Genomic DNA, 72,089 nt, shown 5'->3' on the forward strand with positions numbered 1-72,089 from the left:
GAGCTCTCTGCTGACATCACGAGCACAGTGCTCTCTGCTGACATCTCTGCCCATTTTAGGAACTGTCCAGCGCAGCATATGTTTGCTATGGGGATTTTCTCCTACTCTGGACAGTTCTTAAAGGGGTACTCCAGCGCTAAAGACATCCCCTATCTTTATGATAGACGATAAGATAAGATGCCTGATCGCGGGCGTCCCGCCGCTGGGGACCCCCGTGATCTTCCACGCCGCACCCCATTAGAATCAGCCCCCGGAGCGTGCTTGCTCCGTATCCGATTAGTGGCGATCACGGGAACGGAGCATAGTGACTTCACGGCTCCGCCCCCGTGTGACTTCACACCCCGCCCCATCAATGCAAGCCTATGGAGGGGGCGTGACAGAGGTGTTCCCCTCAGCAGAGAGCTCTGTGTTCCAAAAAGAAAAGAATTTCCTCTGTAGTATTCAGCAGCTAATAAGTACTGGAAGGATTAAGATTTTTTTTAATAGAAGTGAGGGAGCAGAAAGAGGATTTCCTCTTTTAAAACTGCCACCCTTCCCCCGGAGACCCGGCGTCTGACGTCACTTCCGGTCTCCAGCCTTATTCCCCTACCAGCAATCACATTCTGTAAGCCGGCGCTCATGTGACCTAAGCTCCTCCCCCAAATTGGCCGCAGACACCAGAGCGGGCTGCGCAACTCCGCTGTGGCTCCGGAACCCACTGCTTCCCCCACAAGTGTTTCCGCTGTACTATATACTTGCCATGATTAAGGGGTTGAATTAAGCCCAAAACGCGTCGGCGGGTATGTTTTTATCCTTGAATCCCATCACGTTTTAATAGAAACCATTAAGGCTTGAAATTTTAACAGTGCACCCGCTTGGAAGCTGGACCCATCATTGTTTGTCTCAAGCACTGTATACTGCCCAAAATACGGGCCAGCGCAGTGCAGAGGATGCGGTCGGGGGAGGACGAGGATAACCAGTATCGGCTGGGGGTACATCTGATGGCTCCCAACCAAGAGCCTTTAGGGGGCCACATACCCGAACTTCGCGGGATACTGCTTCCAGAACCCCTTCACCAGCACCCATCCAGAAAGATGGATCAGCACCAAGTTTCCCAAAGGACAGGAAAGCACTGGGGCTTGGGAGAGATGCACTTCATTTTAAAGGGGTACTCTGGTGTAAAACATTTTTTTTTATATCAACTGGTGCCAGAAAGTTAAACAGATTTGCAAATGACTTCTACTAAAAAAAAAAAAAAAAAAAAAACTTTACCCTTCCAGTACTTTTTAGCAGCTCTATGCTACAGAGGAAGTTCTTTTCTTTTTGAATTTCTTATTTTACTTGTCCACAGTGCTCTCTGCTGACACCTGATGCCCATATCGGGAACTGTCCAGAGCAGGAGAAAATCCCCATTGCAAACTTCTGCTGCTCTGGACAGTTCCTGACACGGACAGAGGTGTCAGCAGAGAGCACTGTGGTCAGACTGGAAAGAACTACAAACTACACAACTTCCTCTGGAGCACACAGCAGCTGATAAGTACTGGAAGGGTAAACATTTTGCTGGGAGTTGTAGTTTTGCACCCTGGTTGGAAAACACTGGTCCAGATCTTAGGTGGATTTATCCTTTTAAGCTTGATGTCTTACTTACACTGAACCACCAGGGGGAGCTCTTGTTCCTCCAGCTCGGCGCGCCCTCTTATATTAGAATCCGTATTGTGTCGCGCGCTATAAATGGTTTTATTTCCATTCAACATTTGGAATAATAAAAAATAATGTGTCGCTTCATAATGATTACAGCAAAGAGTGCGCCGATTCGGGGGCTGCATTGGCAGCTCGGCTCCCCTGGGGCGTTCTCCGAGTAAATGGGATTCGTTGCATATTGATGCGGCGCGGTGTTCGTATGTGTGTTTGTGCCTTGTTAGTACATTATTCATCTGGTAAAGAAGGGGCTGCCGACCGAACGGAATACATTAGAGGAACTTCCACCCCGTCACGACAGCATCACCGGAGAGATGGACTCCTCCCCCAGGGACACGAAACCTGAAGCTTAAAGGGGACCCGTCAGATCCAACATTTATTTATATATATATATATATATATATATATATATATATATATATATATATCACTCAGTACCTAATCCTGACCATGTACATCTAATTTGTATGTGTCTAGCACCTTTATTTATTTTATTACACTTAATTTAGCTGACTAGTCTGAATTCCTTTCAGGGAAGGGGCGTGGCCTCACTGTGCAGGTCTCCGCCCCCTCCCTCAGTATGCTGTCTGTTCACATCTCCCCTAGCATTAGCAAAACTACAACTCCCAGCATGTCCTCACTGACAGTAGCGGGACACAAGCTGACAGTGGGAGGATTTTTCCCTGCGCTCACAGCTGTCAATCAAGGAAGTGTGTCCATGACATAGGTGATGACTCATGGACACAGCAGGACTAGTATGTGTCAGAGCAGGCGGGGGGGTGGGGGGCAGTTTGACGGGATTTTTCACTATGAAATACTGAAAATTTTCTAATCAAAGCAATTGCAAAACCTATTGTTTATACATGCTTTACTACAGCGGTCTTCAAACTGTGGCCCTCCAGCTGCTGCAAAACTACAACTCCCAGCATGCCCAGACAGCCAACGGCTGTCTGGGCATGCTGGGAATTGTAGTTTTGCAACAGCTGGAGGGCCACAGTTTGAAGACAACTGCTTTACAACATATCAAAAGTTTCTGTATCTGACAGTGCCCATTTAAAGGGGTACTCCGGTGCAAAACATTTTTTTTTTTTTTTTTTTTTTATCAACTGGTGCCAGAAAGTTATACAGATTTGTAAAGGACATTATATATATATATATATATATATATATATATATATATATATATATATATATATATATATTAACCCTTCCAGTACTTAGCTGCTGTGTGCTCCACAGGAGGTTGTGTAGTTCTTTCCAGTCTGACCACAGTGCTCTCTGCCGACACCTCTGTCCGTGTCAGGAACTGTCCAGGTTTACAATGGGGATTTTCTCCTGCTCTGGACAGTTCCTGATACAGGCATCAGGTGTCAGCAGAGAGCACTGTGGACAAGACAAAAAAAGGAATTCAAAAAGAAAAGAATTTCCTCTGTAGCAAACAACTGCTAAAAAGTACTGTAAGGATTAAGATTTTTTTAATAGAAATAATTTACAAATATGTTTAACTTTCTGGCACCAGTTGATTAAAAAAATAATATATGTTTTTTCCACCGGAGTACCTCTTTAGGCTTCAGGTTTCGTGTCCCTGGGGGAGGAGTCCATCTCTCCGGTGATGCTGTCGTGACGGGGTGGAAGTTCCTCTAATGTATTCCGTTCGGTCGGCAGCCCCTTCTTTACCAGATGAATAATGTACTAACAAGGCACAAACACACATACGAACACCGCGCCGCATCAATATGCAACGAATCCCATTTACTCTGAGAACGCCCCAGGGGAGCCGAGCTGCCAATGCAGCCCCCGAATCGGCGCACTCTTTGCTGTAATCATTATGAAGCGACACATTATTTTTTATTATTCCAAATGTGAATGGAAATAAAACCATTTATAGCGCGCGACACAATACGGCTTCTAATATAAGAGGGCGCGCCGAGCTGGAGGAACAAGAGCTCCCCCTGGTGGTTCAGTGTGAGTAAGACATCAAGCTTAAAAGGACAAATCCACCTAAGATCTGAACCAGTGTTTTCCAACCAGGGTGCAAAACTACAACTCCCAGCATACCCAGACAGCCTTTGGCTGTCTGGGCATGCTGGGAGTTGTAGTTTTGCAACAGCTGGAGGCACCTCTGTTCATGTCAGGAACTGTCCAGAGCAGCATATGTTTGCTATAGGGATTTGCTCTTGCTCTGGACAGTTCCTGACATGTACAGAGGTTTCAGCAGAGAGCACGGTGGTCAGACTGGAAAAAACTACACAACTTCCTCTGTAGTATAAAGCAGCTGATATGTACTGGAAGGATTAAGATTTTTAAATAGAAGTAATTTACAAATCTTTACTTTCTGGCACCAGTTGATTTAAAAAAAAAAAATAATAATACGTTTTTCACTGGAGTACCCCTTTAAAGAGTAACTGATGTTGGTCCGGTGCCAGGATACAGGTTTTAATCTGTCGGAAACTTTGTAGCTTGACACTTGCCCGATGCTAAAGCCAACAGGATACAGATTTGCCAGAAGTGTCTCTTCCTTCCTGACGCCTCCCTTCTTTCAGTCTCTGTTCCTGCCCACCTTCTTCCTTTCCTCCTCCCTTCCTGCCTGCCGCCCATCTTCTCCTGCCCGCCACCCTTCCATCTTTATTCCCGCCTGCCCACCTTACTTCTGTGTCTGTTCCTGCCCATCTATAATCCTGCCTGCCACCTTTCCTTCCATCTTACTGCAGCCTCCCCTTTCCTCAGTCTCTTGTATTGCCACCTCCTTTCCCTTACCTCTACTTTTGGCCGCCTTCTTTTCTTGCCCTCTCCCTTCCATCATTCTTTCTGCCCACCTCCTTTTCTCATCTCTATTCCTGTCCACCTTCATTCCTTCCTTTTCTTTTTGCCCGCCTCCCTTTCTCGTCACTTCCTGCATGCCTTTCTCCCTTATCTCTCTTCCTGCCGGTCTACCCTCTGTATCTTTCTATGCGTTTCCCTTCAATATCTCTTCCTTCCGCCTCTCCCCGTTCCTTGTCTTTCTTCCTGCCGCTTATCTCCCTTCCTCATCTATCTTCCTGCCACCTCTCTCCTTTCCTTCTCTCTCCCTTCCTTGTCTCTTCCTGCGGCCTCTCTCCCTTCCTTGTCTCTCTTCCTGCAGCCTCTCTCCTTTCCATGTTTCTCTTCCTGCCTCCTCTCTCTTCCTTGTCTCTCTTCCTGCAGCCTCTCTCCTTTCCATGTTTCTCTTCCTGCCTCCTCTCTCTCTTCCTTGTCTCTCTTCCGGCCGCCTCTCTCCCTTCCTTGTCTCTCTTCCTGCAGCCTCTCTTCCTTGTCTCTCCCTTCCTTGTCTCTCTCTTCCTGCCGCCTCTCTCCCTTCCTTGTCTCTCTTCCTTGTCTCTTCCTGCGGCCTCTCTCCCTTCCTTGTCTCTCTTCCTGCAGCCTCTCTCCTTTCCATGTTTCTCTTCCTGCCTCCTCTCTCTCTTCCTTGTCTCTCTTCCTGCAGCCTCTCTCCTTTCCATGTTTCTCTTCCTGCCTCCTCTCTCTCTTCCTTGTCTCTCTTCCGGCCGCCTCTCTCCCTTCCTTGTCTCTCTTCCTGCAGCCTCTCTTCCTTGTCTCTCTCTTCCTGCCGCCTCTCTCCCTTCCTTGTCTCTCTCTTCCTGCCGCCTCTCTCCCTTCCTTGTCTCTCTCTTCCTGCCACCTCTCTCCCTTCCTTGTCTCTCTCTTCCTGCCGCCTCTCTCCCTTCCTTGTCTCTCTCTTCCTGCCGCCTCTCTCCCTTCCTTGTCTCTCTCTTCCTGCCGCCTCTCTCCCTTCCTTGTCTCTCTTCCTGCCGCCTCTCTCCCTTCCTTGTCTCTCTCTTCCTGCCGCCTCTCTCCCTTCCTTGTCTCTCTCTTCCTGCCGCCTCTCTCCCTTCCTTGTCTCTCTCTTCCTGCCGCCTCTCTCCCTTCCTTGTCTCTCTTCCTGCAGCCTCTCTCCTTTCCATGTTTCTCTTCCTGCCTCCTCTCTCTCTTCCTTGTCTCTCTTCCTGCAGCCTCTCTCCTTTCCATGTTTCTCTTCCTGCCTCCTCTCTCTCTTCCTTGTCTCTCTTCCTGCCGCCTCTCTCCCTTCCTTGTCTCTCTTCCTGCCGCCTCTCTCCCTTCCTTGTCTCTCTTCCTGCCACCTCTCTCCCTTCCTTGTCTCTCTCTTCCTGCCACCTCTCTCCCTTCCTTGTCTCTCTTCCTGCCACCTCTCTCCCTTCCTGTTCTCTCTCCCTGCCGCTTCTCTCCCTTCCTTGTCTCTCTTCCTGCCGCCTCTCTCCCTTCCTTGTCTCTCTCTTCCTGCCGCCTCTCTCCCTTCCTTGTCTCTCTCTTCCTGCCGCCTCTCTCCCTTCCTTGTCTCTCTCTTCCTGCCGCCTCTCTCCCTTCCTTGTCTCTCTCTTCCTGCCGCCTCTCTCCCTTCCTTGTCTCTCTTCCTGCAGCCTCTCTCCTTTCCATGTTTCTCTTCCTGCCTCCTCTCTCTCTTCCTGCCTCCTCTCTCTCTTCCTTGTCTCTCTTCCGGCCGCCTCTCTCCCTTCCTTGTCTCTCTTCCTGCAGCCTCTCTTCCTTGTCTCTCTCTTCCTGCCGCCTCTCTCCCTTCCTTGTCTCTCTCTTCCTGCCGCCTCTCTCCCTTCCTTGTCTCTCTCTTCCTGCCGCCTCTCTCCCTTCCTTGTCTCTCTCTTCCTGCCGCCTCTCTCCCTTCCTTGTCTCTCTCTTCCTGCCGCCTCTCTCCCATCCTTGTCTCTCTCTTCCTGCCACCTCTCTCCCTTCCTTGTCTCTCTTCCTGCCACCTCTCTCCCTTCCTTGTCTCTTCCTGCCACCTCTCTCCCTTCCTGTTCTCTCTCCCTGCCGCTTCTCTCCCTTCCTTGTCTCTCTTCCTGCCGCCTCTCTCCCTTCCTTGTCTCTCTCTTCCTGCCGCCTCTCTCCCTTCCTTGTCTCTCTTCCTGCCGCCTCTCTCCCTTCCTTGTCTCTCTCTTCCTGCCGCCTCTCTCCCTTCCTTGTCTCTCTCTTCCTGCCGCCTCTCTCCCTTCCTTGTCTCTCTCTTCCTGCCGCCTCTCTCCCTTCCATGTCTCTCTCTTCCTGCCGCCTCTCTCCCTTCCTTGTCTCTCTCTTCCTGCCGCCTCTCTTTTCCTGCCGCCTCTCTCCCTTCCTTATGTCTCTCTTCCTACCGCCTCTCTCCCTTCCCTGTCTCTCTTCCTGCCGCCTCTCTCCCTTCCTTGTCTCTTTTCCTGCCTCCTCCTGTACTGTATCTCATCCTGCCCGTCTCTTACCGCCCACTCTCCTCGCTGTCTCTCTCCCCCCAGCTCACCTCTAGAACTGTTCTAGTTATATAATAAAGAACACTAAATATATAAACCTCTGATAAGTACAAACAGACCCCGGCACATTCTGTACTCTGATGTGTGTTATAGGGATCGCACTGCACCGGGGGACGGGCGGGGGACACATCACATCCTCACATTTCCCAATGGTGACAACTATACGGCACACAACCAGACAGAGCAATGAGCATCATACACTGTTTAATGACAGAGACTGGGAATGGTAGGGCCCGTATCAGAGGGCGCCCCCCGCAGCATCGTACGACACCTGTTCCCTTAATTGTCAATTCGATAAAAGGCTTAATATTAACGGTAAAAAGTGGTTGCGCTGTCCCGTCACTCTTCCGTCGTCTCTTTCTTTCCGGTCTCTTGTCCTTCAAACACTGGATATTTCTTTTCCACCTCCGTCCAAGTGAGGAAACCGTTTGACAAGTCTCGGACGATCCCTGGGAGTTCAGAAACCTGGAAGACGATGGAGAACGGTATTAAAGATCCACAAATAATCCACTATTTGTTCTTAAAGGGGCATTAAACTCCCCGCGGCGTTCTGAACACGGAAGCTTGGAGCTTCTGTGTTTGTGACATCACGCCACGCCCCCTCCACTTAGGTCTATGGGAGGCGGCGTAACGGCTTAGGTCCCCCTTCATCCAGCACGGAGCGACATTTGCTTTGTGCACAGCATGACTAGGATGCCGCGCCGGAGATCGCAAGGGGTCCCAGGGGTCCACAATCAGACATCTTATTCTCTATCATTTGGATAAGGGATTAAATGTTTAGGGGTGGAGTACCCCTTTAAAAAGGAGCAGCGCTTCTCAAACCTGTAACAGCAACCTTCCGCCATTGTCATTTCTGGGTCACTGTCCCTTTAACAAAGATGGAGTTTATTACTCTACACCAGCGACCTCTAAACTGTGGCCCTCCAGATATTGCAAAACTACAACACCCAGCATGCCCGGACAGCTAACGCTGTCCGGGCATGCTGGGAGTTGCAGTTTTGCAACATCTGGACATGTTCAGTTTGGAGAAAACTGCTCTACACTGTTTCCATGTGACATGTTATTGCGACCATGATCACATGACTAAGCGTGGCCAAGAAGAGGACAGACATGGAGTGAAGCCTCGAAAAAAGAACAACGCTCACCTCGGCCCTGATCTGTCGCATCGTGTCGCGGTCTCTGAGAGTGGCCGTGTGCGGCGTGCGGTTCACCGTGTCGAAGTCTATTGTGATGCCGAAGGCGACGCCGATTTCGTCCGTCCGGGCATAGCGCCTCCCAATGGATCCGGAGGAGTCGTCTACTTTGTGCGACACCCCGTTCCTGGTTAAAGCTTCAGCTGCAGAGTGAAAGGAGAGTTATTAGTAATACGGATCGAAATTCTGCTGTTCTCCAGTTAACTCTCCGGGTAACAGGAGGTCATTGTGTTCCTGTAGCTCAGAGGCTGGATAAAATAGAAGGGTTTATGGCGTCTGCAGACACTTACACAGCTCCTTAACGAAAGGCATGAACTCCTGATTTTGGCTTAGAGGAAGCACCGAACACTTGTATGGCGCTACGATAGCTGGAAAACTAAAATACTAAAAGAGGAGAGAAAGAAAAAGAGTTACTGACTGAATTATATCATCTGCATTGTCACTTGTATAGATTAGCTGATATGAAGCAGCAGCAGCAGCATGGAGGACATTATTGAGCTGTACTGAGCAGTGTAAGCAGCAAGTTGGTGTAGACTAGCTGCTATGATGTTAGTGCTGGGCAGTATACCGGTATGAACCGGATACCGTTTTTTTTTCCTCCCACGTCATGGATTTTTGCCCATACCGCTATACCGGTCCGGCCCCTCCCCCACCCTCCAGATGAATTGTAGAGCCCAGCGCGGCTAATCCATTTACTGTGTCCCCATGAGCACGATCAATCCCCACTGCTAGCGGGGTCGCTGTGCCCACTAGCGGTGTCATAAGAATTCCAAGCGCGGCTCTGTTCCCCGTCCCTGTCAGCTCTTAGGGTACGGGAACAGATTTAAAAGCCTCGCGCGCAGCTAACTTAGTACTGCGCGGGCGCAGAACTACGCAGATAGCATAGGGCTAACGTAGGCAGCGCTAGGAGCCTAGCGTTAGCCCTACGCTACTTGCGTAGTACTGCGCATGCGCAGTACTACGTTAGCTGCGCACGAGGCTTTTAAATCTGTTCCCGTACCCTAAGAGCTGACAGGGACGGGGAACAGAGCCGCGCTTGGAATTCTTATGACACCGCTAGTAGGTACAGGGACCCCGCTAGCGGTGATTGTAGCGCTCACGGGGGGCACATTTGACACAGCTAGTGGGCTCGCGGGGTGGGGGTGGACAGGCGGTAATACCATGATACCGCGATAGTAAAAAAAAAAATACTGTGATATTAATTTTAGGCCATATCGCCCAGCACTATATGATGTATATATAGACTTTACAAATAGAAGAGGGGATCCTGCGCAATCCCTCTATAACTTACACTGAGAAAAAGCAGCAGCATGCAGGGACGGCTCCGCCTATAGACAGCCGCCTAGGGTGCCCTCTTGAGGGGGGTGCTGCTCTGCCCGCCGGGGTTGCTGCTCTGAACCACTTGCTGACAGTCAGCACCACTCCCACTTAACCAACTACCCTCCCCCCCAGCCAACCCCCACCACCATAATAATTAGCATTCTTCAGTCTGCAAGGGGAGCGCAGCACCACTGCATGCAGCACTCCTCTGAGGTCCATCCAGAATCCTGACAGCACTTGTGACTTATAATATCCGTCTCTCCGCCACTCCCCCTCCCCAGTGTGTCACCTCAATAGTATGGAGACATTACATAAGGAGGGGGTTTGTTAAAGTGAGTCACCCTAAGAGTAAGGAGGTTACATGGGGAGGGGGGGTTGTTACAGTGTGTCACCCTAGTAGTTAGGTGAGGGGGTTTGTGACAGTGGGGCATGCCACAATAGATGGGGTTGGGGGGGGGGTAGCAATATTAACTTTCGCCTAGGGTGGCAAAAATCCCTGCACTAGCCCTGGCAGCATGGAGGGCATTACAAAGCTGTACTATACAGTGTAAGCAGCTAGTGGGCGTAGACTAGCTACTCTGATGTCTCTATACACTGTATAAATAGAAGAGAGGATCCTGCCCTATATTTTGATAACACACACTGAGAAGGAGCAGCAGCAGCATGAATGACATTATAGAGCAGTCCTGAGCAGTGTAATTAGTGACTCTAGCTCCCAAATTAGATATAACACTTACTAGAGCTTTCAGCAGCTTTTCTGTGTCTCTCTGTAGTTGCTCCTCCTCCTCTTTCTACAATTTTCTGAGGGCAGTTGTAACCCGATCACTCAGTGAAATGATAGTCCATCTGACTTAAATTTTTCAGAGTGAATGATGAATTTAAAGGAGATGTCCGGTGCGGACTTTTCCTATTCCATCCTGCCCGGGCTGCAAAAAAAGAGAAAACAAACTTTCACTTACCTTCCTACATTCTCAAGGAGCTCCGCAACAGCTGATCGGTCGGCCGGGCTGTCTACTTAATACTTCCCTTAGCCCGGTTCGTCATACGACGCTTCAGCCTATTTACGGCTGCAGAGATGTCCCGACTTAGCCGGTGATAGGCTGAAGCGCTGTGTGACGTACTGGGCCAAGGGAAGCAGGAAGCAGACAGCCCGGCCGTCCAATCAGCTGTTGAGGCGCTCCGGGGGAACATAGGAAGGCAAGTGAAAGTTTGTTTTCTCTTTTTTTTTTTTTTTTTTCAGCCTGGGCAGGATGGAATAGGAAAAGTCTGCACCGGACATCTCCTTTTGAGAGAAACAGATGCTACGGAAAGCTCTATTAGGTGTCCCACAATGATTTTTAACCCACTGCATTTTTTTGCGTGCATTTTGCCATACATAATACATTTAATCCAAGTGGAAAAATGCAATGCATGCAGATGAGCACCACCAAATGTCACTATTCCACAAACCCACAATAAAATATGCATTGAAAATACACGGTAGGAATCCTAGGGCACCCCGCTGATTGTGGCAGTGTCAAATCAGTCTTCACCCCCCTTCTGGCAGCTGATAGTATAGTATAGTACCTCCTCTCTTCCCCTGTACAGGTTTTCTTAGCTATACTACCATGCTATTACAGAGGCCTTTTTACTTCCCCTAAAAAAAAAGTCACCTCTGCCGTACTGCCATGTTACTGTACAAGTTTTGCTCCTTCCCACCTGACAGTATAGTCCCTTTTTACTTCCTATATAAGAGGAGTTGTCTCCACTGTACTGCCATGTTACTATATAGGCTCTGCTCCTTCCTACTCTGGCAGCTGAGAGCATAACCCCTTCTTATTTTCAATGCAGAAGGATTTATTTCCACTGTACTGCCATGTTACAGTCTTGGCTCTGCTCCTTCCTCCTCTGGCAGCAGACAGTATAGTCCCTTCTTACTTCCCCTACAGAAGGAGTCGTATCTGCCATACTGGCACATTACCGTATAAGTTGTGATCCTTCTCCCACTGGCTGCTGTCAGTATAGTCCTTTTTTTGGCTTCCCATGTAAGAGGTTTCATCTCCGCTGTACGGTCATATTCTTGCTCAAACACTGCCTCCCCCCCTCCCCCCCCCCCCCCACCACCACCACCACCAGCAGCAGCAGCTGACAGTATCATTATTTCTTATTTCTGATGTAGAAGGAGTTGTCTCCGCTTTAATGCTATGTAACAGTATAGGCTTTGCTCCTTCCTCCTCTGGCAGCTGACTGTATAATCCATTCTTACTTCACATGTAGGAGTTTTCTGCTGTACTGCCCCTTCTCCCTCTGGCAGCTGACTGTATAAACCATTCTTACTTCCCATGTGGGAGTTCTCTGCTGTACTGCCCCTTCTCCCTCTGGCAGCTGCCAGTATAGTCCCTTATTTCCCACATATCAGTCTTCATCCACCTTCAATTCTGACATACAGTGTGTGATTTGGAAATGGTCACTCTGCATCGAACAATAACTAGTCATATGTTTTATACAGGGGTTTGGAAAAGCTGGGTGACAAGCCGTATGGTAGATGTTATGACAGAAGATTAGGAAAATTACTTTAAAAGGGGTAGTCCACCGGCCAGCATCGGCACATTTAATTATAAACACTGTGCACGGGCTGGCCCCGCCCCCTCAATGCAATTCTATGGGAGGGGCGTGGCGGCAGCCACGCCCCCTCCCATAGACTTGCATTGAGGGGGTGGGCGTAACATCACGAGGGGGCGTGGCTGACCCACACTCTGGCCAGGGGAGTAGCCCTTTAAACAGCATATTGACTTAATATTCTCTGCCATAATGCAGGATCGATGGCGATCTACTTACCGTCCTCTGCTCGTCCCCTTGTCGGACCTGGAATGTGTGCTCGAAAACGCTGTACATGATTCTCCCCAGACCAAATGAGGGCTCAATTACATTTGGCACAATTTCCTCCACTAAAAAAAATTAAAAATAAAATTAATTGAGAGAAAAAGGGTCAATGAGCGAGTATGAAGATGTATGTATGACCAAAGGAGCCGACCAGTGAAACCATTGTGTGAAAATAACCTAAATAGTCCATAACTGTTCAGAATAAGCTACCGTGTGTGTACATGAGGAGCAACACTATTTCTGACCATTATATAACTTGTATATAGTATGTTTCTCCTGGAGATAGTGGGCACAGGCTAGCTGCTATGTTGTCTCCAGTTACTGTACACAGAGGGGTTCCTGTTTCTCTATAACTGAGAAGCAGCAGCAGCTTAGAGAACATTAAAGAGTAGTACCAAGCAGTATAAGCAGTTAGTGGGTGTGGACTAGCTGCTATCATGTCTACATACACTGTACAAATGGAAGAGGGGATCCTGCTCCTTTATATCACACGCTGAGAAGCAGCATGAAGGACATTATAGAGAAGTACTGAGCAGCGTATGCAGTTAGGGGGTGTAGATGGGCGGCTATGATGTATCCATACACTACAAATAGAAGAGGGGATCCTGCCCTATATCTCTAACAAATACTGAGAAGCAGAAGCAGCATAGAGGACATTCTAGAGCAGTACTGAGCAGTGTAAACTGCGACCCAGCTCCCATGAGATATAACACTTACTAGAGATTTTAGGAGCTTCTCTGTGTCTCTCATAAGTGCTCTCTGAGCTCTCTTTCTATAATCTAAGGGCAGCTGTAATCTGATCACTCAGTGAAATGACAGCCAGTCTGACTTTCGTAAATATTTACATGAATGATAAGCTTTGGCAGACAATAAAACTTCATAGAATTGTCTGCAGCCTCTGTGTCTCTGAAGTTACTCCCTTCTGCTCTCCTCTTCTTCCTTTTCTAGCGATATCTAATAATAGCTGTAACCTGATCACTCAGTAGGATAATAGTCTATTTGACTTTTATCAATTCCTAAGAATGAATGATAATGAGTTTGTGCGGGCAATAACACATCATAGAATTTTCTGCAGCTTCTCTGTGTCTCTGAAGTGTTATTGCCCGCACAAACTCATTATCATTCATTCTTAGGAATTGATAAAAGTCAAATAGACTATTATCCCACTGAGTGATCAGGTTACACCTGCTCTTAGAAATCTCTAGAAAAGGAAGAAGAGGAGAGCAGAAGGGAGTAACTTCAGAGACACAGAAAAGCTCCTAAAAGCTCTATTAATCTGGTCCCCCCTTCTCTTTCTATAGATTTCTAAAGCTGGGTGTAACCTGATCACTCAGTGAGATAACAGTCCATTTGAATTATACACATTTTTAGGAGTGAATAGGTTTGGGTGAGAAGGAAAGCAGCCTGATAAGGGGGAAGAGGCATTTTTTTCTCAGATAAAATTACTTTAAATATCTTCTGGGCTGAGATACAACCACCTGAAGTTAGTGAGGCCGTACTAAGATGCTGATGACATCACACCCTCTGCAGTGATGTCATTGAGTCCTGATGCAGATCCAAATCGCCATCTACATCAATGATCACATATAACTCAACCCTGTTGGCATGCTGGAAGTTGTAGTTCAGCAACAGTTTTGGCTGCAGCTATTGGTTCAGAATTTCTATGGGAACTTTAACGCAGAATAAACTTCGTCTCTCGAGCTTCAATTGATTTACAATTTTATTTTTTATTACATTTTTTTTGTGATTTGTTTGATGTCGACCCCGAATCTTGTCCCTGGCTGTTTCCATGGCGACTGGTAAAAAGCCGCATTGAAATGTTTGTCTGCAGCGAGCGAAAAAGAGAGAGAGCGCGGCGAGCGTGGGATGTGGGGGTCAGCGCCATTCAATGGCTTATTTGTCCTCCTGATCATAAATGGCGTACGGAGCCGGTGCACAATGCCACGAGGGCTGGGAACACGGGCACAGGGACAGCGCGGGGGAGGGTTAGTATGGGGGGGGACGGGGGAAATGGAGTCGAACGTCTAATGGGGCACACAGGATGGGATTTATTTAGGGGAATCGTGTGCACGCAGTGAGGGATTCTGGGTAAAGGGTTATTCAGGCAAATTACACTTGCAGAGAATAGACCCGGAGGAAGGGGATTTAAAGGGGTACTCCGCTGCTCAGCGTTTGGAACAAACTGTTCCGAATGCTGGAGTCGGGAGCTTGTGACATCATAGCTCTGCCCCCTGATGACGCCCAGCCCCTTCACTGCAAGTCTATGGGAGGGGGCGTGACGCCGTCAAGCCCTCTTCCATAGACTTGCATTGAGGGGCGTGGACGTGACATCACGAGCCTCCGGCGCTACACCCGACGGACCAGCAGGGAGATAAGATGCCTGATCGCGGGGGTCCCACCACTAGGGACCCTGCAATCTTTCATGCAGCCCCCCGCTATCATCAGCCTCCAGAGCGAACATCACTCCGGGTCTGATGAATCACGATCACGGGGCAGGAGTATTGTGACGTCATGGCTCCGCCCCCCGTGTGACATCACGCTCCGCCCCCCTTAATGCAAGCCTATGGGAGGGGGCGCGACGGCACCCCCTGCTATCAGCCATCTTATCGAAAGGATAGGGGATAAGATGTCTTAGGGCCGGAATACCCCTTTAAGTCCTTCTATATAGTCTCCCATAAAAAATAAAAAAAAACACCTATTGAATGAATGTAATACTGTCCTATTATAATTGTTTATTCTATCCTCAACATATGGAGAGTGTATAGAAGCAATTCAGACGATTTACATACAATAAATAGGTAATTCAAACAAAACGATACAACTATTTTCCCTCCATTTCATATTGAAAACTGTCGCGCTGCTATAGTTCTAATTTGTTATAGTTATTTTGTATTTAAATTATTTAAAACTATACGAAAACCCTATTATTGTAAAGAATTAATGATTGAAAATTTGTTGCTTTTACTAATTTATGTTTAAGATTGTACATTATTATTATTATTTGAGACTTAATATATTACCGTATTTATTGGGGTATAACACACACCCTCATTTTACCAAGGATATTTGGGTAAAAAAAGTTTTTTACCCAAATATCCTTGGTAAAATGAGGGTGCGTGTGTGTGCATGCGTATACCCGGATACACTGTTTCTGACCCCGCAGAAGCCCCCAGGAAAGGCGGGGGGGGGGGGGGGGGGGGTTTAAGAGGCTGTCGCTGCCGCTTCTCTCCCCCTGCCTTTCCTGGGGTCTAGAGCCCTGCTGCCGCCGCTTCTCTCCCCCTGACTATCGGTGCCGGCGCCGATAGCCGGGGGAGAGAAGCCGCGCCGGCAATGTGGCAGCGGCGCCAACAGACAGGGGGAGAGAAGGGGCAGCGGCACCCATTGCCGGCGCCGCTGCCCCGTTGCCTCCCCGGTTGTATAATTACCTGTTGCCGGGGTCGGGTCCGCGCTGCTTCAGGCCTCCGGTGAGCGTCCCATGCGTCGTTGCTATGCGCTGCAAGACGCAATGTCGTCACTTGTCATTGCGCCGTGCAGTGCATAGCAACGACGCAGGGGACGCTCACCGGAGGCCTGAAGCAGCACGGACCCGACCCCGGCAACAGGTAATTATACAACCAGGGACGGGGGAGAGAAGCGGCGGCAGCAGGGCTCTTGACCCCAGGACAGGCAGGGGGAGAGAAGCGGGCAGCGCTGGGGGTCTCTGGACCTGCAAAGCCGCTGCAGTTCATTGATTTAAAGCGCCCGCTTTAAATCATTGAACTGCAGCGGCTTATCGGCGTATAACACGCAGATAGACTTTAGGCTAAAAATTTTAGCCTAAAAAGTGCGTGTTATACGCCGATAAATACGGTACTTATCTACTAATGTCATTACTTCATCCATAATATACTGATTTATCTTACACTGTATTTTTGCTACAAAACTCAAAAAAAACATTGGTAAAAAAATAAATAAAAATAAAATGAAATACTTTGTGCTTTTGGGACTGTGTGAGTGGAGCATAGTCCTGTAGTAAAGAGGTGGATGGAGAAATGTGGCGAATCATTCACAGCAGCACAGAGTAGTTCAGGAGAGGAGGTTTGCTGATATTTTGGAGGGTGCGGGGCAGTGACCTGTCCACTCATTTGAGGTTTGCGAGGACAGGGCTGTATGTGACAGGGGTCATGTCATGATGTAAAAAATAAATAAAAAAAGTTCACAGCAGCACAGAGTATTTCAGCACAGGAGTGTGCTGATCTTATTGCAGATCACAGACAAAGGGTTACATAGTGTATACCAGCACAGGGTTTGAGGATCAGTCACATAATCCCAGAGTTACATAGTGGAAAAGATAAAAACACCCCAGGCCCAGCAGCACAGAGTATTTCAGTAGTGAAATGTGCCAATCCATAAGTACAAAGCTAGAAGAGGACTGAACCCAGTTTAACCCACCAGAGTGTGAATGTGTGTATTATTACATGTACACATACATGAATATATAGAAAAATATATATATTATACACACACACACACACACACAAATGTTGGCACCTCTGAAATGTTTCTAGAAAATGAAGTATTTCTCACAGGAAAGGATTGCAGTAACACATGTTTTGCTATACACATGTTTATTCCCTTTGTGTGTATTGGACCTAAGCCAAAAAAGGGAGGAAAAAAAGCAAATTGGACATAATGTCACCAAACTCCAAAAATGGTCTGGACAAAATTATTGGCCCCTTAACTTAATATTTGGTTGCACACCCTTTGGAAAAAATAACTGAAATCACTATCTTCCTATAACCATCAATAAGCTTCTTACACCTCTCAGCCGGAATGTTGGACCACTCTTCCTATAACCATCAATAAGCTTCTTACACCTCTCAGCCAGAATGTTGGGCCACTCTTCCTATAACCATCAATAAGCTTCTTACACCTCTCAGCCGGAATGTTGGACCACTCTTCCTTTACAAACTGCTCCAGGTCTCTTATTGGAAGGCGCCTTTTCCCAACAGTAATTATAAGATCTCTCCACAGTTGATCAATAGGATTTAGATCTGGACTCATTGCTGACACTTCAGAACTCTCCAGCGCTTTGTTCCCATCCATTTCTGGGGCTTTTTGACGTATGTTTGGGGTCATTGTCCTGCTGGAAGACCCAAGATCTCGGACACAAACCCAGCTTTCTGACACTGGGCTGTACAGTGCGACCCAAAATCCATTGGCAATCCTCAGATTTCATGATGTCTTGTACACATTCAAGGCCCCCAGTGCCAGAGGCAGCAAAACAACCCAAAACATCACTGACCTCCCCCATATTTCACTGTAGGTGCTGTGTTCTTTTCTTTGTTGGCCTCATTCTGCCTTCAGCGAGAAATACTTCATTTTCTAGAAACTTGACTGTATGTATGTATGTATGTATGTATGTATGTATGTATGTATATATATATATATATATATATATATATATATATATATATATATATATGCACTAGGGATCGACCGATTATCGGTTTGACCGATATTATCGGAAGAGATTCACGACTTTGGACATTATCGGCATCGTCAATTACCTTGCCGATATGGCGATAATGCCCCGCCTCCCCGGCCAGAGACCACCCCCGCTGCCGCTAACCCATTGCCTCCCCCATGCCTGGTTTTATAGTTACCTGTTCCTGGGGCCAGGGCTACTTCTGGCTCCTGCGGTGTCCTGCGAGCTGCGCAGCGCAATGACGAGTGACGTCCTCAACGCGACGTCCCCGTCAGTGCGCACAGTGACAGCTCAGGATGCCGCCGGAGCCAGAAGTAGCGTGGACCCCGGGAACAGGTAACTATAAAACTGGGGATGGGGGAGGCAATGGGGCAGCGGCGGCGGTGGTTGGACTATGGAGGACCCCAGGACAGGCAGAGGGAGAGAACCGGACGGCGGCGGCAGTCTCTGGTGCCGCAAAAGCCGCTGAAGTTCATTGATTTAAAGCGCCCGGAATATCGGTATAAGTTATCTGCTATTGGCCTGAAAGGTCACAGATTATCGGTATCAGCCCTAAAACAAAAAACTCGATATCGGTCCCTAATATGCACACACACACACACACACACACACACACATATATATATATATATAAAAAAAAAAAATCTATATATAAAATAAAATTATATATATATATATATATATATATATATATATATATATATATATATATATATATATATATATATGTTTTAAGCCATTACCCTACCATGTATCGTTTTCTGAAATTTCTTCACGCTGACCATTTCCTTCGTCAGGTTAAAAGTTTTCCCTTCTGTTTCAATAGTGAATTCCCTTAAGATTGAAGAAAAAAAAAGAAAAAAGAAAAAAAAAAAAAGGGTTAACGAAAATTCTTCCAATCTGACAATCACTAGCGGATGCAAAACTACAGCTCCCAGCATGCCCAGACAGCCTTCGGCTGTCAGGGCATGCTGGGAGCTGTAGTTTTGCAACCGCTGGGGAGTGACAGGTTGGAGACCACTGCTATGTGGTCACCCTACTTCCCTACATCCTTGGCCCAGGCGGCACTCACCCTTTTTCTTCCAGAAGCTTCTCCATCTCTGAGACGTAGCGGGCGTCACAGATGGCGAGATACTCCATTACCAGCTTAGCGTCTTTCTTGTACGCTTTGCCGATTGCTCCCTTATTGGCCTCAAACTGGACGACATTTATGGTTTTGTGCGCTGGAGTTAAGGAAAAAGGACAAAATAGAGAAGAAAAAAAAAAAAAAAAAAAACAACCAAAAAAAACGTACGTGCGGATGTGTAGTGCGGCCTAAAGTAGTCACTTAGCAGAAGCAAAACACTATCATGGTGCTCTGTCGCCATCTTCAGGCACAACCTGGTATGACACGATTACAATGTTTTCTATTATAATGTATCTACATTGAACACATCCTTGATAGATCAATATATTAGTTACATTGTAAATACATTAATTCTCTTCTGCGGCCGCAATAGAGTAAAATTTAAATGGTAACGGTCAGCAAGTCTGAAATTGAACACTTAGCGGAGCTCCGATATCAGACGGCTGAACGGTATTAAAGGCGTTCTCCACCATAAGGTGATTTTAGTACGTACCTGCCAGACAGTAATGGACATGCTTAGGAAGGATCTGTGCTTATCTAGGGGCTAAATGGCTATGCTCCGAGTCAACCATAACGCTGTGGCAATCATTTTGTGAACTGGCTATTTCCTGTTGGAGTTTGTCCTTTCAAACTACAAATCCCATAGCTCCTTGTTTGTAAGTGTGAGGTCACTTTTCTCCCTCCCATACATCAGCCACCCCTCCCATTGAAACACAAATGAGTTGTATTCCATTCAAAAGACCAGTGTTTTCTAACCAGGGTGCCTCAAGCTGTTGCAAAAATACAATTAATTAGTTACAGAATTATCTCCTTCTCATCCAGCGGTCGCACCACCCATTGAAGCACAGACAGGCTCCCTTTGCACACCTAGACTAGTGATGTCATGTCTTGGCCACACTGCCACCTGGGAAAACCTGAGACCTAAGTCATTTTGTATGATGTTAAAAATAAATATTGGGGCGAAAATCACAGAATAATTGTGAGAAAAACCATTACACACAGATACAGACACTATATTATGAAATACACTAACTTTACAGCCCCTGTAGCATAGTCCAAAAACATTCTGGAATATCCCTTTAATAAAAAAAAAATAAAAAAATAGAAATTCTCAGTAAGGATATGGGTTCTTTAAGTGGTTTCTCCGCGACAAGCGGCACTTTTGTAGCTCTAGCGTGACAAGAAAGATCGTAACAGGAACGATCAGCGCAGCCAACTATTTCTATCCATCCCTAGAATAACAAAAGAAAAGGAGACACAGTCAGTAAGAAGACATTGTAATTATTCTATAACACAGTTCTGGATATCAGAAGAAACCAGAAAATTATGTCTTCACACAGGAACCCCAGCACCACTTCTGTGGACCTCTGGATGTACTGAAGGTTGGTGAAATGACCATAGGCAGCTACGGGGAAGGAGGGCGAAAAGATATATAAACATTCACCCAAAAAAATGAATAAAATAAATAGAAAAAAATAAAATAAAATCTATAGTGCACACTGCAATTGGGGCACTGACCATTAGGTGGAGCCGTTGCTAAAGTAATTAACAAATGACCTTTTTTATTTATTTATTTTTTAATTATGAACACCTTCCAGGAACAATTTCTGGCAATAGCAGTTATTTTATGTCCCTTTTTTTTTTTACATCTCTGAGATGTATATATACACAAGAGATAATAGATTAATAGATAATAGATTAGATAAGAGATTATTAGATAATAGATTAAAGATTATAGATTAATAGATAAAAAATATATTAAATTTGAGTAGCCGTATTAGTCCAGTGATGCAGATGCCAATCATAAAATGTCGCAGTATCTTGTAATAACCTTTTTTATTGGACTAACAGCATTTTGTAGAGACAAGCTTTCGGGATTCCTCCCTTAAGGGAGGAATCCCGAAAGCTTGTCTCTACAATATGCTGTTAGTTGAATTAAAAAAAAGTATTAAAAGATACTGCGAAATTTTTTGATTGGCATCTGCATCACTGGACTAATACAGCTACTCAAATTTAATATACATGTATATATATATATATATATATATATATATATATATATATATTTTTTTTTTTTTTTTTTACACACACACACACACACACACACACACACACACACACACACACACACACACAAGAACTTGGTAAGCCTGTTCCCTCCCGGTTCTGTGTCACGTTACAGAGACAAGCTTACAATGTGAGTCTATGGGATTGTCACAGCCACGCGCCTTTCTCCCCGCTTGTTCTTGTGAAAGATTGGGGCCCGACTGATCCAAACTTTTGACATGTCTCGTGCACTTTAAGCAGTCAGTGCAAGGCACTTCTCCCTTTGTGGGCCACCTGGCGTATCCAAAAAATGTTGATACTCACATAGGAGGTTTTAGTTTCGGCGTCCCAGCAGTCGCAGGCATAGTGCGCCATCTCGTTCTCCATGTGCTGCCGGAATCTGAGCTTTTCTGGAGAGACTCCAACTTTAGTGAGGTACAGATAGATCCTTCCGATGAAGTATCCAAGGACAGAGTTATTAATGACGCCCTGGGGGGGGTCAGAGACAAAGCGGAAAGTCAGACATCACTGCAGTCCATATACTGTATGGGGGGGTTGTACAGGAGATCTATATAGAAACCCAATATGTATCCCTATTTCACCCTGTTACATTCTATTAGATCGTACTATGCGGGTTGCTTTGCCAAACTGACACACAGTAAGTAAAAATCTTTGCTCAAAAAGATAACAAAAAAAAATAAAAAATTAAATATATATATATATATATATATATATATATATATATATATTTTATAACATATTATATATATTTTTTATCATATTTTATTAGGATTATTTAAAATTATTAATATTTTTATTATCTGTATTTATTTTTTATTTATTTTTATTTATAATAAAAAAATAGAAATAATACTAATAAAAATTAAATAAAATAATAATAATAATAATGATAAACATAAAAACATACATAATACTAATACCGTACCTGCTCCACAGCGTCCCCGAGCCTCATTTTCTTTGCAGACTCCCCGCTAAGCTGAGCTTTGGAGGAATACAAGAGGATGTTCAAGTCCGCCACATTCCCAAATTTGGGGTGATTCTTCTCACTGGGGTCCACAAAGTGCTCTATTTCTGCCATTGTGAATTCCCTGTAAAAGTACAAAAAAGTTTTATGAAACTATTTCCCCCCCATAAAAAATAAAAATAAATAAATAAATAAATAAATAAATAAAAAACCATCATCGCTTATTATTAGGATCAAAGCTCGGCCACGTTCCATCTCGGATGTTTTGTTCATAGCCGGATAACTGGCTCCATAAAGATTTATGGACTTATTATAGAGACTTACAATTCAATGCATTACAATCCTGATGCATTCTGGGAGTTTACGAGGGGTACTCCGGTGGAAAACTATTTTTTTTTTTTATATCAATATCAATTGGTGCCATAAATTTAAAGGGGTACTCCGGCCCCAATACATCTTATCCCCTATCCAAAGGAGCTGTGAGTTCTCCGCAGTGCTGGGGGCTCCGTGTGGGACGAGCACGGGGTCGGAGTATCATGACATCACGACTCCACCCTCTCCCATAGACTTGCATTGAGGGGGCGGGGCATGATGCCACAGGGGGGCGGAGTCGTGACGTCATGATACTCCGGCCCTGCGGTTGTCACGCTTCCCACTCGGAGCCTCCAGCGCTGCGGAGAACTCACAGCTCCTTTGGATAGGGGATGAGATGTATTAGGGCCAGAGTACCCCTTTGAACAGATTTGTAAATTACTTCTATTCAAAAATCCTAATCCTTCCAGTACTTATCAGCTGCTGTATGCGCCACAGGAAGTTCTTTTCTTTTTAAATTTCTTTATCGCCTGACCACAGTGCTCTCTGCTGACACCTCTGTCCATATCAAGAACTGTCCAGAACAAGGAGAAAATCCCAATAGCAAACCTCTCCTGCTCTGGACAGTTCCTGAAATGGACAGAGGTGGCAGCAGAGAGCACTACACAACTTCCTGTGGAGCATACAGCAGCTGATAAGTACTGGAAGGATTAGATATTATATATATTATATATATACTCAGGAGGACCCCCGGACAAGCAGGGGGAGAGAAGCGGGTGGCGGTCTATGGCACCGCAAAAGCCACTGCAGTTCATTGATTTAAAGCACCCGCTTTAAATCAATGATCTGCAGCGGTGTCGCGGGGGGATAAATAGCCGATAACTTATACCGATATTCCGGTATCAGTTATCGGCTATCGGCCCTAACCTCCACCGATTATCGGCCCTAAAAAACTATATTGGTCGATCCCTAATATATATATACATTACAGTATATATATCAAAATAGTTTTCCACAGGAGTACCCCTTTAAATGCAGCTCTAGATGTGAGTGGAGAATGGAGAACTTTGCTCCTCGCCGCTTCAGCCAGCATTATGGTTGCACATCAAAAGAAGTAAATGGAGGAAATGTTTCCATTCACTTTCATAGGAATGCCTCTAGCAGGGAAAAGGTCGACTAGAATTAGGATAATGCATAAGGTACGGGACACTGAAAGGGTTAAGCACAAACCGATCATATAATCGCACTTATTATGTATTCACAAAGCAACAGCCACCACCACATCACTCCCCAGAGACGCCCTGTTATCAGCCATGACGCAGTCTAACCGGCCTGACCGTTTTTGGAGGTGTAATTCCACATATGAACTCAAGATGGTGCAAGATCCAAGCTAGGATTATAGAATGTAAACCAAGTGTTTCCCAACCAGGGTGACTCCAGCTGTTGCAAAACTACAACTTCCAGCATGCTTGGAGTTGTAGTTTTGCAACAGCTGGAGGCACCCTGGTTGGGAAACACTGATGTAACTATATATGTGCAAGAGATTTGGAGCTCTGCATCAGACTTACAGGGCTCCGACTACAAGAGGGAAAATAAGGAAGTAAATAATGGTTAAACGCTCAGAGTTAAAAGGGGTACTCCGGTGGGAAACTTTTTTTTTTTTTTTTTATCAACTGGTGCCAGAAAGTTAAACAGATTTGCTAATTACTTCTATTAAAAAAAATCTTAATCCTTCCAGTACTTAGCTGCTGAATACTACTGAGGAAATAATTTACTTTTTAGAACACAGAGGTCTCGAGCACAGTGCTCTCTGCTGACATCTCTGTCCATTTTAGGAACTGTCCAGAGCAGCATATGTTTTCTATGGGGGTTTTCTCCTACTCTGGACAGTTCTTAAAATGGACAGAGATGTCAGCAGAGAGCACTGTGTGTTTGGAAAAAAGAAAAGAATTTCCTCTGTAGTATTCAGCAACTAATAAGTACTGAAAGGATTAAGATTTTTTTTTTTTAATAGAAGTAATTTGCAAATCTGTTTAACTTTCTGGCACCAGTTGATTAAAAAAATAAATAAATATAAAAATAAAAAAGTTTTCCACCGGAGTACCCCTTTAACGTGACTTATGTAAAACCAGAAAAGTCATCGCCGTATGATCAAAAACTTTTTAATTAACATTATTTATTTTTCTCAAAATTTTTAAGAAAGAAAACCTGTCTGGACTAAAAAGACTTCTCCCAGCTAATGGTTTGTTACAATTAGAGATGAGCGAACTTACAGTAAATTCGATTCGTCACGAACTTCTCGGCTCGGCAGTTGATGGCTTTTCCTGCATAAATTAGTTCAGCTTTCCGATGCACCGGTGGGCTGGAAAAGGTGGATACAGTCCTAGGAGACTCGTTCCTAGGACTGTATCCACCTTTTCCAGCCCACCGGAGCACCGGAAAGCTGAACTAATTTATGCAGGATAAGTCATCAGCTGCCGAGCCGAGAAGTTCGTGACGAATCGAAATTTACTGTAAGTTCGCTCATTTCTAGTTACAATCGTATGAAGTCTGGACAACCTTTTATATAACAACTCTCTTCAATCTTTGACTCTCCAGACGTTATAGAACTGCAACTCCCAGCATGCCCCAGCTAAGCCACACCTCTCCGGCTGTTTCAAAACTACAACTCCCAGCATGCACTGACCAACCTGTGACTGTCCAGTTGCTACAAGACTACAACTCCCAGAATGCCCTGACTAACCGGTGTGGCTCTGCAGGCATGCTGGTAGTTGTAGTTTCACAACAGCTGGAGAGTCACAGGTTGGGGAGCAACGCTCTATAAGCTAAACGGATGATCAACACAGGTCTCCCTCGTGTGCCGAATCTTTGTGAAGGTGCATTCACGCCACGTTTTTGCAATACAATTCTCATATCAGGTTTTTGATGAAAAACTGATTCCTCAAAACCGGACTAAACTGTATCAAAACGTGTGTACAAATTTCAACCTGTATACGGTTTGAAAAATGATGTCCGGATGCATCCGTTTTTTAAGGAAAAAAAAAAAAACCTATACGTTTTTAAGTTTTCACTCCATTTTGAATAAAGTTTCACTTGTTTGTACAGTTTATTTTCTTGAAATTTTTTCTTGAAATTTCAATCAAACAAGTGAAACTTTATTAAAAAAAATCTGATGCAACCAGAAATTTTTCAAACCGTATACTTTTTTTTTTCTTTTTTAACATGGGAGTCAATGGGAACCGTAGAGAACCATATGTGCATAGGGTTCCATCTGGTTTGCACCATACGGTTTTTGACTTTGTACAGTATTATATTCTTGGAATTTCAATAAAAGTAAAAAAAACGGATGGAACCGTGTGCACATAAGGTTCTCTACGGTTCCCATTGACTCCAAAAAAAATAAAAAATAAATAAACATACGGTTTTTCACCCGGACCAAAGAACGTGTTTGTCTAAGGTTTTTGGTGCGGGTAAAAAAAATTAAAAAAAAAATGGACAAAACCGTATAAGACACAAAACAGACTAAACGGTATAATGCGTTTGACATGTTAAGTCAAGGCATACGGTTTTCTATACGGTTCTGTATGGTTTTTAACTTGAAACTGTACAACAAAAACGTGGTGTGCGTGCAGCCTTACAATGTATCAGTCACACATCAGCTTAGGACGTGAACCGCTTACGGATTGTCCGAATTGCATAAAACTGTAACAAACCCTCCGCTGTGAGCAAGTCCAGGCTGGTGTTCGGTCTTTGGCTATGAAGAAGAAAGTTCACAGCAAGCAGAGATCTTGGAAATGGAAGAACAAAGTTGTAAAATTGATTTTTTTTTTTTTTTTAATTAAAAACAGGAACGGCCAAATCCAGTCGTGAGAATAGACATTGTGCCAAGCGGATTACGGGATTGTTTACATTTACTTTGGCAAATTATCAAAGAGCCGAACGCTGAGACTCCAACCTGATGAGACTGAAGTCTCTATTATTATTTTATAACTTCAACAGAAATTAAAGGAGCCCTCCGGGAATTATTATAGTCTATTATACAGTGCAGCACAGGTTAAAGGGGTACTCCACTGGAAAACTTTTTTTTTTTTCTTCAATCAACTGGTGCCAGAAAGTTAAACAGATTTGTAAATTACTTCTATTAAAAAAACAAATCTTAATCCTTCCAGTACCTATCAGCTGCTGTATGCTCCACAGGAAGTTGTGTAGTTCTTCAAAGTCTGACCGCAGTGCTCTCTGCTGACACCTCTGTCCGTGTCAGGATAGGTTTACTATGGGGATTTGGTGCTACTCTGCACAGTTCCTGACATAGAGGCGTCAGCAGAGAGCACTGTGGTCAGACAAAAAAGAACTACACAACTTCCTGTGGAGCATACAGCAGCTGATAAGTACTGGAAGGATTACACATTTTTTAATAGAAGTCATTTACAAATCTAGAAAGAACTCCGTCCGGCACAAAAGTATGGGGTAAAAAAGGCTTGTCTTTATTTATTCCACTGCAGGATACATACAGATCAAGATGTCTGACGCGTTTCGCCCTTTACAGGGCTTAATCATAGGGGTGCCGGCAGTCCGCAGCACAGGTGTGAGAGGTGTCCAGCGCTGGTGAGAGCGGTATCCATATTCCTTTGTCATTTACAAATCTGTTTAACTTTCTGGCACCAGTTGATTTAAAAAAAAAAGTTTTCCACCGGAGTACCCCTTTAAGTCACCGGATTTAACCCATTAGTGTAAGTATAAGCATCTACTGTGCCGCCATTCCTGAGCTTCACGCCTGGTGTCGGCCACCTGGGTCAGTGTTTTTAAAACCGCGCGTCTCCAGCTGTTGCAAAACTATAACTCCAAGCATGCTGGGACAGCCTTCGGCTGTCCGGGCATGCTGGGAGTTGTAGTTTTGTAACAGCTGGAGGCGCCCTGGTTGGAAAGCACTGGCCGCCATAATGCAGCGCTCCTGTACGCGTAGACTTACCGCACTCTGATGAGTCCGGAGCGGGGGGAGATCTCATTCCTGAAGGAGTTCCCTATCTGAGCAGCAGCGAATGGCAGTTTTCCCTGATTAAATTCTAAGAGACGCTTGAAGTTGAGGAAGATTCCTTGTGCAGTTTCTGGTCTCAGATACCTGTTTTAGGGTAAAAAAATAATAATAAGTTTAGTTACAAATATTGTATTTTCATTCTTGCACACTGAAATGATAGAATTTTGCACAATTTTTATTTATGTCATTGCACGCATTGTCATTTTTCTTATTTAGCGCCTCCAGGGGGCGTGGTTAGCAGGTGCACCAGTTTGCGCGCTGAATTGAACACTTAAAGGGGTACTCCGCTGCTCAGTGTTTGGAACAAACTGTTCCGAACGCTGGAGGCGGGAGCTCATGACAACAGCCACGCCCCCCTCATGCCGGCAGGCCCTGCCCCTCAATGCAAGTCTATGGGAGGGGGCGTGACATCCGTCACGCCCCCTCCCATAGACTTGCATTGAGGGAGCGGGGTGTGACGTCATGAGGGGGCGGGGCTATGACGTCACGAGCTCCCGGCGCCAGCTCCAGCGTTTGGAACAGATTGTTCCAAACGCTGAGCAGCGGAGTACCCCTTTAAGGGTATGTTCACACTGCGGAATTCCGCACTGTGATCATCATCATCAGTGTGAAGCGGTGTTCCACAAGACCCGTTCACACTGTGGAATTTAAGCTGCGGAAAAATTCCAGCGCTGAAATTGTTCTGCGCAAAGAACGAACATGCGCGGAATTCTGCGAGCAAAGCCGCCAACGGTGATGGCGCAGTGGCGCGCGGTCCTACAGCCGAAGTTTCTTCGGCAGCGGCCGCCAGACGGAATCTCTGCTCGCGGAATTCCGTGAACGGAGATTCCGCAGTGTGAACATACCCTAAAGAGGAACTCTGGAGCTGGAGGCCATCATGCCGCTCCCCACAGAACCTACCCTGTCATGTTGCCACCGGGGCCGATGGACGTTTGGAACATGAGATTGAAAGACACCGGAGGCGATAGATCGTTGAGCGTGATGGGAGATTTCACGTTGTATTTTACGAAGAGATCGGCGAGTTCTTGTTGCCCGTAATTGTCCATCTAAGGAGAAAAGACAATGGCGGATTATTATACAGAGAACGGAACCAATGGAAAACATCCCCGTCTGATGGTAATAAAAATCAAAGCAAAGAGAATTAAAGGGGTACTCCGCTGCTCAGCATTTGGAACACGCCCCCTCACATAGACTTGCATTGAGGGGGCGGGGAGTGACATGAGGGGCGGAGCAATGACATCACGAGCACCCTGCGCCGGCTCTTAGCATTCGGAACATTTTGTTCCGAATGCTGAGCAGCGGAGTAACCCTTTAAGAAGCCGTCACAACCGGGGCCTGAGAGGCAGCAGGAGAACAGGCACGCACCAGTGTTATGGCAGGTGAGGGTCCGGTCACAGACTGTGCCCGTCCATCTAAAGGGGTGATCCAGTATTAGAAAACACAGCGGTTTTCATCCAAAAACAGCTCTTCAGGTAGTGTGTGTGGTATTACAACTCTGCTCCATTCACTTCAATGAAACTGAGCTGCAATACCGCAAACAACCTGAGGGCCAGATGTGGTGCTGTTAATAGACTAAAGCAGCTTTGTTTTTCTAAACCTTGATCAACCCCTTTTAAAACAGGTGAACAGTATTTACCTGCACAGGAAAGATAGGCTAGTAGAAAAGGAAGGGGTTAACATTTTACCTGTGTCAGGACGCTTTCCATCTCCGCTTTCTTCTCAGCTGTGCACTTCTTGTCAGACATCAACTTCTGAAGATGAGCTGAAGTGAGAGAGGAAAATACATAAGCAAACTATTCAAAAATGAAACACTTTTTTACGAGCACTAGGTGGCGCTGTTAGACAGCAGGACACCATACAGAAGTGGTTTAAAAGGGTACGCCGGAGGGAGGGGGGGGGTAGTTTTCAAATTAACTGGTATCAGAAAGTTATACAGACTTGTAAATTACTTTCACTTAAAAATCTTAATCCTTCCAGTACTTATCAGCTGCTGTATGCTCCATAGGAAGTTGTGTTGTTCTTTCCAGTCTGACCACAGTGCTCTCTGCTGACCCCTCTGTCCATGTCAGGAACTGTCCAGAGCAGGAGCAAATCCCCATAGCAAACCTCTCCTGCTCTGGACAGTTCCTGACACGAACAGAGGTGGCAGCAGAGAGCACTGTGGTCAGACTGGAAAGAACTACACAACTTCCTGTGGAGCATACAGCAGCTGATAAGTACTGGAAGGATTAAGATTTTCAAACAAAAGTTAGTAACAAATCTGAAACCTGACACTCCCACCAATCAGGAAAGTGAGCCAGAAGAAGCAGGGCCGGTTTTTTCCTATAGGCTAAATAGGAGGCCGCCTATAGCGCACTTTTGATGGGGGCGCACTTCCCGCTGGCGGGACATGTACGCATAGCAGCCGGCACGATCGCACGGCTCCCTGCCACTGCGGGTTCGCACAGGAACAAAACAGGATGCCTAACTGGACCATTCAGACAGGGTCAAAGGCCTCCTTTTGTTTATTATATCTGAGCCCTACTACTAAGAGAGCACAGTGGTACCTATACGCTGATCTATAACAGGGCTGCTACTGTATCAACAGCCTTATACAGTGACCCCCCGACCTATGATGGCCCCGACATACAATCACTCTCAGAGGCCATCTCATGGTGAAGGCAGCATGAACATACGATGCTTTTGTATGTCGGGGCCATCGCATAAACGGCTATCCGGCAGCGCAGTCTGCTTCAGCTGCCCCCAGATAGCCGTTTACGGTGCCCCGTGTGGTCAGCTGACGATCACTTACCTGTCCTCGTGGCTCCGGCGCGTCCTCTTCGGGATCCCATGCATCGTCGGCGCTCTCCATCCTCATCATCACGTCGCTGCGCACGCCGTCCCGTCATCCAATAGGAGCGGCGTGATGGCGGCGACGGAGAGCGAGGATGCCGGGGAAGCAGAGGCCTTGACGGAGTGTCGGGGACACCCAGGGACGTGGCGACAGCGATGGAAGGTGACATCCAGGGCAGCGGTGACGGTCCGGAGCGGCGGGGACAGGTGAGTACAACCTCCAATACCAGTGGTCTTCAACCTGCGGACCTCCCAGATGTTGCAAAACTACAACTCCCAGCATGCCCGGACAGCCAACGGCTGTCCGGGCATGCTGGGTGTTGTAGTTTTGCAACATCTGGAGGTCCGCAGGTTGAAGACCACTGTCCTATACTTTACATTGCACGGATCCCTCAACATGCGATGGTTTCAACAAACGATTGTTCCATTTGGAGCGGATTACCATCATATGTTGAGGGAACACTGTATTTGCTTTTTGTGCGACTTAAGTGTTCGGAAAGAGATTACTTTACAGTTTATATAGGCTATAATCATCCACCCAGCCCCTGAGGAGGTCACTTTTACTGGTGTCCGAAATACGTCGGGCAATAATTGGGGACTATACTCTATTTGGGATAGCCAATTTTTCTCTGTTATACACTATGTTACTTGGTACTTTATTTAACAGTGTGTCTTTATTCACTCTTTGCGTCTTTATGGTGGTAAAGGCCTCACTAGGCATTATCCACAGTATACTCACTTTATTGTGTATTCATTCTTAATATACAGTTAAAAAAAAAAAAAAAAGTTAAGTTTCATTCAATCCCCCTGTATCCTCTGGTAATAATAGATTGGGAGATCTGCGAATTCCTGGTTGGTAGATACTAGAGATGAGTGAATTTACAGTAAATTCGATTCGTCACGAACTTCTCCGCTCGGCAGTTGATGACTTTTCCTGCATAAATTAGTTCAGCTTTCAGGTGCTCCCATGGGCTGGAAAAGGTGGATACAGTCCTAGGAGACTCTTTCCTAGGACTGTATCCACCTTTTCCAGCCCACCGGAGCACCTGAAAGCTGAACTGATTTATGCAGGATAAGTTATCAACTGCTGAGCCGAGAAGTTCGTGACGAATCGAATTTACTGTAAATTCACTCATCTCTGGTAGATACTACTACATCTACATTTTCAATGATTCTATATACATGTACTAGGAGATCGCAACTCGGCCCCACCTAGTAGGACAAGTTCTTCCTCCTTTGTTGCTTTTCCTCCCCCATAAGGATTAGGAAAAAAAAATAAAAAAATAAAAATAAAATTTCGGGCAACGCCGGGTACTCAGCTAGCAAAGAAATAAAAAAGTACAACTTTTCCCCCAACTTTGGAAAGGCTGGATTACTTTTTAATTTTTATTTATTAAATTTATTAAAAGTATTTGATTTATTTAAATCAAAATTATTGATTAAAATGATTTATTAAAATTATTTGATTAAAATGATTAATTTAATTTATTTATTTGATTTATTTACATTTTTTTATTTATTTAATTTTGGATTGAACTTCTGCACTTGTGGATAGAGATGAGCGAACTTACAGTAAATTCGATTCGTCACGAACTTCTCGGCTCGGCAGTTGATGACTTTTCCTGCATAAATTAGTTCAGCTTTCAGGTGCTCCGTTGGGCTGGAAAAGGTGGATACAGTCCTAGGAAAGAGTCTCCCAGGACTGTATCCACCTTTTCCAGCCCATGGGAGCACCTGAAAGCTGAACTAATTTATGCAGGAAAAGTCATCAACTGCCGAGCCGAGAAGTTCGTGACGAATCGAATTTACTGTAAGTTCGCTCATCTCTACTTGTGGATTTCCATGCGATCCTGACCCCTCTTCCTGGAGGTGAGCATGTACTTTTTTGCTTTTTGGGATGGTGAGTGTGCGTGTTTGGTGGTGGAGGGAGGGGGGGGGGGGTTTACTTGCCTTTAAGAAGATGGTCGGCCCGAAAGCACTCTCCGTTCTTGACGTCTTTAACCATGAAATCTGCAAACTTTTCAACATGTCCGGACGTCCTGAGGAGACAGATATAAATGTTATACAATACAGCAGTAGAGATGTTCTCTGGATAGCGGATCTTACTACAGACTGAAAAAGAACGGCAAGAGCCAAAAGCAGCAGCTTATCTAGGATTATAAAAATAAAAAAAACACACAACGCCGCCACCCGTCCTCAGGTTGTGTGAGGTATTACAAGTTGGCTTTCGATTACTTTAAAGGGGTACTCCACTAATCAGCGTTTGGAACAAACTCTTCCAAAACGCTGGAGCTGGGAGCTTGTGAAGTCATAGCCCTGCCCCCTCATGCCGTCACGCTCCGCCCCCTCAATGCAAGTCTATGGGAGGGGGCGTGACGGAAGTCACGCCCCCTCCTATAGACTTGCATTGAGGGGGTGGGGCTTGACGTCATGAGGTGTGTGGGGCTATGACGTCACGAGCTCCCGGGAACCAGCTCCAGCGTTCGGAACAGTTTGTTCCAAATGCTAAGCAGGAGAGTACCCCTTTAACCAGACCAAATTTTAATTTTTGCATTTTCGTTTTCTCCTCCTCGCCTTCTAAAAATCATAACTCTCTTATATTTCCATCCACGGACCCATATGAGGGCTTGTTTTTTTGCGTCACCTATTGTACTTTGTAATGCCATCACTTATTTTACCATAAAATGTACGGCGCAACCAAACAAATATTATTTATTTATGTGGGAAAATTGAAAAGAAAAACGCAATTTAGCAAATTTTGGAAGGTTTTGTTTTCATGCTGTACACTTTCCGGTAAAAATGACGTGTGTTCTTTATTCTGCGGGTCAATACGATTAAAATGATCCCCATGTTATATGCTTTTCTATAACTGTACCGCTTAAAAAAAAAATTCAAAACCATTTTAACAAAATTAGTATGTTTGAAATTGCCCTATTTTGACCACCTATACATTTTTCCGTATATGGGGCGGTATGAGGGTTCATTTTTTGCGCCATGATCTGTAGTTTTTATCAGTACCACTTTTGCTTAGGTTTTACTTTTTATACATTTTTATGAATTTTTTTTGGGAATAAAATTTGACAAAAGCAGCAATTTTTGACTTTTTTTTTTTTTTTTTTTTTTACATTTACAACATTCACCATACGGTATAATTAACAATATATTTTAATAGTTCAGACTTTTACGCACGTGGCGATACCAAATATGTGAATAAATTTTTTTTGGGGGGGGGGGGGGTAAAAATTAGAAAAACGGATGTTTTACTTTTTTATTGGGGGAGGGGATTTTTCACTTTTTTTTAAACTTTATTTTACGTTTTTTTTTTTACACTTTAATATAGCAATCAATTCATTTGATTGCTAATACTGTTCAGTGTATACAGTGTATACTTCAGTGTATACCAAATATGTGAATTAATAAAAAAAAATTGGGGGGGGGGGATAAAAATGAGAAAAACGGATGTTTTACTTTTTATTGGGGAGGGGATTTTTTTTTTTACACTTTAATATAGCAATCAATTCATTTGATTGCTAATACTGTTCAGTGTTATGCATAGGACATAGCACTGATCAGTATTATCGGTGATCTTCTCCTCTTGTCTGCTCGATCTCAGACCAGAGCAGAAGACCCCGGTAGACGGCCGGAGCCAGGTGAGGGCATCCATGCTGGATGATCAGATTGCCGCGGCAGCGCTGCGGGCGAGCCAATCATCCATTCAAAGTACCGCACTACCGCAGATGCCGTGATCTGTATTGATCACGGCATCCGAGGGGGTTAATGGCGAACATCCGCGCGATCGCGCATGTCCGCCATTACCAGCGGGTCCCTGGCTGCTGATAGCAGCCGGGACCTGCCGCGCATGACACGAGCACCAGTCCGGTGCTTGCGGTCATGGTGGCGCGTAAATGTACGTTCATGATGCGTTAAGTACCACGGCAACATGACGTACATTTAAGTCCATTGTCGTTAAGGGGTTAAACAGATTTGTAAATTACTTATTAAATCTTAATCCTTTCAATACTTATGAGCTGCTGAAGTTGAGTTGTTCTTTGCGGTCTAAGTGCTCTCTGATGACACGTGTCTCGGGAACTGTGCAGAGTAGAAGCAAATCCCCCATAGCAAACCTATTCTACTCTGTGCAATTCCCGAGACAAGCAGAGATGTCAGCAGAGAGCACTGTTACCAGACAGGAAAGAACAACTCAACTTCAGCAGCTGATAATTATTGGAAGGATTAACATTTTTTAATAAAAGTAATTTACCAATCTGTTTAACTTTCTGGAGCCAGTTGATATAAAAAAAAAAAAAAAAAAAAAAAAAAAAAATGATAGATAGATAGATAGATAGATAGAGATAGAGAGATAGATATATATTTATTTATTTATTTTTATTTTTTCAAGGAATACCCCCTTAAACACTCTTCTCTCACACATGACTGTGGTTGCCCCTCTTGTATCTGTATAGAGGGGGGGTGGAGGGTAAGTGTGTCAGCGGGTTCTTACTTGAGGACGGGCTCCGGGGTGAGCATAGTGCAGTCGATCTCCAGGATCTGCTCCTCTTGGATGAAGTGCTGCCTCCACGTCTGGATGATGTTGTTCTTTAAAGCGCAGCCGACCGGTCCGAAGTCATAGAGACCGCTGACCCCTGCGAATCAGAAGCAGAGAGAGACTGGATACCAGGGCGTCGATAGTGTAAAAAATAAAAATTAAAAAAATATTTATTTTCGGTACACAATAGAGCTGTATGCACATGATGGATCAGAAATTCCCATAATTCATTGAACCTAAATATTGAAAATTACCGCAATTTTTACCATATGCCCTTTATGTGTTCTAGAATGTATTAGACCACATCACCGATGCACAAGACAGAGATATACATAGCATACCCATATACAGAGGTCTCCAAAACTACAACTCCCAGCATGCCCGGACAGCCAACGGCTGTCCGGGCATGCTGGGAGTTGTAGTTTTGCAACAGCTGGAGGGCCACAGTTTGAAGACCACTGCTCATGTAAATATTGGAATGTTACAATGTATCCCAGTGTTCGGCCCCCACGCGATCTATAACTTATCCCTTATACAAAGGATAGGGGATAAGTTATGTTGCGCTGGAGTACTCCCTTAAAGATATCTGTAAGAAAACCTTTACAGATCAAATACTGACAGCTGAAGATTTGTTACAATTGTATCCAGTCTAGACAATGCTCTGTGAGCTAAACATCCTGGACTCCAGACTGATACATTGTACATAGCTAGTCCTGCTCTCAGCTGAGAAGTGATACAATTGTATCCAGTCTAGACAATGCTCTGTGAGCTGCACATCCTGGACTCCAGACTGATACATTGTACATAGCTAGTCCTGCTCTCAGCTGAGAAGTGATACAATTGTATCCAGTCTAGACAATGCTCTGTGAGCTAAACATCCTGGACCCCAGACTGATACATTGTACATAGCTAGTCCTGCTCTCAGCTGAGAAGTGATACAATTGTATCCAGTCTAGACAATGCTCTGTGAGCTAAACATCCTGGACTCCAGACTGATACATTGTACATAGCTAGTCCTGCTCTCAGCTGAGAAGTGATACAATTGTATCCAGTCTAGACAATGCTCTGTGAGCTAAACATCCTGGACTCCAGACTGATACATTGTACATAGCTAGTCCTGCTCTCAGCTGAGAAGTGATACAATTGTATCCAGTCTAGACAATGCTCTGTGAGCTAAACATCCTGGACTCCAGACTGATACATTGTACATAGCTAGTCCTGCTCTCAGGTGAGAAGTGATACAATTGTATCCAGTCTAAACAATGCTCTGTGAGCTAAACATCCTGGACTCCAGACTGATACATTGTAACAAACACTCAGGACTATTTGTGCTTTTGAAATTGTCTAGTGTAACAAACCTTCAGCTGTATTATAAAGCAGTGAATTGTGTCTTATTTTTTTATTCCGCATTTGTAAACCAATTTTGCTACCGACTCATCAGTGGGGAAAATCCGCAACCGAACGTGAGACGTTAATTCATTTTATAAAAATCTGCAGCGGGGAATTTAAAAATATATTGTGTAGATGAAATTCATAAAATCTTTTAAAGTTTCCCAAGTGCTTCTTAATTCCGTTATGTCCACCCAGGTTCTCTGCCGATACATATACCCAAGAATGGTCCAGTTCACTGACAGCAAGCAGAGATCTTAAAAGGGGTACTTCAGGGGGAAAAATAAAAATTATACATCAGCTGGCTCCAGAAAGTTAAACAGATTTGTAAATTACTTCAATTAAAAAAATCTTAATCCTTCCAATAATTATCAGCTGCTGAAGTGGAGTTGTTGTTTTCTGTCTGGCAACAGTGCTCTCTGCTGACATCTCTGCTTGTCTCGGGAACTGCACAGTGTAGAAGAGGTTTGCTATGGGGATTTGCTTCTACTCTGGACAGTTCCCGAGACACGTGTCATCAGAGAGCACTTAGACAGAAAAGAACGACTCAACTTCAGCAGCTGATAAGTACTGAAAGGATTAAGATTTTTTAATAGAAGTAATTTACAAATCTGTTTAACTTTCTGGAGCCAGTTGATATATATATATATATATATATATATATATTTAAAAAAAAAGTTTTTTCCTGGATAACCCCTTTAAAAACTAGTAGAAGCACATCAACTCCAGACTTGTCTTGCCAGCTGGGAGTAATTAACCCCTTAAAGACGCAGGACATAAATGTACGTCTTGGTGCCCTGGTACTTAAAGGGGTACTCCGCTGCTCAGCGTTTGGAACAAACTGTTGCAAACGCTGGAGCCGGCAGCTCGTGACGTTATAGCCCCGCCCCATCATGCTGTCACACCCCCTCAATGCAAGTCTATGGGAGGGGGCGTGACCGCTGTCACGCCCCCTCCCATAGACTTGCATTGAGGGGCGGGGTGTGATGTCATGATGTGGCAGGGCTATGACGTCACAAGCTCCCGGCGCCGGCTTCAGCGTTCGGAACTGTTTATTTTTTATTATTTTTTTTAAACGCTGAGCAGCGGAGTACCCCTTTAATGCATCAGGGCGTACATTTACGCGCTGTACATGACGCAAGCACTGAAGCAGCGCTCGCATCATGAACGGCAGGTCCCGGCTGTTACCAGCAGCCAAGAACCTGCCGGTAATGGCGGACATGAGAGATCGCGCTGATGTGTGCCATTAACCCCTCAGATGCCATGATGAATATAGATCCCGGCAATGCGGGCGTCATATTGGATGATCGAATCGCCTGCGGCAGCGCCGCCGCAGGGATCAGACTGTCCAAAATGACGGATGGAGGTCCCGTCACCTGCCTCCATCCGTCCGTCCGTCTCCCGGGGTCTTCTGCTCTGGTCTGATATCTAGCAGAAGATCGCTGATAATGATCAGTGCTAGAGATGAGCGAACTTACAGTAAATTCGATTCGTCACGAACTTCTCGGCTCGGCAGTTGATGACTTTTCCTGCATAAATCAGTTCAGCTTTCTGGTGCTCCGGTGGGCTGGAAAAGGTGGATACATTCCTGGGAGACTCTTTCCTAGGAATGTATCCACCTTTTCCAGCCCACCGGAGCACCGGAAAGCTGAACTAATTTATGCAGGATAAGTCATCAACTGCCGAGCCGAGAAGTTTGTGACGAATCGAATTTACTGTAAGTTCGCTCATCTCTAATCAGTGCCAATACTGAACAGTATTAGCAATCAAATGATTGTAATAAATATGGGGACATAAAAAGAGTAAAAAAAATTAAATAAAAAATAAGAAAAAGAAAAAGAAAAGGAAAAAAAATTCCAAAATTTGAAAAATTCCTTCCCCCCAATAAAAAGTGATTAAAAAAAGCTTAGCGTCCGGAGGAATTTCCCGTAATCTCGGGAGCCTTGTAAATGAAGTGACACAGAAGGAGCCGGATAATTCCCGACATGAAAGATACAAAATGTAATAACAAGTGGATCAGACCCGGGGAGGCTCAGGAGCCGACAACAAGCTGCAGTTATGGATCACAGACACTAGAGGGCGGCGCAAGCTGAATGACAACATCGCGATTATGCAGGGCAAACAAAGTACTGACACCTGCATTGATGAGTCTTAAAAGGGGTTGTGCGCTGCCCTGACTTTGGGAGCTCCGCTCACAGCGTCCGAAACTTCATAACTCCGAACGCTGTGTGCGGGCTTACGTGTTCGGCCCCTCGCGACGTCTCGCCCGCCCCCTCGCGACGTCTCGCCCGCCCCCTCGCGACGTCTCGCCCGCCCCCTCGCGACGTCTCGCCCGCCCCCTCGCGACGTCTCGCCCGCCCCCTCGACGAAAGTCTATGGGAAGGGGGCGCAACCGCTGTCACGCCCCCTTCCCATAGACTTCGGTAGAGGGGGCGGGCGTGACGTCACGAGGGGGCGGGCGTGACGTCACAAGGGGGACGGGCCAGACGTCACGAGGGGGCGGGCCAGGGGGCCGGGCGTGACGTCACGCCCGGCGGCCGCGAACACGGAAGCCCGCACACAGCGTTCGGAGTTATGAACTTCCGGACGCTGTGAGCGGAGCTCCGACAATTAGGGCAGCGCACAACCCCTTTAAAAAGTGTTCCTGTCCCTTTAAAAATGTAGCATGGTATTGTCAATTCTGTGTTAGTGAAGACTTCAGGAGAGAAGGATTTAGGGGTAGTGATTTTAGATGCCAGGAGGGCATGCAAGCGAGATAACTAGAGGTAGATTTGCTGTATACAGCAATGTTTCCCAAACAGGGTGCCTCCAGCTGTTGCAAAACTACAACTCCCAGCATGCATGCTGGTTGTTGTAGTTTTGCAACAGCTGGAGGCACCCTGTTTGGGAAACAATTAAAAATGCACAGTGTGAACTCTAATCAGTTCACCTGGGTGACCTCCAGCACCCTAATTAGATTACCAGGTGCAGTGATCAGACTCCACCCCCCCTCTCTCTCTCTCTCTCTCTCTCTCTCTCTCTCACTCTGCAATGCCAGAGGATTTATTAGGAAATCATTTCTGTGATGGGATTGCAATCTGTGTGGCTAAAAACCTTCATGCCTGCCACATCAGCTAAAACAGGTAAGCACAAGGCATGAACAAGTACTTCTACATTAGTCTATATTAACCTGTGCTGCACTATATAATAGACTATAATAATTCCCGGAGTTATAAAGTAATAAAAGTGACTTCAGTCTCATCAGGTTGGAGTTTGTTTTCACGCGGCGTTCGGCTCTTTGATAATTTGCCAAAGTAAATGTGAACAATCCCGTAATCCGCTTGGCACAATTCGATTCTCACATGACTGGATTTGGCTGTTCCTGTTTTAAATTTATTTTATTTTTTAAAATTTTTTATTGATATTTTAAGGAAGATTTTAATCTTCCTTCGGCTGTCCGGGAAAGCTAAGAGTTGAAGTTTTGGAACAGCTGAAGGAACCCTGTTTTGAAAACACTAGTCCAGAGACATAGTGAGACCCCATTAGATCGCACTCTTCAGCCGTTCCGCTCTGACAGAAGTTTTAAAGGGGTATTCCAGGAAAAAAAAACTTTATTTGATTTTTTATATATCAACTGGCTCCAGAAAGTTAAACAGATTTGTAAATTACTTCTATTAAAAAATCTTAATCCTTTCAATAATTATCAGCTGCTGAAGTTGAGTTGTTCTTTTCTGTCTGGCAACAGTGCTCTCTGCTGACATCTCTGCTTGTCTCGGGAACTGCACAGAGTAGAAGAGGTTTGCTATGGGGATTTGCTTCTACTCTGGACAGTTCCCGAAACACGCGTCATCAGAGAGCACCTAGACATAACAGAACAACTCAACTTCAGCAGCTCATAAGTACTGAAAGAATTAAGATTTTTTTAATAGAAATAATTTACAAATCTGTTTAACTTTCTGGGGCCAGTTGATATATAAAAAACGTTTTTTTCCAGGATAACCCATTTAACTTGATAGACTTGGGGGGGGGTCACTCTTAAAGGGGTACTCCAGTGGTGAACAATTTTTTTTCATATCAACTGGCTCCAGAAAGTTATAAAGATTTGTAAATTACAGTACTTATCAGCTTCCAGTACTTATCAGCTGCTGTATGCTCTACAGGAAGTTGTGTATTTCATTTCTGTCTGACCACAGTGCTCTCTGCTGACACCTCTGTCCATGTCAGGAACTGTCCAGAGCAGGAGAGGTTTGCTATGGGGATTTGCTCCTACTCTGGACAGTTCCTGACATGGACAGAGGTGTCAGCAGAGAGCACTGTGGTCAGAATGGAAAGAACTACACACTGTATGTTCTACAGGAAGTTGTGTAGTTCTTTCCAGTCTGACCACAGTTCTCCCTGCTGCCACCTCTGTCCAGAGCAGAAACAAATCCGCATAGCAAATCTATCCTGCTCTGGACAGTTCCTGAGACAGACAGAGGTGGCAGCAGAGAGCACTGTGGTCAGACAGAAAAAAATAAAAAAAGAAAAGTACTTCCTGTAGAGCATAGAGCAGCTGATAAGTACTGGAAGCGTTAACATTTATATATAGAAGTAATTTACAAATCTGCATAACTTTCTGAAACCAGTTGATATGAAAGAAAAATATTTTCCACTGGAGTACCCCTTTAAGTGACAGCCGGGTAGTAAGGCCCCCACTTCTGAGCACTTCACCCACATAGCGGCGGGTCTCAGGTCTCCGGACATGTCAAAAGGTTTCTGCTTTGTTTTTTTTTTAAAGCGACAGGTATACTTTAACATATATAAAGCCTAACATCATGTCCTTTCTTTCCTCCGGACTATACAGATTTAGTTTTTGGAGCACTGTCGCTTTAAAAAAAAAATAAAAAATTGTGCGCTGACCACGGCTGCCCGAACACGGCGCTCTAAATATAAGTGTTCAGAACGCCAGGCTTCTGGTCCGGAACCACCGCAATCAGGCATCTTAAAGGAGTACTGAGTATAGGGGATAAGTGTCCGATCGCAGGGGGTCTGACCGATGGGACCCCCGCAATCTCCAGTACATGGACCCGGCATTGTCGTGGCTCTGCACGGCGAATTGCGCCTGTCGTCCTAACTGAGGTCAACGACACACCTCCAGCTCTATGGGAGAGGCGGGAACACACAAATGCTGCCTCTCTACCTCTCCCATAGAGATACGGAGGGGGTGCTGGCCGCGGCGTCATGCTGTACCCGGTATGCCTCCTGCCCCCTGTAGACAGGGGATAAGTGTCTAACACTGCAGATCTCCTTTAACCCCTATCCTTTGGGGACAGGGACGGAGTACCCCTTTAACACAGCTGAGGACTTGTTACAAATTGTATCCCACCTCGACAATACGCAGCCTACAGCCGGCCTTCTAGGCTAAAAGTTACCTCCGTATATAGCAAAGGCCTGATCGTAAAAGAAACGTCTCTTTAGAGTGTCCTCCATCTTGGTTCGGTCCACAATGTCATCTTTGGGTTGCAGAGATAATTCCTACAAAAACATTCAAAATAAAATTAGTTTACAGCCTAAAGAGCTGCGCTCATAATTCTGCACAAAACCTTTCACATGACACAATGTAAGTCTATGGAGCCATCAGGAGAAGGGAGTCAGGGAGTGAAGTAACAAGACGGACCCGGAAGGGAGTCAGGGAGTGAGGTAACAAGACGGACCCGGAAGGGAGTCAGGGAGTGAGGTAACAGGACGGACCCGGAAGGGAGTCAGGTAACAAGACAGACCCAGAAGGGAGTCAGGTAACAAGACAGACCCAGAAGGGAGTCAGGTAACAAGACAGACCCAGAAGGGAGTCAGGGAGTGAGGTAACAAGACAGACCCAGAAGGGAGTCAGGGAGTGAAGTAACAAGACGGACCCAGAAGGGAGTCAGGGAGTGAAGTAACAAGACGGACCCAGAAGGGAGTCAGGGAGTGAAGTAACAAGACGGACCCAGAAGGGAGTCAGGGAGTGAGGTAACAGGACGGACCCAAAAGGGAGTCAGGGAGTGAGGTAACAGGACGGACCCAAAAGGGAGTCAGGGAGTGAGGTAACAGGACGGACCCAGAAGGGAGTCAGGGAGTGAGGTAACAGGACGGACCCAAAAGGGAGTCAGGGAGTGAGGTAACAGGACGGACCCAAAAGGGAGTCAGGGAGTGAAGTAACAGGACGGACCCAGAAGGGAGTCAGGGAGTGAGGTAACAGGACGGACCCAGAAGGGAGTCAGGGAGTGAGGTAACAGGACGGACCCAGAAGGGAGTCAGGGAGTGAAGTAACAGGACGGACCCAGAAGGGAGTCAGGGAGTGAAGTAACAAGACAGACCCAGAAGGGAGTCAGGGAGTGAAGTAACAGGACGGACCCAGAAGGGAGTCAGGGAGTGAAGTAACAAGACGGACCCAGAAGGGAGTCAGGGAGTGAAGTAACAAGACGGACCCGGAAGGGAGTCAGGGAGTGAAGTAACAAGACGGACCCAGAAGGGAGTCAGGGAGTGAAGTAACAAGACGGACCCAGAAGGGAGTCAGGGAGTGAGGTAACAGGACGGACCCAGAAGGGAGTCAGGGAGTGAAGTAACAAGACGGACCCGGAAGGGAGTCAGGGAGTGAAGTAACAAGACGGACCCAGAAGGGAGTCAGGGAGTGAAGTAACAGGACGGACCCAGAAGGGAGTCAGGGAGTGAAGTAACAGGATGGACCCAGAAGGGAGTCAGGGAGTGAAGTAACAAGACGGACCCGGAAGGGAGTCAGGGAGTGAAGTAACAAGACGGACCCAGAAGGGAGTCAGGGAGTGAAGTAACAGGACGGACCCAGAAGGGAGTCAGGGAGTGAAGTAACAGGATGGACCCAGAAGGGAGTCAGGGAGTGAAGTAACAGGATGGACCCAGAAGGGAGTCAGGGAGTGAAGTACACCTCCACGTACTTCTGACTTATCTAGAGATCGGTGGGGGGGTCTCAGCACTGAAATCCTAACAGATCATAACTCTTGATAGCAGTGTTTCCCAACCAGGGTGTCTCCAGCTGTTGCAAAGCTACAACTCCCAGCATGCCAGGACAGCCGTTGGCTGTCCGGGCATGCTGTGAGTTGTAGTTTTGCAACAGCAAGAGGAGCGAGATGAGATGTGTAATGTAACGTATAACATTCGGCAGCTTCTAATGTAATTGCAGGGTGAGGACTTGAGCGCTATTACTACGAGGTGTAACCTACCGGGCCTGTTAGTTGGTGAGCCCTTCCCTTCTTATTACGATATCTATTACATACACACACACATATATTTTATAATATATATATATTTTTGTGCTGCGCAGCTGGTGAGGCTTAAAAGGGGAACTGTCAGCAAAGTCACCCACACTAACCAGTGGTACTGGCTGGTAGTGCGGGTGATGCTGATTAAAATGAGGACTACCATGCCCGGATCCGTCCCTGCGTTCGCTCGTTATCCTCTTTTTCCTAAATATACTAATGAGGCACAAGTGGCACAGGCAGGGTTATGGGCCGGCTAATGAGTATTTATTCCCTCCGATATGTAAGCGCTTCTACTGCGTATGTGACGCTTCCTGGGTACACTCTCAAAGATGGCCGCTGCTGTAATGAAGCTGCGCTAAGACCACTTCCAGGTGTGCCCAGGAAGCAGCACATGCACAGTAGAAGAGCTTACAGGGTGGAGAGGTGGAATGAATACTCATTGGCCAGGCCCAGCGCTGCCTGAGGCTCGGCTCGTAACCCCGTCCTTGCCACTTGTGCCTCATTAGCATATTAAAAAAAAAAAAAAAAATAACAAGCAAACGCAGGGACCGATCAGGGCATGGTAGGCATTATTTTAATCACCCGCTCTACCAGCCATGGGTCAGTGTGGGTGACTTTGCTGACAATTTACCTTTAATATGCAGCTCCAGATAATATGTACAGAATTATTCTACACTTCCTAAACCCAAATCCCAAATTAAAGAAGTACTTAGAATTTAATTTTTGCCCATATAGTGCAGCGTAGTCTATTACAGAATAATGTTGAGGTTCTTGTGCATACCTTGTGCTTACCTGTTTTAGCTAATGTGGCCGGCATGGAGATTTCAGCCATACTGGTTGTAATTCCATCACTGAAATGATTTCCTAATGCTGCCTACATTTCCCATGAACCCTCTGGCTTTGCAGAGAGAGGGAGGTGGAGTCTCATCACTGCACCTGGGCATCTAATTAGGCTGCGGTAACTGATTAGACTTTTAAGTTTGTTTTCTTATTCTAAGGGCATTTTTTTTTAGAGTAGGTAGACGGCACGCACGCCAATCATTTCTGTGGGAGCACCAATGATGCCCGAGTGCTGTACTTTGGTCTCTTCGGCGCTCCCCTAGGTATGAATGGAGCATGTGCCGTCTACCGCACGCGCTCTTTACCAAGAGCTAGATCCCGTTCCTGAGATCCCCTCTATCCTGTGGTTAAGTTAATTTAGGCTATAGTTCTCCTTTAAAGGGGTAGTCCAGCGGAAAACACATTTTTTTTTAATCAACTGGTGGCAGAAGGTTAAACAGATTTGTAAATTAAATAATATATAGGGGTCCCATTCACCTCTAGACTAATACCAGAAAGACTGATACATGACGATAATATATATACAATAAAATAAAGATTGGAACTCTGCTTCAGATTTATGATGAAAACTAATTGTTTTTATTCATAGATATTAATATAAAATACCGCTAATAAAGTATCTTGAACATGACGATCACAATATGTAACAATAACTCCTTACACAGGGCCCTTGTGTGGAGAAAAAAGTAGCAACGATTTAAAAAAATATATAAAATAATGTGATTCCGCAGAAGAGTCTTGGATCCAGTGATCCAGCATAAAGGTGATGCAGTTAAGCAGGTTAAACATGTATCCAAGTCCTCATTTATATAAATCTGTGCAGCATATATTTACCGGTTTATAGTAATAGACGTGCCGAGCTTTGGAGCTGTGGTTCCTGATCGTCCTATAGAGGCTGATATGCGTTGGTGTGCGCACCGGCGGCTGGTCCACTAGCCGGACACGGAGGTAGATGATCAAACTCCGATGGTGAAAACCGACCTCGTGGAGGAATTCTCGGTGTGCGACGTCAGCTCTGCAGCGCTGGATGTCAGCCCGGTGAATGCGGTGAATGCTGTTGGTGAGAGCGGTGGTAACCAAATGCTGGCAGCTGGATTGGTGAGAGCGGTGGTAACCAAATGCTGGCAGCTGGATTGGTGAGAGCGGTGGTAACCAAATGCTGGCAGCTGGATTGGTGAGAGCGGTGGTAACCAAATGCTGGCAGCTGGATTGGTGAGAGCGGTGGTAACCAAATGCTGGCAGCTGGATTGGTGAGAGCGGTGGTAACCAAATGCTGGCAGCTGGATTGGTGAGAGCGGTGGTAACCAAATGCTGGCAGCTGGATTGGTGAGAGCGGTGGTAACAAAATGCTGGCAGCTGGATTGGTGAGAGCGGTGGTGGCTCAACATGAGCGGCTGGATAGATAGCAGAAATCCTTTGCTGGACTGCGGTAACAAGTTAATAGCGGTGATGTTGCGGTAAAAATAACTCTAGACGCGTTTCAGGGTACTGAATATTGACCCTTTCCTCAGTAGTCTTCTACCTCCACGAGGTCGGTTTTCACCATCGGAGTTTGATCATCTACCTCCGTGTCCGGCTAGTGGACCAGCCGCCGGTGCGCACGCCAACGCATATCAGCCTCTATAGGACGATCAGGAACCACAGCTCCAAAGCTCGGAACGTCTATTACTATAAACCGGTAAATATATGCTGCACAGATTTATATAAATGAGGACTTGGATACATGTTTAACCTGCTTAACTGCATCACCTTTATGCTGGATCACTGGATCCAAGACTCTTCTGCGGAATCACATTATTTTATATCTTTTTTAAAATCATTGCTACTTTTTCTCCACACAAGGGCCCTGTGTAAGGAGTTATTGTTACATATTGTGATCGTCATGTTCAAGATACTTTATTAGCGGTATTTTATATTAATATCTATGAATAAAAACAATTAGTTTTCATCTTAAATCTGAAGCAGAGTTCCAATCTTTATTTTATTGTATATATATTATCGTCATGTATCAGTCTTTCTGGTATTCGTCTAGAGGTGAATGGGACCCCTATATATTATTATTTCATTGTACTTTGCGGTGTAAGAACTATCCATTTATACCTCGACTATTTTTTTGTGAGCTGCACTTCCACTTATATTTTTCTATAGATTTGTAAATTACATCTATACAAAAATCTTAATCTTTCCAGGACTTATCAGCTGCTGTATGCTCCACAGGAAGTTCTTTTCGCTTTTAATTTCTTTTCTGTCTGACCACAGTGCTCTCTGCTGACACCTCTGTCTGTCTCAGTAACTGTCCAGAGCAGGATGGATTTGCTATGGGGATTTGTTTCTGCTCCGTACAGAGATGTCAGCAGAGAGCACTGTGGTCAGACTGGAAAGAACTACACAACTTCCTGTGGAGCATGCAGCAGCTGATAAGTACTGGAAAGATTAAGATTTTTTTTTTATAAGTTGTCATTTACAAATCTGTATAGCTTTCTGGCACCAGTTGATAAAAAAAAAAAAAAAATATATATATATATATATATATATATATATATATATATATATATATATATATATATATTGTTTTCCATCGGAGTACCCCTTTAAGCTGGAGTCACGGATCAAAGTGGTTGTCCAGCATCCATACTATAGACAAGACTCTGCTCCACTGAAGTGAATGGGTCTCAGCTGCAATACTACACACAACCTGGAGGACAGGTGTGGCGCCATTTCCTATGGACACAATGTAACTCTCACCTTGGCCTCCAGGGTTCTTTTTCTGGCCTTCAGTTCTGCCACTGCCCGGTCCACATCCACCTGAGGAACCTTCTCCTCCTTCAGCTTCCTGACAAGGTCACCCTGCAAAAGAGGAGCGAGAAAAGAAGATTTAGTCAGAGAACAGAATTAAATGTGGCTGCTGCGCGAGACGGGGCGCGAGACAGAGACAGCGCCTCCTCTATCCACAGGTTGTGCCTGGTAATTGCGCTCGGCTCCATTCACTTCAATACCAGACACAATGTAATGTTGCTGCTTTCTGGCTCAGCTTGTACGTAGAGAGGCATCCTACAGGGTCAGTGTTTTTTTAAAACAGTGTACCTCCAGCTGTTGCAAAACTACAATTCCCAGCATGCCCGGACAGCCGTTGGTTGTTTGAAAACACTGACCTAGGTGACCGACCCCAAGTGTAGAGCTCAGGAATGGCGGCGCGGTAGATGCTTATACTGACACTAATGGGTTAACCTCCTAATCCCCTGTTATTACAGATAAAGACCCTGATCCCCGAGTCCGGGCAATGAAGGGAAATCATGTAGTGTGGTGTGTGGCCCCATCATACTGGTGTGTGGCCCCATCATACACTGACAATATACCCCATAGTGCTGCATTCCCCAGCAGGTGTACCTCCAGCTGTTGCAGAACTACAAGTCCCAGCATGCCCTAACCCACCTGTGGCTCTTTTCTGTTGCAGAACTACATCTTCTCCCAATGGTGATAAACTACATCTCCCAGCCTGACCTGACCAATCTGGGGCACCCCAGCTGATGCAAAACTACAAGTCCCAGCATGCCCACCTGTGGCTCTCTAGCTGTCAGGGAAGTTGTAGTTTGGTAACAGTTGCAGAAGCACAGGTTAGGGATCAAAGATTTGCAAATATTATTATTGTTTTTATTTGCAAGTCTTTGGCCTGTGCTTCTGCAACTGTTGTAATATTTTTTTATTATTTATTATAAACATGTATTTATATAATTTAATAATGATGATAATATTCTTATTCATAATAGTAATAATAATGGTAATGTTGTTAATATTAGTAATTTTAACAAAAACATTATTATTACTATTATTATTAACAACATTATTAACATTATTTTAACTATTATTATTACCATTATTATTATTATTAACAACATTATTATTACTATTATTATTAACATTATTACTATTATTATTATTATTATTATTAACAACAACATTATTATTATTAACAACATTATTTTTACTATTATTATTAACAACATTATTATTACTATTATTAACAACATGATTACTATTATTATTATTATTATTATTATTAACAACATTATTATTACTATTATTATTAACAACATTATTATTACTATTATTATTAACAACATTATTATTACTATTATTATTATTAGCAACATTATTATTACTATTATTATTAACAACATTATTATTACTATTATTATTAACAACATTATTATTACTATTATTATTAACAACATTATTATTACTATTATTATTAACAACATTATTATTACTATTATTATTAACAACATTATTATTACTATTATTATTAACAACATTATTATTACTATTATTATTAACAACATTATTATTACTATTATTATTATTAGCAACATTATTATTACTATTATTATTAACAACATTATTATTACTATTATTATTAACAACATTATTATTACTATTATTATTAACAACATTATTATTACTATTATTATTAACAACATTATTATTACTATTATTATTAACAACATTATTATTACTATTATTATTAACAACATTATTATTTCTATTATTATTAACAACATTATTATTACTATTATTATTAACAACATGATTACTATTATTATTATAACAACATTATTATTACTATTATTATTAACAACATTATTATTATTAGCAACATTATTATTACTATTATTATTAACATCATTATTATTTCTATTATTATTAGCAACATTATTATTACTATTATTATTAACAACATTATTATTACTATTATTATTAACAACATTATTATTACTATTATTATTAACAACATTATTATTACTATTATGAATAATAAGAATATAAATCTTTTTATTATTTTCATAATCATTATTAAATTATGTTAAGTTTCATTGCAAAGAATAAAACTCTTAATGATTATGATGATGATGATGATGACATTCTGGATACACTTGTATCCAGTGTCTTGTAAGGTAGTGTTTCCAGCTGTTGCAAAACTACAACTCCCAGCATGCCCGGACAGCCAACGGCTGTCCGGGCATGCTGGGAGTTGTAGTTTTGCAACAGCTGGAGGCACCCCGTTTGGAAAATGCTGCTTAGAACAGCGGCGGAGGACGAGCTCTTGCATCAGACGTTGCGGCTTCGGGTTTCTCTCCTCAGAGAATATTTCTTTCTTCTCTTCTTCAGGGCAGACTGAAGCAAAACGTGGCAGAAGGAGGAGCTGGGGGGGGGGGGGTTTGGTGACTTATCCTCAATCTGGGGGGGCGGAGGGGATCCACACAGAAACATATGTGGAGATCATATACAATCCCCCACTATGCCTTATACATACCAGGACAGAGGGAAGCCCTAAACAGCAATCCCAGCTGTTGCAAAACTACAACTCCCAGCATGCCCAGACAGCTGAAACAGGGGCCCTGTATTTCGGCAACTGCTAAAGAGAAGCAGGTTGGGTGACGCTGCCCTGAAGCTTCTTACATTAAAAAGGGGTTATCCAGGGGGAAAAAAATTATTTTTTTATATTTCAACTGGCTCCAGAAAGTTAAATAGATTTGTAAATTACTTCTATTAAAAAAAATCTTAATCCTTCCAGTACTTATCAGCTGCTGAAGTTGAGTTCTTTTCTATCTGGCAACAGTGCTCTCTGCTGACATCTCTGCTTGTCTCGGGAACTGCACAGAGTAGAAGAGGTTTGCTATGGGGATTTGCTTCTACTCTGGACAGTTCCCGAGACACGTGTCATCAGAGAGGACATAGACAGAAAAGAACAACTCAACTTCAGCAGCTCATAAGTACTGAAAGGATTAAGATTTTTTTAATAGAAGTAATTTACAATTCTGTTTAACTTTATGGAGCCAGTAGAGAGAGAGAGAGCTTTTATATATATATATATTTATAATAAAAAAAGTTTTTCCCTGGATAACCCCTTTAAGACTATCCTTATAGTGCGCTCAATATGAGCTATAGCAGTGTTTCCCAACCAGGGTGCCTCCAGCTGTTGCAAAACTATAACTCCAACAAGCCCGAACAGCCTTCGGCTGTCCGGGCTTATTGGGAGTTATAGTTTTGCAACAGCTGGAGGCACCCAGGTTGGGAAACCGTGATCTATAGGGTAATATACAGTAAGGGTGGTGACCTGGGATCCTACACTAAGGTCCTGTTCACACTAAACAGTTTCCTTCTGAACGGAATAATGGTAGAATGCATCAAATGTGATGGCGAAAAGGTCCGTCTGAGTATCTGCACCTGTGTACAGCATGACGGGCAGCATGGATTTAGGGGTGGGAGGGGCTACCAGGAGTCAGACCCCCACCACTAGTATGTTATGGTACATCCCACCTATCAGACCCCCAACGATTAGTAGGTTGTGGTATATCCTAGCAATCAGATCCCCATGGATTAGACCCCCAAGATTGGCATGATATGGTACATTCCAGCAGTCAGACTCCTACGATTAGCATGTTATGGTATGTCCCAGCGATCAGACCTACACGATAAGCATGTTATGGTACGTTCCAGCAGTCAGAACCCCACGATTTAGTAGGTTATGGTATATTCCAGTGCACAGTCCCGCATGATTAGTATATGGTACATTCCAGTGCACAGTCCCGCATGATTAGTATATGGTACATTCCAGTGCACAGTCCCGCATGATTAGTATATGGTACATTCCAGTGCACAGTCCCGCATGATTAGTATATGGTACATTCCAGCGATCAGAATCCCACAATTAGTATCTTATGGTACATCCCAGCGATCAGACCCCCATGATTATCATGTTATGGTATGGTATGTCCCAGCAATCAGACCCCCACAATTAGTATGTTATGGTATATTCCAGTGCACAGTCCCCCACAATTAGTATATGGTACTCTCCAGCAATCAGACCCCCATGATAAGTATGTTATGGTATATTCCAGCAATCAAACCCCCACAATTAGTATCTTATGATACATCCCAGCAATCAGATCCCCATAATTATCAAGTTATGGTACGTCCCTGCCATCAGACCCCCATGATTAAAATGTTATGGTACTCTCCAGCAAGAAGACCCCCCACTATAAGTATGTTGTGGTATATTCCAGGGACCAGGGGGGAGATTTATCAAAACCTGTGCAGAGGAAAAGTTGCTGTGTTGCCCATAGCAACCAATCAGATCGCTTCTTTCATTTTGCAGAGGCCTTGTCAAAAATATAAGAAAGGATCTGATTGGTTGCTATGGGCAACTAGGCAACTTTTCCTCTGCACAGGTTTTGATAAATCTCCCCCCAGGTTCCCACGATCAGTACATGATGGTACATCCTAGCGATCAGCCCTTCACAATTATTATGTTATGGTACATCCCAGCAATCAGACCCCCATGATTAGTAAGTAATGGTATATTCCAGCTGTCAAACCCCCACGATTTGTATGTTATGGTACATCCTAGCGATTAGACCCCACAATCACAAAGTTATGGTATATCCCAGAAGTCAGATGACCACATACCAGTAAATTATGGTATATGCCAGCAATCAGACACCTACCCACCACTGTAATGTATATGGTATATTCCAAATGCTCATTTGTGGGGTCCATTACAACACAAATTTTTATTGATCACTAAAGGGGTCCCCTCATATATACCCCGTTTCCATTCCCGTGTGTGTGTGTATATATATATATGACCCCCCCCTCCATGCTGACCCCTAAGTAATCCCCCATCCGGATACAATGGATGATTGCTCCCGCTGTCTGCTCCGGAGGCTGAGGGCACCAGGAGGGGCAGGTATAGGAGCGCCACCCCATACTGCCCCCTGCACAGCAGAGCTACATTACATCATGTGACACAGATGCCGCCGTACACCCTCACCCAAGGGACATACACACCACAACCTACAGATAAGTGGCGCCATCACCTGGTAGCACTGGGCTCGGACCAGGCAGGTGTGTCTGCATCTTCTCTGACGCCGCAATGTTTAAAGGGGAACTCCTGGATTCACAGGAAGATGATGCCCGGAACACGAAATGCGATGCCTGGCCGCAACGAGATCCAGTCCTGTGTAATCTATCCGAGGGTACCCTTTATAATGGGATCCAGTCCTGTGTAATCTATACGGGGGTACCCTTTATAATGGGATCCAGTCTGGTGTAATCTATCCGAGGGTACCCTTTATAATGGGATCCAGTCCTGTGTAATCTATCCGGGGGTACCCTTTAAAATGGATCCAGTCTGGTGTAATCTATCCGGGGGTACCTTTTATAATGGGATCCAGTCTGGTGTAATCTATCCGGGGGTACCCTTTATAATGGGATCCAGTCTGGTGTAATCTATCCGAGGGTACCCTTTATAATGGGATCCAGTCCTGTGTAATCTATCCGGGGGTACCCTTTATAATGGGATCCAGTCCTGTGTAATCTATCCGGGGGTACCTTTTATAATGGGATCCAGTCTGGTGTAATCTATCCGGGGGTACCCTTTATAATGGGATCCAGTCTGGTGTAATCTATCCGGGGGGTACCCTTTATAATGGGATCCAGTCCTGTGTAATCTATCCGAGGGTACCCTTTATAATGGGATCCAGTCCTGTGTAATCTATCCGAGGGTACCCTTTATAATGGGATCCAGTCCTGTGTAATCTATCCGGGGGGGGGGGGGGGGGGGGGGGGGGGGTCTTTATAATGAGATATAATAAGGTGTAATTTATGTGGGGGGGCCCTTTATAATGGGATCTAATAAGGTGTAATTTATGTGGGGGGGCCCTTTATAATGGGGTCCCCCCATATCCTCTCCCATCTCCCCCTCCAGTATTGGGCAGCCCCCCCTATCCTCTCCCATCTCCAGTAGGGGGCAGCCCCCCCCCTATCCTCTCCCATCTCCCCCCTCCAGTAGGGGGCAGCCTCCCCTATCCTCTCCCATCTCCCCCTCCAGTAGGGGGCAGCCTCCCCTATCCTCTCCCATCTCCCCTTCCAGTAGGGGGCAGCCCCCCCTATCCTCTCCCATCTCCCCCTCCAGTAGGGGGCAGCCTCCCCCTATCCTCTCCCATCTCCCCCTCCAGTAGGGGGGCAGCCCCCCCTATCCTCTCCCATCTCCCCCTCCAGTAGAGGGGCAGCCTCCCCTATCCTCTCCCATCTCCCCCTCCAGTAGGGGGCAGCCCCCCCCTATCCTCTCCCATCTCCCCCTCCAGTAGGGGGCAGCCTCCCCCCCTATCCTCTCCCATCTCCCCGTCCAGTAGGGGGCAGCCCCCCCCTATCCCTCCTCCCATCTCACCCCCTCCAGTAGGGGGGGCAGCCCCCCCCTATCCTCTCCCATCTCCCCCTCCAGTAGGGGGCAGCCTCCCCTATCCTCTCCCATCTCCCCCTCCAGTAGGGGGCAGCCCCCCCTATCCTCTCCCATCTCCCCCTCCAGTAGGGGGCAGCCCCCCCCTATCCTCTCCCATCTCCCCCTCCAGTAGGGGGCAGCCCCCTATCCTCTCCCATCTCCCCCTCCAGTATTGGGCAGCCCCCCCTATCCTCTCCCATCTCCAGTAGGGGGCAGCCCCCCCTATCCTCTCCCATCTCCCCCTCCAGTAGGGGGGCAGCCCCCCCCTATCCTCTCCCATCTCCCCCTCCAGTAGGGGGCAGCCCCCCCTATCCTCTCCCATCTCCCCCTCCAGTAGGGGGGCAGCCCCCCCTATCCTCTCCCATCTCCCCCTCCAGTAGGGGGCAGCCCCCCCCTATCCTCTCCCATCTCCCCCTCCAGTAGGGGGCAGCCCCCCCTATCCTCTCCATCTCCCCCCTCCAGTAGGGGGCAGCCTCCCCCCTATCCTCTCCCATCTCCCCCCTCCAGTAGGGGGCAGCCCCCCCCTATCCTCTCCCATCTCCCCCTCCAGTAGGGGCAGCCCCCCCCTATCCTCTCCCATCTCCCCCCTCCAGTAGGGGGCAGCCCCCGCCTATCCTCTCCCATCTCCCCCTCCAGTAGGGGGCAGCCCCCCCTATCCTCTCCCATCTCCCCCTCCAGTAGGGGGCAGCCCCCCCCTATCCTCTCCCATCTCCCCCTCCAGTAGGGGGCAGCCCCCCCTATCCTCTCCCATCTCCCCCTCCAGTAGGGGGCAGCTCCCCCTATCCTCTCCCATCTCCCCCTCCAGTAGGGGGCAGCCCCCCCTATCCTCTCCCCATCTCCCCCTCCAGTAGGGGGCAGCCCCCCCCTATCCTCTCCCATCTCCCCCTCCAGTAGGGGGGCAGCCCCCCCTATCCTCTCCCATCTCCCCCTCCAGTAGGGGGCAGCCTCCCCTATCCTCTCCCATCTCCCCCTCCAGTATTGGGCAGCCCCCCCTATCCTCTCCCATCTCCCCCCTCCAGTAGGGGGCAGCCCCCCCTATCCTCTCCCATCTCCCCCTCCAGTAGGGGGGCAGCCCCCCCTATCCTCTCCCATCTCCCCCCTCCAGTAGGGGGCAGCCCCCCCTATCCTCTCCCATCTCCCCCTCCAGTAGGGGGGCAGCCCCCCCTATCCTCTCCCATCTCCCCCTCCAGTAGGGGGCAGCCCCCCCTATCCTCTCCCATCTCCCCCTCCAGTAGGGGGCAGCCTCCCCTATCCTCTCCCCATCTCCCCCTCCAGTAGGGGGCAGCCTCCCCTATCCTCTCCCATCTCCCCCTCCAGTAGGGGGGCAGCCTCCCCTATCCTCTCCCATCTCCCCCTCCAGTAGGGGCAGCCCCCCCTATCCTCTCCCATCTCCCCTTCCAGTAGGGGGCAGCCTCCCCTATCCTCTCCCATCTCCCCCTCCAGTAGGGGGCAGCCTCCCCTATCCTCTCCCCATCTCCCCCTCCAGTAGGGGCAGCCTCCCCTATCCTCTCCCATCTCCCCCTCCAGTAGGGGCAGCCCCCCCTATCCTCTCCCATCTCCCCTTCCAGTAGGGGGCAGCCTCCCCTATCCTCTCCCATCTCCCCCTCCAGTAGGGGGCAGCCTCCCCTATCCTCTCCCATCTCCCCCCTCCAGTAGGGGGCAGCCTCCCCTATCCTCTCCCATCTCCCCCTCCAGTAGGGGGCACCCCCCCTATCCTCTCCCATCTCCCCCTCCAGTAGGGGGCAGCCTGGACCCTCTTCCCGTCCTCACCTGCTCTTTCACCGCCAGCCTGAGGGGCGCCAGCGTCTCCTCCACATTCAGCTCCATGGCGGGGCGGGCTCCGGGGGGCGCCGGGTGAGGGGACACTCTGGGGATCCGGGCTGGAGCTCGGGGTGTGCCGGGTGAGCTGACACAGGGAGCCGGGCAGATGTCGCAGAGACAGCAGGGCGGGGAGGGATCAGTACGAGCATCACACACCTCACTGCATGATGAAATCTGCCGCAACGACAGCCGCAAAGCGACACCTGCCCGACACCGGCGGCCGCGCTCTACGGCCAATCAGGGCCGCCGGAGCCATCTTACGTGTGGGCAGAATGCCCTTCTCTCTGCGGGGTCATGTGGTGGGCATGCTTAGGGTTGTAGTACCCGCACAGTCCGAAGGTCATTATTAGGGAGTATTTTTATTCATCCATAAGAGAGTGCACCCATATATAATGTCATATAGAGAGAGCTCCCATATATATATATATATATATAATGTCATATAGAGAGTGCCCCCCCATATATATAGTGTCATATAGAGAGTGCCCCCATATATAATGTCATATAGAGAGTGCCCCCATATATAGTCATATAGAGAGTGCCCCCATATATAGTGTCATATAGAGAGTGCCCCATATATAGTGTCATATAGAGAGTGCCCCCCATATATAATGTCATATAGAGAGTGCCCCCATATATAGTCATATAGAGAGCGCCCCCATATATAGTGTCATATAGAGAGTGCCCCCATATATAGTCATATAGAGAGTGCCCCCATATATAGTGTCATATAGAGAGTGCCCCCATATATATAATGTCATATAGAGAGAGCTCCCATATATATATATCTATAATGTCATATAGAGAGTGCCCCCCATATATATAGTGTCATATAGAGAGTGCCCCCATATATAATGTCATATAGAGAGTGCCCCCATATATAGTCATATAGAGAGTGCCCCCATATATAGTGTCATATAGAGAGTGCCCCATATATAGTGTCATATAGAGAGTGCCCCCCATATATAATGTCATATAGAGAGTGCCCCCATATATAGTCATATAGAGAGCGCCCCCATATATAGTGTCATATAGAGAGTGCCCCCATATATAGTCATATAGAGAGTGCCCCCATATATAGTGTCATATAGAGAGTGCCCCCATATATATAATGTCATATAGAGAGTGCCCCCATATATAATGTCATATAGAGAGTGCCCCCCATATATATATAATGTCACATAGAGAGAGCTCCCATATACATATAGTGTCATATAGAGAGTGCCCCCATATATAATGTCATATAGAGAGTGCCCCCATATATAATGTCATATAGAGAGTGCCCCCATATATAGTCATATAAAGAGTGCCCCCCATATATAATGTCATATAGAGAGTGCCCCATATATATAATGTCAAATAGAAAGTGTTCCCATATATATAATGTCATATAGAGAGTGCCCGCATATATATATATATATATATATATATATATATATATATATATAATGTCATATAGAGAGTGCCCCCATATATAGTCATATAGAGAGTGCCCCCATATATAGTCATATAGAGAGTGCCCCCATACATATATATATATATATATATATATATATATATATAATGTCATATAGAGAGTGCCCCCATATATATAATGTCATATAGAGAGTGCCCCCATATATAGTCATATAGAGAGTGTCCCCATATATATATATATATAATGTCATATAGAGAGTGCTCCCATATATATATAATGTCATATAGAGAGTGCCTCCATATATAGTCATATAAAGAGTGCCCCCATATATAATGTCATATAGAGAGTGCCCCAATATATAGTCATAAAGAGAGTGCACCCATATATATATATATATATATATATATAATGTCATATAGAGAGTGCCCCCATATATATATAATGTCATATAGAGAGTGCCCCCATATATAGTCATATAGAGAGTGCCCCCACATATAATGTCATATAGTGAGTGCCTCCATATATATATATAGTGTCATATAGAGAGTGCCCCATATATATATATATATAATGTCATATAGACAGTGCCCTTATAGTGTCATGTAGAGAGTGCCCCCATATATATATATATATATATATATAGTGTCATATAGAGAGTGCCCCCATATATATATATATATATATATATATATATATATATATCGTGTCATATAGAGAGTGCTCCCATATATATATATATATATATATATATATATATATAGTGTCATATAGAGAGTGCCCCCATATATATAATGTCATATAGAGAGTGCCCCCATATATATAATGTAATATAGAGAGTGCCCTTATAGTGTCATATAGAGAGTGCCTCCATATATAGTGTCATATAGAGAGTGCCCCCATATATAGTGTCATATAGAGAGTGCCCCCACATATAATGTCATATAGAGAGTGCCTCCATATATATATATAGTGTCATATAGAGAGTGCCCCATATATATATAATGTAATATAGAGAGTGCCCATATAGTGTCATATAGAGAGTGCCCCCATATATATATATATATATATATATATATATATATATATATATATAGTGTCATATAGAGAGTGCCCCCATATATAATATCATATAGAGAGTGCCCCCATATATATATATAATGTCATATAGAGAGTGCCCTTATAGTGTCATATAGAGAGTGCCTCCATATATAGTGTCATATAGAGAGTGCCCCCATAAATATAGTGTCATATAGAGAGTGCCCCCATATATATATAGTGTCATATAGAGAGTGCCCCAATATATAGTGTCATATAGAGAGTGCCTCCATATATAATGTCATATAGAGAGTGCCCCCATATATAATGTCATATAAAGAGTGCCCCCATATATAATGTCATATAGAGAGTGCCCCCATATATAATGTCATATAGAGAGTGCCTCCATATATAGTGTCATATAGAGAGTGCCCCCATATATAGTCATATAGAGAGTGCCCCCATATATAATGTCATATAGAGAGTGCCCCCATATATAATGTCATATAAAGAGTGCCCCCATATATAATGTCATATAGAGAGTGCCCCCATATATAATGTCATATAAAGAGTGCCCCCATATATAATGTCATATAGAGAGTGCCCCCATATATAATGTCATATAAAGAGTGCCCCCATATATAATGTCATATAGAGAGTGCCCTCATATATAGTGTCATATAGAGAGTGCCCCCATATATATAATGTCATATAGAGAGTGCCCCCATATATATATATATATATATATATATATATATAATGTCATATAGAGAGTGCCCCCATATATATAATGTCATATAGAGAGTGCCCCCATATATATAATGTCATATAGAGAGTGCCCCCATATATATAATGTCATATAGAGAGTGCCCCCATATATATAATGTCATATAGAGAGTGCCCCCATATATATAGTCATATAGAGAGTGCCCCATATATAATGTCATATAGAGAGTGCCTCCATATATATAATGTCATATAGAGAGTGCCCCCATATATAATGTCATATAGAGAGTGCCCCCATATATATAATGTCATATAGAGAGTGCCCCCATATATAATGTCATATAGAGAGTGCCCCCCATATATATAATGTCATATAGAGAGTGCCTCCATATATATAATGTCATATAGAGAGTGCCCCCATAAATATAGTGTCATATAGAGAGTGCCCCCATATATATAGTGTCATATAGAGAGTGCCCCCATATATAATGTCATATAGAGAGTGCCCCCATATATATAGTGTCATATAGAGAGTGCTCCCATATATATATAATGTCATATAGAGAGTGCCCCATATATATAGTCATATAGAGAGTGCCCCATATATAATGTCATATAGAGAGTGCCCCCATACATATAGTGTCATATAGAGAGTGCCCCCATATATATAGTGTCATATAGAGAGTGCTCCCATATATATAGTGTCATATAGAGAGTGCCCCCATATATATAGTGTCATATAGAGAGTGCCTCCATATATATAATGTCATATAGAGAGTGCCCCCATAAATATAGTGTCATATAGAGAGTGCCCCCATATATATAGTGTCATATAGAGAGTGCCCCCATATATAATGTCATATAGAGAGTGCCCCCATATATATAGTGTCATATAGAGAGTGCTCCCATATATATATAATGTCATATAGAGAGTGCCCCATATATATAGTCATATAGAGAGTGCCCCATATATAATGTCATATAGAGAGTGCCCCCATACATATAGTGTCATATAGAGAGTGCCCCCATACATATAGTGTCATATAGAGAGTGCCCCCATATATATAGTCATATAGAGAGTGCCCCATATATAATGTCATATAGAGAGTGCCCCATATATAATGTCATATAGAGAGTGCCCTCATATATAGTGTCATATAGAGAGTGCCCCATATATATAATGTCATATAGAGAGTGCCCCCATATATATATATATATATATATATATATATATATATATATATATAATGTCATATAGAGAGTGCCCCCATATATATAATGTCATATAGAGAGTGCCCCCATATATATAATGTCATATAGAGAGTGCCCCCATATATATAATGTCATATAGAGAGTGCCCCCATATATATAATGTCATATAGAGAGTGCCCCCATATATATAATGTCATATAGAGAGTGCCCCCATATATATAGTCATATAGAGAGTGCCCCATGTATAATGTCATATAGAGAGTGCCTCCATATATATAATGTCATATAGAGAGTGCCCCCATATATAATGTCATATAGAGAGTGCCCCCATATATATAATGTCATATAGAGAGTGCCCCCATATATAATGTCATATAGAGAGTGCCCCCCATATATATAATGTCATATAGAGAGTGCCTCCATATATATAATGTCATATAGAGAGTGCCCCCATAAATATAGTGTCATATAGAGAGTGCCCCCATATATATAGTGTCATATAGAGAGTGCCCCCATATATAATGTCATATAGAGAGTGCCCCCATATATATAGTGTCATATAGAGAGTGCTCCCATATATATATAATGTCATATAGAGAGTGCCCCATATATATAGTCATATAGAGAGTGCCCCATATATAATGTCATATAGAGAGTGCCCCCATACATATAGTGTCATATAGAGAGTGCCCCCATATATATAGTGTCATATAGAGAGTGCTCCCATATATATAGTGTCATATAGAGAGTGCCCCCATATATATAGTGTCATATAGAGAGTGCCTCCATATATATAATGTCATATAGAGAGTGCCCCCATAAATATAGTGTCATATAGAGAGTGCCCCCATATATATAGTGTCATATAGAGAGTGCCCCCATATATAATGTCATATAGAGAGTGCCCCCATATATATAGTGTCATATGGAGAGTGCTCCCATATATATATAATGTCATATAGAGAGTGCCCCATATATATAGTCATATAGAGAGTGCCCCATATATAATGTCATATAGAGAGTGCCCCCATACATATAGTGTCATATAGAGAGTGCCCCCATACATATAGTGTCATATAGAGAGTGCCCCCATATATATAGTCATATAGAGAGTGCCCCATATATAATGTCATATAGAGAGTGCCCCATATATAATGTCATATAGAGAGTGCCCCCATATATATAGTGTCATATAGAGAGTGCCCCCATACATATAGTGTCATATAGAGAGTGCCCCCATACATATAGTGTCATATAGAGAGTGCCCCCATATATAATGTCATATAGAGAGTGCCCCCATATATAGCCATATAGAGAGTGCCCCCATATATAATATCATATAGAGAGTGCCCCATCAATAATGACATATAGAGAGTGCCCCATATATAATGTCATATAGAGAGTGCCCCCATATATATAGTGTCATATAGAGAGTACCCCCATATATATATAGTGTCATATGGAGAGTGCCCTCATGTATATAATGTCATATATAGAGTGCCCCCATATATAGTGTCATATAGAGAGTGCCCCCATACATATAGTGTCATATAGAGAGTGCCCCCATATATATAGTCATATAGAGAGTGCCCCATATATATAATGTCATATAGAGAGTGTCCCCATAAATAGTGTCATATAGAGAGTGCCCCATACATATAGTGTCATATAGAGAGTGCCCCCATATATATAGTCATACAGAGAGTGCCCCCATATATAATGTCATATAGAGAGTGCCCCCATACATATAGTGTCATATAGAGAGTGCCCCCATACATATAGTGTCATATAGAGAGTGCCCACATACATATAGTGTCATATAGAGAGTGCCCCCATATATAATGTCATATAGAGAGTGCCCCCATACATATAGTGTCATATAGAGAGTGCCCCCATATATAAAGTCATATAGAGAGTGCCCCCATATATATAGTCATATAGATAGTGCCCCCATATATAGTGTCATATAGAGAGTGCCCCCATACATATAGTGTCATATAGAGAGTGCCCCATATATATAATGTCATATAGAGTGCCCCCATATATAATGTCAAATAGAGAGTACCCCCATATATAAAGTCATATAGATAGTGCCCCCATATATATAGTCATATAGATAGTGCCCCCATATATAATGTCATATAGAGAGTGCCCCCATATATAGTCATATAGAGAGTGCCCCCATATATATAGTCATATAGATAGTGCCCCCATATATAATGTCATATAGAGAGTGCCCCCATATATAGTCATATAGAGAGTGCCCCCATATATAATGTCATATAGAGAGTGCCCAATATATAGTGTCATATAGAGAGTGCCCCCATATATAGTCATATAGAGAGTGCCCCCATATATAATGTCATATAGAGAGTGCCCAATATATAGTGTCATATAGAGAGTGCCTCCATATATAGTGTCATATAGAGAGTGTCCCCATATATAATGTCATATATAGTGTCCCCATATATAGTGTCATATAGAGAGTGCCCCCATATATAGTATCATATATAGAGAGTGCCCTTATAGTATCATATATAGAGAGTGCCCTTATAGTATCATATATAGAGAGTGCCCTTATAGTATCATATATAGAGAGTGCCCTTATAGTGTCATATTTAGAGAGTGCCCTTATAGTATCATATATAGAGAGTGCCCTTATAGTATCATATATAGAGTGCCCTTATAGTATCATAGATAGAGAGTGCCCTTATAGTATCATATATAGAGAGTGCCCTTATAGTATCATATATAGAGAGTGCCCTTATAGTATCATATATAGAGAGTGCCCTTATAGTATCATATATAGAGAGTGCCCTTATAGTATCATATATAGAGAGTGCCCTTATAGTATCATATATAGAGAGTGCCCTTATAGTGCCCATATGATAGGGGGAGCAGTGATTACAGCGCACCCCCATTCTCCATCCTACATACTGTACATGCCACCTATGGACCCTGTGAGAATCCAGAAGAGGAGGGCACTGCTGTCATAACATGGCACTGCGATCTAGTGAGTTTAGAGTTCAGTGCCGCCCTCTAGTGTCTGCTTATTAAATTGCTGTACACATTGAGGGCTTATCATGTGATCAGTCCTGTATGCGGCCGCTGCGCCTGCACAATGTGCGTCAGAAAATAAAGCAAAAGAGGTTCTGGGATGTGACATTATGGGGGTCCCAGCAGCAGACCCCACTGATCAGACACTGACGCGGATACCCTCTGGTATATAGGAATACACTATATTCAGCAGTGTCTATGGTGTCGTTGTATCTGGTATCATATAAAGGGGACACTGGCAGGAACTGGTTATTAGGGCAATATCTGAAACTGCTGATGTAGATACTGTCCATCTCATTATGGGGGCACTCTGTATATGAGACTACTTATGGGGAACATTACTTATGGGGGCACTCTGTATCTGAGACTACTTATGGGTAACATTACTTATGGGGGCACTCTGTATCTGACTCTACTTATGGGGAACATTACTTATGGGGGCACTCTGTATCTGACACTACTTATGGGGATCATTACTTATGGGGGCACTCTGTATCTAACACTACTTATGGGGGGCACATTACTTATGGGGGCACTCTGTATCTGAGACTACTTATGGGTAACATTACTTATGGGGGCACTCTGTATCTGAGACTACTTATGGGGAACATTACTTATGGGGGCACTCTGTATCTGACACTACTTATGGGGATCATTACTTATGGGGGCACTCAGTATCTAACACTACTTATGGGGGGCACATTACTTATGGGGGCACTCTGTATCTGAGACTACTTATGGGTAACATTACTTATGGGGGCACTCTGTATCTGAGACTACTTATGGGTAACATTACTTATGGGGGCACTCTGTATCTGACACTACTTATGGGGATCATTACTTATGGGGCACTCAGTATCTGACACTACTTATGGGGGGCACATTACTTATGGGGGCACTCTGTATCTGACACTACTTATGGGTAACATTACTTATGGGGGCACTCTGTATCTGACACTACTTATGGGGAACATTACTTATGGGGGCACTCTGTATCTGACACTACTTATGGGGAACATTACTTATGGGGGCACTCTGTATCTGAGACTACTTATGGGGGGCACATTACTTATGGGGGCACTCTGTATCTGACACTACTTATGGGGAACATTACTTATGGGGGCACTCTGTATCTGACACTACTTATTGGGAACATTACTTATGGGGCACTCTGTATCTGAGACTACTTATGGGGAACATTACTCATGGGGGCACTCTGTATCTGACACTACTTATGGTGAACATTACTTATGGGGGCACTCTGTATCTGACACTACTTATGGGTAACATTACTTATGGGGGCACTCTGTATCTGACACTACTTATGGGGAACATTACTTATGGGGGCACTCTGTATCTGACACTACTTATGGGGGGCACATTACTTATTGGGGCACTCTGTATCTGACACTACTTATGGGGGGCACATTACGTATGGGGGACCTCTCTGCAATGGGGAACCAAAAAAAAAGAAAAAAAAAGTGCCCCCATAAGTAATGTTCCCCATAAGTAGTGTCAGATACAGAGTGCCCCCATAAGTAATGTTCCCCATAAGTAGTCTCAGATACAGAGTGCCCCCATAAGTAATGTTCCCCATAAGTAGTGTCTGTTACAGAGTGCCCCCATAAGTAATGTTCCCCATAAGTAGAGTCAGATACAGAGTGCCCCCATAAGTAATGTTCCCCATAAGTAGAGTCAGATACAGAGTGCCCCCATAAGTAATGTTCCCCATAAGTAGTCTCAGATACAGAGTGCCCCCATAAGTAATGTTACCCATAAGTAGTCTCAGATACAGAGTGCCCCCATAAGTAATGTTCCCCATAAGTATTGACATATACAGAGTGGCCACATAAGTAATGTTCCCCATAAGTAGAGTCAGATACAGAGTGCCCCCATAAGTAATGTTCCCCATAAGTAGTCTCAGATACAGAGTGCCCCCATAAGTAATGTTACCCATAAGTAGTCTCAGATACAGAGTGCCCCCATAATGAGATGGACAGTATCTACATCAGCAGTTTCAGATATTGCCCTAATAACCAGTTCCTGCCAGTGTCCCCTTTATATGATACCAGATACAACGACACCATAGACACTGCTGAATATAGTGTATTCCTATATACCAGAGGGTATCCGCGTCAGTGTCTGATCAGTGGGGTCTGCTGCTGGGACCCCCATAATGTCACATCCCAGAACCTCTTTTGCTTTATTTTCTGACGCACATTGTGCAGGCGCAGCGGCCGCATACAGGACTGATCACATGATAAGCCCTCAATGTGTACAGCAATTTAATAAGCAGACACTAGAGGGCGGCACTGAACTCTAAACTCACTAGATCGCAGTGCCATGTTATGACAGCAGTGCCCTCCTCTTCTGGATTCTCACAGGGTCCATAGGTGGCATGTACAGTATGTAGGATGGAGAATGGGGGTGCGCTGTAATCACTGCTCCCCCTATCATATGGGATGGTCTTGTTGTTATGGGAATTTATAGGTGATATTTCCGGCACTATCCGCTGCCATCACATGGTTTGTATTGTGCTTTCTGTGCTGTTAGGCAACATGGTGCTGGGGAATTCTGGCCTTCTGCACCATGCTGCTGTTAGGGGGTCGCAGGGGCTAACATGGGGAGCCCTGTAGGCAGCAGCTGATTGGTTCATATGTGAGCATGTGACCATTTGTGCTGTTCATGGGGTACCAGGGGTCAGACCTTCACACTAATGGCCTCTCCAAATGATAGTACAGAGAAAACATCCAGAAAAGTGGACAAATCCTTCAACCCATAAAACAACTCGGCCCCTCCCCTCCTCACTATTATCTTCTGTTACTTATTGCGGGATATTTATGAGCCTTATCTTTATACCCAACACCTACCGGCACTGCCCTGCACCGGGGCTCAACTCTCACCCCAACACCTCTCCAAGTCCTCCCTGTCTCCCTGGCAGAACATAAACATTATTTATATTTTCCCACCCAAATAATAGTGAAGTGCGGGCTACAGTGTCCATATAATAGTACCGGCTACAGTGTCCATATAATAGTATCGGCTATAGTGTCCATATAATAGTACCGGCTACAGTGCTACAGTGTCCATATAATAGTACCGGCTACAGTGTCCATATAATAGTACAGGCTACAGTGTCCATATAATAGTATCGGCTATAGTGTCCATATAATAGTACCGGCTACAGTGCTACAGTGTCCATATAATAGTACCGGCTACAGTGCTACAGTGTCCATACAATAGTACCGGCTATAGTGTCCATATAATAGTACCGGCTACAGTGTCCATATAATAGTACCGGCTACAGTGTCCATATAATAGTACCGGCTACAGTGTCCATATAATAGTACCGGCTACAGTGTCCATATAATAGTACCGGCTATAGTGTCCATATAATAGTACCGGCTACAGTGTCCATATAATAGTATCGGCTATAGTCTCCATATAATAGTACCAGCTACAGTGTCCATATAATAGTACCGGCTATAGTGTCCATATAATAGTACCGGCTACAGTGTCCATATAATAGTACCAGCTACAGTGTCCATATAATAGTACCGGCTACAGTGTCCATATAATAGTACCGGCTATAGTGTCCATATAATAGTACCGGCTACAGTGTCCATATAATAGAACCGGCTATAGTGTCCATGTAATAGTACCGGCTATAGTGTCCATATAATAGTACCGACTATAGTGTCCATATAATAGTACCGGCTACAGTGTCCATATAATAGTACCGACTATAGTGTCCATATAATAGTATCGGCTACAGTGTCCATATAATAGTACCGGCTACAGTGTCCATATAATAGTATCGGCTATAGTGTCCATATAATAGTACCGGCTACAGTGCTACAGTGTCCATATAATAGTACCGGCTACAGTGCTACAGTGTCCATATAATAGTACCGGCTATAGTGTCCATATAATAGTACCGGCTACAGTGTCCATATAATAGTACCGACTACAGTGTCCATATAATAGTACCGGCTACAGTGTCCATATAATAGTACCGGCTACAGTGTCCATATAATAGTACCGGCTATAGTGTCCATATAATAGTACCGGCTACAGTGTCCATATAATAGTATCGGCTATAGTCTCCATATAATAGTACCAGCTACAGTGTCCATATAATAGTACCGGCTATAGAGTCCATATAATAGTACCGGCTACAGTGTCCATATAATAGTACCAGCTACAGTGTCCATATAATAGTACCGGCTACAGTGTCCATATAATAGTACCGGCTATAGTGTCCATATAATAGTACCGGCTACAGTGTCCATATAATAGAACCGGCTATAGTCTCCATATAATAATACCGGCTATAGTGTCCATATAATAGTACCGGCTACAGTGTCCATATAATAGTACCGGCTATAGTGTCCATGTAATAGTACCGGCTATAGTGTCCATATAATAGTACCGACTATAGTGTCCATATAATAGTACCGGCTACAGTGTCCATATAATAGTACCGACTATAGTGTCCATATAATAGTACCGGCTATAGTGTCCATGTAATAGTACCGGCTATAGTGTCCATATAATAGTACCGACTATAGTGTCCATATAATAGTACCGGCTACAGTGTCCATATAATAGTACCGGCTATAGTGTCCATATAATAGTATCGGCTATAGTGTCCATATAATAGTATCGGCTATAGTCTCCATATAATAGTACCGGCTATAGTGTCCATATAATAGTACCGGCTACAGTGTCCATATAATAGAACCGGCTATAGTGTCCATATAATAGTACCGGCTACAGTGTCCATATAATAGTACCGGCTACAGTGTCCATATAATAGTATCGGCTACAGTGTGCATATAATAGTATCGGCTATAGTCTCCATATAATAGTACCGGCTACAGTGTCCATATAATAGTACCGGCTACAGTGTCCATATAATAGTACCGGCTATAGTGTCCATATAATAGTACCGGCTACAGTGTCCATATAATAGAACCGGCTATAGTGTCCATATAATAGTACCGGCTACAGTGTCCATATAATAGTATCGGCTATAGTCTCCATATAATAGTACCAGCTACAGTGTCCATATAATAGTACCGGCTACAGTGTCCATATAATAGTACCAGCTACAGTGTCCATATAATAGTACCGGCTACAGTGTCCATATAATAGTACCGGCTATAGTGTCCATATAATAGTACCGGCTATAGTGTCCATATAATAGTACCGGCTATAGTGTCCATATAATAGTACCGGCTACAGTGTCCATATAATAGTACTGGCTACAGTGTCCATATAATAGTACCGGCTACAGTGTCCATATAATAGTACCGGCTACAGTGTCCATATAATAGTACCGGCTATAGTGTCTATATAATAGTACCGGCTATAGTGTCCATATAATAGTACCGGCTACAGTGTCCATATAATAGTACCGGCTACAGTGTCCATATAATAGTACCAGCTATAGTGTCCATATAATAGTACCGGCTACAGTGTCCATATAATAGTACCGGCTACAGTGTCCATATAATAGTACCGGCTATAGTGTCCATATAATAGTACCGGCTATAGTGTCCATATAATAGTATCGGCTACAGTGTCCATATAATAGTACCGGCAACAGTGTCCATATAATAGTACCGGCTACAGTGTCCAAATAATAGTACCGGCAACAGTGTCCATATAATAGTACCGGCTACAGTGTCCATATAATAGTACCGGCTACAGTGTCCATATAATAGTACCGGCTACAGTGTCCATATAATAGTACCGGCTAAAGTGTCCATATAATAGTACCGGATACAGTGTCCATATAAGAGTACCGGCTATAGTGTCCATATAATAGTACCGGCTACAGTGTCCATATAATAGTACCGGCTATAGTGTCCATATAATAGTACCGGCTATAGTGTCCATATAATAATACCGGCTATAGTGTCCATATAATAGTACCGGCTATAGTGTCCATATAATAGTACCGGCTATAGTGTCCATATAATAGTACCGGCTATAGTGTCCATATAATAGTACCGGCTATAGTGTCCATATAATAGTACCGGCTATAGTGTCCATATAATAGTACCGGCTACAGTGTCCATATAATAGTACTGGCTACAGTGTCCATATAATAGTACCGGCTACAGTGTCCATATAATAGTATCGGCTACAGTGTCCATATAATAGTACCGGCTACAGTGTCCATATAATAGTACCGGCTATAGTGTCTATATAATAGTACCGGCTATAGTGTCCATATAATAGTACCGGCTACAGTGTCCATATAATAGTACCGGCTACAGTGTCCATATAATAGTACCAGCTATAGTGTCCATATAATAGTACCGGCTACAGTGTCCATATAATAGTACCGGCTACAGTGTCCATATAATAGTACCGGCTATAGTGTCCTGTTACGCCGAGCGCTCCGGGTCCCCGCTCCTCCCCGGAGCGCTCGCTTCACTCTCCCCGCTGCAGCGCTCCGGTCACATCCTCTGACCCGGGGCGCTGCGATTCCGCTGCCAGCCGGGATGCGATTCGCGATGCGGGTAGCGCCCGCTCGCGATGCGCACCCCGGCTCCCGTACCTGACTCGCTCTCCGTCTGTTCTGTCCCGGCGCGCGCGGCCCCGCTCCCTAGGGCGCGCGCGCGCCGGGTCTCTGCGATTTAAAGGGCCACTGCGCCGCTGATTGGCGCAGTGGTTCCAATTAGTGTGTTCACCTGTGCACTTCCCTATATCACCTCACTTCCCCTGCACTCCCTTGCCGGATCTTGTTGCCATTGTGCCAGTGAAAGCGTTCCTTGTGTGTTCCTAGCCTGTGTTCCAGACCTTCTGCCGTTGCCCCTGACTACGATCCTTGCTGCCTGCCCCGACCTTCTGCTACGTCCGACCTTGCTTCTGCCTACTCCCTTGTACCGCGCCTATCTTCAGCAGCCAGAGAGGTGAGCCGTTGCTAGTGGATACGACCTGGTCACTACCGCCGCAGCAAGACCATCCCGCTTTGCGGCGGGCTCTGGTGAAAACCAGTAGTGGCTTAGAACCGGTCCACTAGCACGGTCCACGCCAATCCCTCTCTGGCACAGAGGATCCACTACCTGCCAGCCGGCATCGTGACAGTAGATCCGGCCATGGATCCCGCTGAAGTTCCTCTGCCAGTTGTCGCTGACCTCACCACGGTGGTCGCCCAGCAGTCACAACAGATAGCGCAACAAGGCCAACAGCTGTCTCAACTGACCGTTATGCTACAACAGTTACTACCACAGCTTCAGCAGTCATCTCCTCCGCCAGCTCCTGCACCTCCTCCGCAGCGAGTGGCCGCTCCTGGGCTACGCCTATCCTTGCCGGATAAATTTGATGGGGACTCTAAGTTTTGCCGTGGCTTTCTTTCCCAATGTTCCCTGCATCTGGAGATGATGTCGGACCTGTTTCCCACTGAAAGGTCTAAGGTGGCTTTCGTAGTCAGCCTTCTGTCCGGAAAAGCCCTGTCATGGGCCACACCGCTCTGGGACCGCAATGACCCCGTCACTGCCTCTGTACACTCCTTCTTCTCGGAAATCCGAAGTGTCTTTGAGGAACCTGCCCGAGCCTCTTCTGCTGAGACTGCCCTGTTGAACCTGGTCCAGGGTAATTCTTCCGTTGGCGAGTATGCCGTACAATTCCGTACTCTTGCTTCAGAATTGTCCTGGAATAATGAGGCCCTCTGCGCGACCTTCAAAAAAGGCCTATCCAGCAACATTAAAGATGTTCTGGCCGCACGAGAAATTCCTGCTAATCTACATGAACTTATTCACCTAGCCACTCGCATTGACATGCGTTTTTCCGAAAGGCGTCAGGAACTCCGCCAAGATATGGACTCTGTTCGCACGAGGCGTTTCTTCTCCTCGGCTCCTCTCTCCTCTGGTCCCCTGCAATCTGTTCCTGTGCCTCCCGCCGTGGAGGCTATGCAGGTCGACCGGTCTCGCCTGACACCTCAAGAGAGGACACGACGCCGTATGGAGAACCTCTGCCTGTACTGTGCTAGTACCGAACACTTCCTGAGGGATTGTCCTATCCGTCCTCCCCGCCTGGAAAGACGTACGCTGACTCCGCACAAAGGTGAGACAGTCCTTGATGTCTACTCTGCTTCTCCACGTCTTACTGTGCCTGTGCGGATGTCTGCCTCTGCCTTCTCCTTCTCTACTGTGGCCTTCTTGGACTCTGGATCTGCAGGAAATTTTATTTTGGCCTCCCTCGTCAACAGGTTCAACATCCCGGTGACCAGTCTCGCCAGACCCCTCTACATCAATTGTGTAAATAATGAAAGATTGGACTGTACCATACGTTTCCGCACGGAGCCCCTTCTTATGAGCATCGGATCTCATCACGAGAGGATTGAACTTTTGGTCCTTCCCAATTGCACCTCGGAAATTCTCCTTGGACTTCCCTGGCTTCAACTTCATTCCCCAACCCTGGATTGGTCCACTGGGGAGATCAAGAGTTGGGGGTCCTCTTGTTCCAAGAACTGTCTAAAACCGGTTCCCAGTAACCCTTGCCGTAACTCTGTGGTTCCTCCAGTAACCGGTCTCCCTAAGGCCTATATGGACTTCGCGGATGTTTTCTGCAAAAAACAAGCTGAGACTCTACCTCCTCACAGGCCTTATGATTGTCCTATCGACCTCCTCCCGGGTACTACTCCACCCCGGGGCAGAATTTATCCTCTCTCTGCCCCAGAGACTCTTGCCATGTCTGAATACGTCCAGGAGAATCTAAAAAAGGGCTTTATCCGTAAATCCTCCTCTCCTGCCGGAGCCGGATTTTTCTTTGTGTCCAAAAAAGATGGCTCCCTACGTCCTTGCATTGACTACCGCGGTCTTAATAAAATCACGGTTAAGAACCGCTATCCCTTACCCCTCATCTCTGAACTCTTTGATCGCCTCCAAGGTGCCCACATCTTTACTAAATTGGACTTAAGAGGCGCCTATAACCTCATCCGCATCAGAGAGGGGGATGAGTGGAAAACGGCATTTAACACCAGAGATGGACACTTTGAGTATCTGGTCATGCCCTTTGGCCTGTGCAACGCCCCTGCCGTCTTCCAAGACTTTGTCAATGAAATTTTTCGTGATCTGTTATACTCCTGTGTTGTTGTATATCTGGACGATATCCTAATTTTTTCTGCCAATCTAGAAGAACACCGCCAGCATGTCCGTATGGTTCTTCAGAGACTTCGTGACAATCAACTCTATGCCAAAATTGAGAAATGTCTGTTTGAATGCCAATCTCTTCCTTTTCTAGGATATTTGGTCTCTGGCCAGGGACTACGGATGGATCCAGACAAACTCTCTGCCGTCTTAGATTGGCCACGCCCCTCCGGACTCCGTGCTATCCAACGCTTTTTGGGGTTCGCCAATTATTACAGGCAATT

At 44.9% G+C, this 72,089-nt stretch overlaps 1 protein-coding gene across 2 annotated transcripts; it reads right to left on the reverse strand.

The window, feature by feature from the left end:
• Positions 1-7,155: 7,155 nt before the first annotated feature.
• GARS1 (glycyl-tRNA synthetase 1) lies at positions 7,156-55,466 on the reverse strand. Of its 2 annotated transcripts, none has more exons than XM_056518869.1 (17): positions 55,204-55,466; positions 46,899-47,000; positions 41,472-41,574; positions 34,648-34,789; positions 32,097-32,185; positions 29,000-29,076; positions 28,215-28,360; positions 27,249-27,398; positions 21,929-22,091; positions 21,307-21,471; positions 20,060-20,168; positions 18,883-19,027; positions 18,559-18,644; positions 12,299-12,408; positions 8,452-8,545; positions 8,114-8,304; positions 7,156-7,433 (listed from the first exon to the last, which is right to left on the reverse strand). In XM_056518869.1, exons 1-17 carry the CDS (start codon positions 55,258-55,260, stop codon positions 7,308-7,310), a joined length of 2,055 nt encoding a protein of 684 aa, XP_056374844.1. In that variant the 5' UTR covers positions 55,261-55,466; the 3' UTR covers positions 7,156-7,307. The 2 variants fall into 2 exon arrangements, with proteins under 2 accessions (XP_056374844.1, XP_056374842.1); XM_056518867.1 differs by lacking the exon at positions 55,204-55,466 and adding an exon at positions 51,819-51,851.
• Positions 55,467-72,089: the final 16,623 nt, after the last annotated feature.

The sequence above is a fragment of the Hyla sarda genome, chromosome 5 (assembly GCF_029499605.1).
Source record: "Hyla sarda isolate aHylSar1 chromosome 5, aHylSar1.hap1, whole genome shotgun sequence".
In the NCBI taxonomy this organism is placed as follows: domain Eukaryota; kingdom Metazoa; phylum Chordata; class Amphibia; order Anura; family Hylidae; genus Hyla; species Hyla sarda.

What these genes read in the sequence shown, in the direction of transcription:
- GARS1 (XM_056518869.1), bottom strand. Translation starts at nt 55,260, where the DNA reads ATGGAGCTGAATGTGGAGGAGACGCTGGCGCCCCTCAGGCTGGCGGTG. An exon ending in GGCCGACCATCTTCTTAAAG is followed by an intron (nt 29,077 to 32,096) that starts GCAAGTAAACCC and finishes CTCTCACTTCAG; the next exon opens with CTCATCTTCAGAAGTTGATG. An exon ending in GAAACCACTTAAAGAACCCA is followed by an intron (nt 19,028 to 20,059) that starts TATCCTTACTGA and finishes CTCCAGCGCACA; the next exon opens with AAACCATAAATGTCGTCCAG.